The sequence below is a fragment of the Saccopteryx leptura genome, chromosome 2 (genome assembly GCF_036850995.1).
Source record: "Saccopteryx leptura isolate mSacLep1 chromosome 2, mSacLep1_pri_phased_curated, whole genome shotgun sequence".
In the NCBI taxonomy this organism is placed as follows: Eukaryota; Metazoa; Chordata; class Mammalia; order Chiroptera; family Emballonuridae; genus Saccopteryx; species Saccopteryx leptura.
This window is the reverse complement of record NC_089504.1, coordinates 354849813-354921901: the sequence shown is the minus strand read 5'-3', so window position 1 is coordinate 354921901 and position 72089 is coordinate 354849813. Positions and strand designations below refer to the sequence as shown.

General features: G+C 45.5%; 1 protein-coding gene across 1 annotated transcript; it reads right to left on the bottom strand.

Moving 5' to 3' along the window:
• Window positions 1-35672: 35672 nt before the first annotated feature.
• Window positions 35673-61911, bottom strand: PCTP (phosphatidylcholine transfer protein). The gene is made up of 6 exons (XM_066364625.1): window positions 61731-61911; window positions 46835-46952; window positions 43287-43366; window positions 39809-39980; window positions 38307-38374; window positions 35673-36961 (listed from the first exon to the last, which is right to left on the bottom strand). The coding sequence occupies exons 1-6, from the start codon at window positions 61872-61874 to the stop codon at window positions 36896-36898; spliced, it is 648 nt and encodes a 215-aa protein (XP_066220722.1). The 5' UTR covers window positions 61875-61911; the 3' UTR covers window positions 35673-36895.
• Window positions 61912-72089: the final 10178 nt, after the last annotated feature.

Here is a 72089-nt window from a genome sequence, read left to right as displayed (position 1 = left end):
AGAAGGTGCTCACAGCCGACAGGAACGGTTTCCTGTCTTTGTACAGTTTTTAACCTCAGGTTTTTAGCCATTCCTTTCCAAAGATTTTTCTCCTACAGGCAAGTCTCGCTGCTGCGAGTGGGCTCACGTTGTCCCAAAAAACCTTTTATCACTTCCACCGCCATCTAACACCGCCCTCCCTCCAATTATTGATGTTCTTGGTCTTCCTCTGCTCAGCACGTTGCAAATGTGTTTTGCATGGCTTCATTTATTCTGATTTAATTACATCATGTGTTATCCTACAGGGCAGTTTTGGTCCTCCTAGGATAGGTCAGATTATTAAAAAATGAAAGCAATTGCTTGCATGGCGGAAAGGAAAGCCTCCATCAAGTGCGCAATAAGGATGCTATCTTTCCCGTGGGAATTCGGAATTTCATCAACCAAGTTTCAGTTTTAAGATGACTTGTGCATTTTCCTGCTGCAAGCTGAAAAATGATAAATTGATCGAAACTGACTAAAACAAAGCTAAAAAAAAAAAAGAAAGAAAGAAAAAAAATCACCGAGTAGCCAGAAAATCAGACTCACATCGCTATGTTCCTAGTTTCTCAATAAAAGGTGCATTGCTGGTCACTGTCAGAGGTGACAGCAATCAGCAGAGGTAACACGGGAGCAGCCAACCATTCAGCCCAGCAGTGGGGCCTTCCACCCGGACTCTCAACCACTGCACAACCCACGGGAACAATAAGATCCTAAAAGCTTCGAAAACCCTGATACCCAGGTTGAAGCCCAGTTCGATTAAATCGGGGCCTCTGGGATTAGACCTAGACATTAATCTTCTTAAAACTTTCCAGAGATTTCCCAATAGTACTTTCTGATCCCGATACTTTGGGATCACAAATTATTATCAAGAGCAGTTCAAGCAACACCAATTTTACACTTCGTTCAATGTGTTACACCTATTTGGTATTATAAAAGCACAGACAGTAGGAGACATGCCTGAAATACTTGACGAGCATCAAACACTTGACAAAATAAAAAGCAATTTCACATCTCATTGAAGCTTCCCATTAGCCCCACGATTCACGGCCCCGTTTGTAGATGAGAAAGCTGAAGCTCAGAGAAGCTGAGTGCCTTGTGTGAGATGAAAAGGAGTAGGAACACCTCTCATCTTTTCCCGGGGGGGGCAGAATGGAGTCAATTCTCGTTAAGAACACAGCATGCTTCCTCTAAACTTCTAACTCCTGATCCCAGGGATGTGTCTGCTAATGAAGAATCTTCCGATTCTGAAGCAGAGCCGGGCTCTGCCACCGCCTGATAAGTCCTGCTAGAGCACATCTAGTAGGTCTCCTTAAAACATTGGTGTGTCAGTTAGCTAATGCTGCGTAACAAGCCACCTTAAAATTCAGTACCTTAAAATAATAATTGTTGATCAATACATCAATCATCAGCTGGGCATTTTTGCTTCTTTGGGCCAAGCTGAGCTGACTTTACTGGCCAGCCAGTGGGTGGACAAAGGGCTGGCTGAATGCTAAACTAGAATGGCCTCATTCACAAATCTGGTGTTGGCTAGGGTGCCTGGACATCGTATCTCTCGTGAAGCAGTAGACTTGGGCTTGTGGTCACAGTGACTGGGCTATATTCGAAGAGAAGGATGGAAGCAGGCAAAGCCTTTAAAGGCTTAGACTCAGTGGTGGGATTCAAATAATTTAACAACTGGTTCTCTGCCCTAATGACCGTTTTAAGTATTAAAAAATGATATACAGAAAGGCAGTTTATTTCATGCATTTAATACTTAAATAGGAACAATAAAAGAAGTACACAAAATTAGATTATAAGAAAGTTTTAAAATATTAATGAAAAATATTAAATACCTGACAAAAACCAATAAAACTCTTATTTAAGATATGTCCATATTGCTTTTTGATTGGCATCCTCACTTGCAATTTTTTTCGCCTATGGATGGAATGAATATTACTACAGGCACTTAAAATACGCTGTTGCACAGATGAACGTTAAAAAAGAGTAAGGGGTGTAAATATGTGATTTCTACATTGGGCAGCTGCCCAGGTGCCCACCTTAGAGAGAACCCTCATTACGAGTGCCATTTTAACAACCGGTCCACCAAATTCAATCAAGAATTAGGTATTGGTTCGGCCGAACCAGTGCGAACCAGCTGAATCCCACCACTGCTTAGACCCCACAGTGGTACGTGATCATTATTTGCATTCAACTTGCCAGAAGAGGTCCCGGGTTAGCCTCAGTTCAAGGGGTAGGGAAATAGACTTTGTCTCTTTAGCGAGAGAGAGTACAAAGCCATGTTGCCAAAAGCCCAGTACATGGAATAGGGAAGTTCCTTGACTGTTTGTTTGTTTGTTTGCTGTTTGCCATCTCCCTCAGGAGGGATATTTAAGCATCTGTTGTGGTGCATCAGTCAGGCTGATTTACACTGAATACTGTAACAAGCAACCCAAAAATCTCAGTAGCTTTTTTCTTGTTCACAACCCAGTCCAACACAGGCTGGTGTTTGGGAAAGAGAGGAATCTCTGGTCCGAGGAATGTTTCAAGGCCCAGCTTTGAGTCCACCTTCTCCCAGACCCTCAGAGCTGCCCTTTGAATGTTCCCTCTGTAACCTGCAGGAGAGAGAGGAAGCGCGTGTGAGGACCACGCGGGAGATTTCAGATCAGACCCGCTGACATGATTTCCAACGGCCTGAACTTGGCTTGGATTTCATTGACCATCTAACTGTAAAGGGAAGCTTCCTTGGTTCCAAAGAAGAAAAATGGGTAAGTTTGGGCCCTGGGCAGTTAGCTCAGTCAGTTAGAGCATCCTCCTGAAATGATAAGGTTGGGGGTTCAATCCCCAGTCAGGGCTCATACATGGGAAGCAACCAATGAATGCATGACTGAGTGGAACAACAAATGAATGCTTTTCTTCCCCCTCCCCCCCCCTCTCGCTCTAAAAATCAATCAATAAGTTAAATAAATATTAAGCCCTAGCTGGATAGCTCAGTTGGTTTGAGTATTGTCCAAAGTACAGAGGTTTTTGGTTCTATTCTGTGTCAGGGCACACATAGGAACAGCTCAGTGTTCCTGTCTGTCTCTCTCTCTCTCCCTGCTTCCCTCAAAATACTAATACTAATACTAATACTAATACTAATACTAATACTACTAATACTACTACTACTACTACTAATACTACTACTAATACTACTAATACTACTGCTAATGCTAATACTACTACTACTACTACTAATGCTAATGCTAATACTACTACTACTACTACTACTAATACTAATACTAATACTAATAAATAAAATGAAACCAGTTTGTCATCGTCTTTATTTTTGAGGCTTCAGCCCAAAATTCCAAGGCAATGAAATTTCCATTCTCTATCCTGCTCAGCAAATTAAATTCGTGGTTTTTCCTCTATACACCAAGGAAATGTGATGCTTAGGTTTTTTCTTTTTTCTTTTCTGGCCCTTTTAATCCTTTGAAGATGGTTACCTTCATGAGACAGTCTGTTCAGATGGAAGAGTTTAAGGGGATTAAGTAAACGCCCCAGAGTCACTCTCTGTTGCTGGCTAATCTCCTCTCGGCATGAGCTTGCATTTGCATCTAAAACTGCCAACCCCAGCTTGTGTGGTGCGTGTGCCCACGGAGGCACGTGAGGCCGTCCTTGAAGTCAGCTCCTTCTTGAGCAGAGGGAGCATCTCCACCTACTCCATCCTCCGTGATCCTTCCTGACACAGTAGCACTGAGCCTACCAATCCCCAGAAACTCTCAGACTATGAGACCAGAGACACTGGGTTCAAATCCCACCTCTGCCACTTGTCACTAACTGTGTGACCGCTGGCTAACCATCCCAACTTTCCAAACCTCAGTTTCCTCATCTTTCACATTGGGACGATTTCATCTTACCGACTGATAATGAGGGCTACCGTGACTAGAAAGGCACCCTGTACAAGGTAGGCAATCAGTTATTGTATTTTTCTTCTTCCTTCTTCACTCTCAACCCCGGATACCAAATGAGTGCAACAGGGAGGGGAGGAACATGCCTGGAATTGGACAGAACCTTATTAAATGAGGCTTCTGAGAAGACACAGGCTTGTGGACAAACAAACACAGGGAGAGATGCTGCAGAACCGGGCCTCTGGGAATGTGTGAACCTGTGTTCAGGAAGGTGGAGTGGTGTTTTCTTTAAAAGCCCATTCTTCATAGTTTCAAGGAACTGTTCAAAACAAAAGCAGGAATACAGACAGAGGGGTTTAGGATCGAAAGGAGGGCATGCATTGTTCTCACAGTTGGAAAGAGTAGATTTTTTCTCACCATAGACCCTGCCTCTGGTAGGGCAGAGGCTTGTCTAGAGGTCACCTCCATTCCAGAACCTACAGGCCACCCTGGGCTGGAAGGTGATGGTGCCACCACTATCTTTGCAGCAAAAGGATGACTTGCCATCCCGTCCCCTGGCAGCCAGGTGTTAAATCATCACTAGATGGCAGTAACATCTAACACTTAATTCTCCATGAACTCATCGTACCATTGCCTCTGGTTTTTTCCTTTCACTCCTCTGTGTCAGGCAAACACTTGTTCCACGCAACATAGAAGCAGCCTTAGGCTTGTCTCGTCCTGATTTAGATTTTGCACTTGAATTGGAGAACCATGAAATTTTAAAAAGAAGGGAATGGCCGTTCTCAAGGTACAAGCAGCAGGCTTCTCAAGGGGCTCTCAGAGCTCAGGAGACGTCACCCTGCCCTGGACGTTGAAAGAGAAGGTCGGACACAAGGACCCTCCACACTTGACAAAGAGTCATGGACTTGAACCGATTGCTCTTTTTCTTAAGCAAAGGGGGAGGGGGAAGGACATTAAAAGGTAAAAATTTATGTACTTGGTGAGGATCCAGCCTGGCGTAAGGGACATCTGGTTCTCTAAACAAGCTTCTTCCTCATTTCACTTTCTTTCCCAAATCCCTCCCTCCCACCTCCAAATTCATCTGTACACCCAATGTTGAAATTTTGTCTTCCAAGAAACTATTGGAGTAAGGGTGACAGAAGAGTATAAAAATATTGAAAGCGACTGGCGATAATGTGGAATCTATGCCATGCTCTGGCATATGGCACCAAAGAATATGGCGCTGAGGATGCCAGAATGTTTCAAGAGGGAGTTGAATGAGGCTTTGAGTTTGTCCCTGAGAACTTCCAATCCACTCCTGGCTCTAAAGCCTTGATCTTCTTCTGTATATAAATATAAAACCCAAGCCTGCCTGTCTCTGTGATCAGAAATCAAGTGACTTCAAGAATGTCAAAGAGCTAATAAATGTTGACATCAAAGCTTCCCTCTCTACCATGACGTAGCTCCAATGACAGATCGTCACTGCTGGAGACTTGGACCTTAGAAACCTTGCATTGATGTCTATAGTGGTGTCAGGTGAGGTGTGAATGGAGCAGGAGTTAGCTTGAGACATGCAAACTGAGGTGGGACAAGGAATAGTTCCAGAAATACTAGAGGTCAGGTGATGTCCAGTGTCCTTGGGACTATTCCGGTCTCCATCTTCATATTGGAAATGTTCATACAAACATATTGCATCCAGTACACGGAGCTTAAAATCAGCTTAGTCTGGTGGACACTGACTGGAATAACAGGTTAGATAGACACCTCCCCAAGGTCTTATTCTAAGCAAGAAGACCCAGGTCAGCAACAGGTCATTGGAACTAGAATGTCCGGATTCTGGACTAGTGAACTAAACAAGCAAACTGGGTGGACTAAGAAGAAGGCATCAAGCCCATAGCTCTATTCTGCTGTCTAGGTGAAGATCGGAGAAGAAGTAGCAGAAAGGAGCTGCAACCCAAACTTACCCAATTCTTCAGAGTAATCAATACTTCCAATAGATCTCAGATCTAATTAGCAGTAAGCAGTGTGGGAGCCCTTCAGTCATCTGGGGTCACTGAGTCTTGGGTCTGAGCATAACATAACACCGATCTGGAAAGGGAGTCATGTTGCATTACCCATCTCCATCAGGAGCAGAGCCCACAGCTGGAGAGTACCAGCAGAACCAGCTGTGACCAGCCAGGGACTCGGAGCTGAGGACAGCACAGCTTCGGCTAATGCAGCATTGAAGAACTTGTATCTTTTCACATGTCCACAGGAGCTTTCCTGATAACAGCTGGGCTGGAACCCACTAAAAACAACATCTCCTACCACAAAATACTAATATGGGACACTGACATGCAGTAGTTGAAGGAAGAGGAGACAGGGACCAGCCTTTTGCCTTGAAGCAAAAATCCAAGGCTATGATTATTTCCTGCATAAATTTTTATTTACTATCTTTATGTTCAGATTTTGTTTCCTCTGTCAAAGAAAAATATCTTATGATAAGGAGATGAAAAAGAGATATCCTTGGAGGAAGCTTTAGCTCCACACTGATGTAAGCACTTCCCCATCTTTATTTCTCAGTCATTTGGGAAAAAATTTTTTTTTAAATGATGAATTTGCTTCTCCTTATAATTTAGCTTTGGGCTTCAGAGAGCCCGTTAATGGTAAAGACAAGACATTTCATCAGGAGTAACAATGGAGATTAATGTTAAAATTTAAAACAAAATAGTATAAATATTTGTCGCACTAGAGTCAAAATTCCATTGGGATTACAACTACTTACAGGAGAAAAAAATTAAATTATACTTCTCTTTGACCAACTCAGCAACTGATTTCTAAAATTTTTAGTAATTTAACATATCTTCAAAATGACAATGATATTTTACATGAGAATGTGAACCCCAGGACGGCAGGGGATTGTGTCTGCTCCATTCACTGCTGTCTTTCTAGGGCACAGAACATAGTGCACATTCAGTAAATGTTATGAATAAATGAATTAACCTGGGGTTTTTGAGAAAAACCAGTTTGAAAGCATTAGACCTGCTTATCTACAGCTTTATAGCCATTTCAGTATTTCAACAAGGGCTCAGCTGTGGCCTCCACTTCATCATCACCTTCACCTTCCTTCTGCTCTGTCAATCGTGGAGGATTTGGTTTAAAGAAACAAGGGAAGAGCTTTCTGATTCTGAGCATCCATTTTGATTCTGCTTGGATTCCGAAGCCCAATGGGAAAACCAAAGGATGAGAGTGAGGAATATTCCTGGACCATTCCTGGGAATATTTCACAACGCACAGAATAAGGGATTGGGCACAGGCAGGGAAGGGCACAATCCCCCTTCCAGCCTCCACTTTTCATCACAAAGGCCAGAATGGAAGGATAGATTGCTTCCCTTTAGGACTTGAGCTCTGCTACTTGCGCTGACTTTCACAATCTTTCTCTAAAACCTTGTTATAACCGTGTTCATAGTTCATAGCTCCATTGAAACGTTCCTGTTGACAAAGGATGCCAGTGGGCCACTTCCCACAGAAGGGTCATTAGGACTGTGGCTTCTTTCAAACTTGGATCATCGTAGGTTGTTCAGTCACCTTTGTCCAAGACCGAAGGGGCACAGGAAAGGTACTGAATCTGCCAAACTCAGTTAAACATCCTGCCATGTTTTCCAACATTTAAAATTTGACAAGATCCCAAGCACATTTGGCTTAGATTCACTTAACTGCTGAGCCCGAGCAGAAAATGTAATCCATCTGCCTCAGGGGTCGTTTTCCCAAAACGCATCCAAATTTGCCTCGGTGAGAGCTATTTGACATCTTTGTCTTCGTGGGCCCAACACCTTCCTTCTCACGTTTTATTTCTTGGAACTAGGAAGCAAACAGAGCCAAGAGTAACAGGACTAAGTTTCAAACACAAGACATAATCGGTAAAATCAGGTACTAGGGGTGGAGGTCAAGAATCTCCCTCTCAGAAGCACAGCTGTGACACATATGAGGAGGAAGTTAAGGAAGCCTCTAGAACAAAAGTGTCCTTAGAAGGCCAGGGAACACAGCTAAGTGGGGATAGATTCCTCTCCACATCCTATTCAGCAGAAATTGGGAGCCAACACCTCACCTCGGTTCCATGGTGAGAAAGTTGGAAGCCGAGATCCCATGAACTCCAGCTGTTTGGTCGTATTGTGAATGCTGGACTTGGAACACAAGAAGGCTCACCCGGCCCACCTAAGACCTTTTAATAAGACCCTGAAGCTCGAATGAGACAAAAAGGAGTCAAAATTCTAACTTCTTGCTAGTAAGGTACTCACTACTTTCATGACCTTAGTCAAGTTCCCTAATATCTTTGAACTTAGGCTTTTCCATTGTAAATTAAGATAATAAGACCTTCTTGGTAATATTTATTGGGAGACTAAGGTAAGATTATAGAGTTTAGCACAGTGCCTGGCATTTGGAAAGCACTGCATTAATGACAGCTATTTGTATTGTTACTGTTTTATATATATATATATATATATATATATATATATATATATATATATGATATAATCCATATAACATACAGTTTACATATGTATACATTGCTCACAAAAATTAGGGAATATTTCAAAATGCACTTTCAAGATCAGGGAACATGCAGACACTCCAGTACTTTCAGCCTTTTTCTAGTGCATTTTCACCAATGAAATACAAGTTGGTTTTGCATCTCATTTGCATAATCAAACAACTTTCTTTGACTTGTGATTTGCTTTTCTGATGTTCTTGTTTAATAAAAAAAAAAAATCAAATGCTTCTTTTTTTAATCACTTCATATTCATTTTGAAAAATCCCCTAATTTTTGTGAGCAGTGTATTTAAAGTGTACACTCCAGTGGCTTTTGGTATACTGACAGAGTTGTTCAACCATCACCACAGTCAATTTTAGAACATTTTGTCACTCTCCCCACATTGGCTGTCCCTCTCCATTGCCCCCTCAACCTAGTACACTACTAAACTACTCTATGTCTTTATGGATTTGTCTATTCTGGACATTTCATATAAATGGAACGATATAATATATGATCCTTTGTGACTGACTTTTTTCACTTGACATGTTTTTAAGGTTCATCCATGCTTTAGCATGTATCAATACCTCATTTCTCTTTATTGCTAAAATATTTTATTGTATGGATACACTATATTTTATTTATTCATTCATCAGTTAGCAGAAATTTGGGTTTTCCTCACTGTTTCACTATTATGAGTAATGCTGCTATGAACATTCATGTACAAGTTTGGGTGTGGACCCATGATTTTGAATCTCTTAGGTATATACCTCAGAGTGGAATTTCTGAGCCACATGTGAACTCTGTTTTATCTTTTGAGGAAGTGCCAGATGTTTCCCAAAGTGTCTACACTATTTTACACTGAAGCAGTATAAGAGATCTCCACCATTTCTATATCCTCGTCAACACTTGTTATTGTCTCTCTGTCATTATGGTCATTCTAGTGAATATAAAGTGGTATTTAATTGTGGTATTAATTTTTATTTCCCTGATGGCTAATGATGTTGAGCATCTATTATGTGGTAATTGGCCACTTGAATATATTCTTTGAATAAACAGCTATTCATATTTTATTCTATTTTTACTGTAATTGGGTTTTTGTTTTATTATTATTGATTTATAGATGTTCTTATGATTTGGAAATATAGTATTTTCTCCCAATCTGTGGGCCTTCTTTTCACTTTCTTGATGGTTTCCTTTGAAGCATAAAAGTTATTAATTTTGATGAAGTCCAATTTATCTTTTCTTTTAGTCAAGTTGTTGTTGCTTGTGTTCTTGAAGTCATGTCTATGAAATCGTTATCAAATCAAAGTCATGAAGGCTTTCTCCTGTTTTCTTCTAAGCATTTTATAGTTTTAGCTCTTACATTTAAGTCTTTGATCCATTTTGAGTTAGTTTTCATATATGGTGTGAGGTAGGCATCCAACTTCATTCTTTTGCATATGGATATTCAAATTTCCCTTCATTCTTTATTGAGAAAATTATATTTTCTCCACTGCATTTTTTAACACACCATGTGGGAAAACAGTTGGTTTTTCTTAGAAGGTTTATTTCTGACTCTCAATTCTAATTCACTGATTTATATGTTTGTCATTGTGCCAGTAACACACTACATGGATTAATGGAGATTTGTAGTATGTTTTGAAATCAGAGACCATGCATTTTCCAACATTTTTCTTCATTTTCAAGATTATGTCATCTGAAAATAGAGATCGTTTTACTTCTTCCTTTCCAAACTGGATGGCTTTTATTTCTTTTCCTGGCCTCACAGCTCTGGTGAGAACCACCAGTAGTACAGTTTTGCATAGAAGTGGCAAGAACAGACAACCTTGTCTTGTTCTCGATCTCAGGGAGAAAGCACTCAATATTTTATCATTCAGGGAATGTTCATTGTGGGTTGTTCACATATGCTCTTGGTCAGGTTGAGGGAGTTCTATTCCTAATTAGTTGAGGGTTTTTTCATTTTATTTTTTAATCAGGAAAGGGCGTTACTGTTATCACACAAAAAATGCAGCTGTCCTCTTCTGTCTCTTTTTTTGATTCCCTTCCAGAGCTTGGTAGGACACAGGACAACATCAGGGAAGAGGAAGCGGTGGGCTGCTGTGCATTCACTCCCCCAAGGGCGCTCTGAGCGAGCGCCTGCCCCCTCCTCCCTCCGACTGCTTTCCTGACCTCCGGGTGCCCTGGCTGTTCGGACACCAGCTGCATCCCGTCCACTCTAATCGGCTTCGCTGGCCTGCTGTCTCCTGCTTCTGGGTCCCTGGCTTTCTGTACCACTTTCTCCGGGTTCAGGTCCCTATTCTACCTCTTTCCAGGTGTCCTAGACAGCTTTGGCAGCTACTGGTGTTCGGAAAGCTAAGGGCTGTTTTCCAGACGATAGAGCTTCCTTTCCACTCCTGTGCCCAGTTTGATTCCACAAAGACTTCCTGAAAACTTTGTGATGCTGTTTAATCCTGACCATGTTCATAATAACCGCATGATGTTGTTCTTAGTTTGGTCCCTTTTTTTACAGAAGAGAAAACAGAGGCTCTACACAGCTAGCTGCTCTGAAGTTATAGACATGGTAAGTGGCAGAGCCAACATTTGATTCCATCTGTTGGAAGTAGAAGAGCAACTACGCATCCAGTAGTTGCTAAGATAGCATGCAGGGCATCAGCTGCCGTGTTGGAATATTCAGGAAGAGCCAGGAAAGTGGGACACCTTATTTCAAATAAGGAGGCTTCTGGGGCTCTGGCCTTTGTCGACTTGTCCAGCCCCCCACCTTCCATAAAACACAGGCTCACCCACTCAAGACATGCCAAACCAGAGCGTGCTATATCTGTTGCTTTACCTTTTTATATGATGATCTCTCCCAAAATAAACAAAAATCTGTTTCTTCCACTCAAATGCCAACTTCTAGATACCTGGCCAACTACAATTCATACTTCAAGATCCATTATAGAAATCACTTCCCCTGGGCAAATGTTTCTGACCCACCCAGACTATACTCTACCATATTCCATACATATCTGTGTCATAGTACTCAGCACCTTTATGTCCTCCTCCCTCTCCCCCAGAACCATTGCCAATAAATCATGAATGCCTTCAAGATAGGGACTATGAGCAGTTCTCCCCTGCCTCCCAGGACTCAAGGCTCGTTCCTGACCCAAAGTTTCTTGAATAACTAATTGAACCCTTAGGATGAGCTCTTATAGACAGAGGCCCTCTCTGGCAGGAGATTTAAAACACCTCTCTACCCAAATAGATTAACAGCTGGGACAATTCCTTGTTCCCTTGCATGGTAAAGAATCTGAAATTTAAACCAAGGGGGCTAAAGCCAATACAATTTGAACTTAAAATCATAAAACCACCTTTCCACTTGGCAAAACACAGCTCGCCAGGGCACCGGGAGGCAGACCTCAGGAAAGATGAGAGATCACCCAAAGGAGGGAACCAAGGGCGTCACATGACACAGGGGACGAGCACGCTAAGGTCCTCAGGCTCTTCTCAACACCTAGACCCGCTGTCAGTCCCGGAGCCACGCCGAGGTGAACAAGCACAAGCCATCCATTTCCCTAGCTATTCAACACAATGACCGTGTCACTGCTGACTCAATGCCAACTCAGCAGAAATATGCCAGCTGCAAGAAGAGGGGTTTTCTGGACTCTTGGGGGCAACGCGGACAGCAAAGCTTTACTGCAGCTGCCTTTTGCATTCTCCTCCAAGGGGGGCTGTGAGGTCAGACCCAGATGACAATGCCCAACAGCCCCCAAAAGGCTCTTGGGATTAATCCTTGCCAACTTTGCTCCAAGCCCTGGCACAATTTGGGCTGAAGGCACACATGTTATTTTCATTTAAGCCTGAATGCTGAACCACTTTTTTTTTTTCTGGGTTTTCTGTTAACTCTGTCTACAAAATGTGGTTTTAAGAAATATTAGTCCTGGTCATTTCTCTCACAGACTATACTGTTATCTGTAAGAGTCATCCTTCTCGTAGTTTTCACATTCTCTTAAAATGGGGTCTTTTACCAGGACATTTACTCAGACGGGGGAGTTCATTTGAGGTTGAAGCTATAAAGTGGCCAATTATCTCTCAGCCATTGGTTGCATATGATCTTTACCCCAAGCTTTGGAAATAAAGACAACATTTAGCCAACGTTCTGCTCCAAAGCTAATGTTTTGGAAAGAATAACAGCATGTTGGGAATAAATTACATGGTCTTTAGTGCATTTTAATGTTATGGCCTGTTAACATATTTGTAGTGTGGGGAGCCAGCTCATGAGAGAGCTCCAGGCTTCGAAGGAATCGATTTCTGAATTGTCGAGCTGATGGCGTCTGTGTCATACCATCGGACAGACTACAGTCCAGGGGACTGTGCCTGTGGGAGCTGACCTAGAGGAAACTGTGACTCACAGGCTGTCCTTCCACTCTGACAGTATCCAAACCATTCGCTCACTCTGGGTAATGGCATTTGAGGCTTTTCATCTAGGATTAACCAGCTTCTCACTTCATGAGAAGTTGCTCCTAAGGTTGAGCAATCTAATATACCTAACACAAGTATCTATATAATTTAACCTTACTCAAAGGCCTAGGAGGTACAAGGTCTCTTGCCAGGCCTTGTGAAAGAACAGTAGGATGCTTTGAAAAGACCTTTATTCTATTTCTATGAAATGTCCAGAATAGGCAGATTCATTGAGACAAAAAGTAGCTTAGTAGTTTCCCAGAGCTAGGCGGATGGAGGCAGTGGGGAGTGCCCACTTACAGAATGTGGGGCTTCCTGGGGGGTCGTAGAAATATTCTAAAGCTGATGGTGGGGAGGACTGCACAACTGTGTGAGAATACAAAAAGCCCTGGACGTGTCCATGTTAAGTGGGCAAATTGTGTGGTATGGGAATACTACCAGAATAAAGCTGTTGAAAACAAACAATCAAACAACAACAACAAAGAAACCTTGCCCTCATGAAGAGAGAAAAGCTGTTAATAACTTCAGATAGAAACATGAAGAACTCAAGACGGGTACCCCAGCATGCTAAGTGGGATCCCAGACAAATCTACTTCTCCCCAACTCTTTGACTTTTCTTCCTCTGGGAATGCTCACCATGTCTTTGAGTGCGTGGGTAGGTCTGGGAGGGTAGGAAAGAGGGATTATTGGGGGCAGGAAGAGAGATGCTAATAACTGGGGAAAAAATGAAGCCCCTGGGAGGATGACAAAAGGAATCCTGGGAGCTGAAACACCAAGACTTGGGCTTCTTGGTGGGGTCCCTATGCAAGGTGGGACCTCCCTTACAGCTGGCCACAAGCCAAGTGTTTTATTTATTTATCTAAACTTAGCAATTAAATTTAATGGGGTGACACTGATCCACAGGACCTCACAGGTTTCACGTATAGTTCTCCATAGCACATTTAAAGGGAGAAGAAGGGAAGTGTGCCATCGCTTCCCTCTGAGAGGTAGCTCAGTGGCTCCTGTTACCATAACCTCTCCACTCGAAAGACAATTTCACAAGAAGAGTGGCATCCCCACCCACCAGGCAGCCTCCCACACTCCTGGGGTAAAGGGCTCTGGGATCAGGGCTGCTGTCAAAGTAAATCAACAGGAGCTAGACCTGAGCAACTTGTAAGCCTAAATATTTCCCCACACACTAACAGCGCTAACCTATTTCTCAAGCCAAGCAGGCTACCACAGAAATGCCTCCGACAGAAGAAGAAATTCTAGTGCATGCTTAAATGGTTCATCCTTTATTGGGCTGAACTTACTTTAAAAAAATCCATCACCCCCTTCACCTTCACAACAACACCCCCTCTCTGCTACCATTTTCTATGTGTTCCCCTTTTTTCCAATATTTGGTTAAAAGTAAAATGAACGGACATGGTTCATATAAATAGCTCCAAATTATTTTAAGGGTGATATTTTTTAACTTCTTAAGCAAAATGGGATATTTTCAATGATAAATTGCTTTTGTAGAGCATATTAAACTTTCAAGCAGTGCTGCATACATGCATTTTTTTTAAATGCTTAAATGAGATCTGAGATTAATCTACAAGAATGTGGATGGGACATGCTTCCGGTTTGGTTTCCTCTGTAAGGGTGGATTTCTGCTTCCTCATTCTGACAGTGAGGACCTGCGGCCATTCGGGGCTGTTTCTGGTCTCCAGTTCTTAGAGTTAGGAACAAAGGCTGAGCTGAGGGGTGAGTTTAAGACATGGTGGAGCATGGGGCAGTAAGCCCAACCTTCCCTCTCCTCCTGGAAATGCCTGTGATTGGCTGGTAGTGGAGCCAGTCTTGTACTGAACATCGCTGAGGCTTGTAGATCAAACTAAACCGAGCGATGGGTGTCACTCTTGGTCCGCAGATCCCCATCTCCCTGGAAGAACCAGAGAGGAAGAGCTCCCTTTTCCAGCGCATGCCGCCATCCACCTCCCATGACAATGCAGGCACTGGCTTTGGGAAGCAGCCAGATTTCCGCTGTGGGACTTGAACCTTTGGCCTCCCAGGCAAAAGTAACGGTGCTACCAGCTGAGCGACACAGACCTATTTCCTGTGTCAATGACTGAACACATGCAAAGGTATGTGAAACATTTCTTCACCAGAGGTGCCCTTCCCTCTCCCAGGGGGCAGACACGGGGCTGCCCCAGCCTCTGTTTGTCAGCTTGTTAGCGAGTGCATTTCTTCGCCTTTGGTTTAATTAAATTGAAAATAACTAGAATGAAAACTCACTTTAATAAACGGTTCTGACCTTTATTTTTCTTTTCTTCTCCTTTCTCTTATCTAACAGCTGTTTTCTTTTTAATGGGAGCCCCTGACACATGACAAAGTAGACAGACTTCCATTTCCCTCGGTTTTGGTTTCCTTCACCCTCTAGAATGGATACAGATAAGCTCACGCTCCAGAATAAAGACAGAAAGATCAGGATATTGATGAAAAGAAGAATAGGAAAAAGCAATAGATTGGGTCATCCACACATGGAGTTGTCTGCTGATAAATGTTTTCAGGAAATATGGGTCAACATAGAGAAACACTCACTCTGGTCTGTGATCAGTCACATGAAGTGGACCATACATGAATAAGAATCATAAAATCCTAAAGCGGAATGTGAACATTTTCCTGGTTAAACTCCGTCTAATGTTGTTATAGTATTGTTTAAATCAGGGGTCAGGAACCTATGGCTCGCGAGCCAGATGTAGCTCTTTTGATGGCTGCATCTGGCTCACAGACAAATGTTTAATAAAAGAAATAATTGCATTAAAAATATAAAACATTCTCATGTATTACAATCCATTCATTTCCTACCACTCATGTTCATGGTTGCGGGTGGCTGGAGTCAATCACAGCTGTCCTCCGGAACAACACCAAATTTTTATTGGATAATGCGTAAGGTACACAGGTCGTTGTATGGCTCTCACCAAATTAAAATATGTAGCGGTCATTACTCTCTCAGCCAAAAAGTTTCCCGACCCCTGGTTTAAATAATATCTTTTATTTTTCTTTTTTACTTAATGAGAAATAAAGCAGGGTGAGGCAAAAGTAGGCTTATGGTTGTTCCTATGGAAAAGAATACAACGATGAATACGTAATAATGCAAGAATAAACTCTATGTTTTGCATACTCACAACTGTTAGCTTCCTTTTGCCTTCCCCTGATACATACACAGGCAAAAAGTGTGCTGCTTTTTAGCATGGCGTGTTAATAGTCGGATATGAGCCAAATCCTCAAGCTGCCATTCCTTTCTTTCTCCCTCTCCCCCTTGCCTAGCATGACCTGGTCTCCATCACTCGGGGAGTAGCTTCCCCGCCCAGCATTCCTTCTAACTGCCCACTCCCAACAGGGGGAGCAGTCGGACCCGCCATGGCCACAAGAGGGCGCATTGACTCGCTCTTCCTGAATGGGCATCTGAGTACCCTAAGTAGCCATAAGGTCCTTCTCATATCTGAACGACAGAACTGTAAATTCCACAGGTGTGGCAAGACACCCACACTTCCTCCCAATAAGATGGGTTGAGGGGAATTTTCTGACTGAAGTCACTGGCCTGGGCATCCTGACCTCTGGGCCAGGTAAGGCTGCATCTCAGTGACTCCACCATCTGCCCAGCATCTGGCGGTCAGTTTCCCAGGTCGGCCTTAGCGCGCGGAGGTAACAGCTGAGAACTGGGATTCTGGGTGAATGAGTTCCGCTGGCAACGTGGGCAGCCTGGCCTACCTTCCCCTGGCGCTGCCCCCGAGGAGCCAGGGCAGGGCGGACTCCATTCCCCCCCCCCCACACACACACACACCGCATACTGTGTACCGCTATTGTAACAAGCGACAGGGACACAACGCCTGGGCTTAACATCTCTGAGCATCATTTTTCTTCTTTGTAACACGAGAGAAATACATACTGGTGCCTGCTCCATGGGGTTGTTGTGAGGGTGACATGAAATGATGCCAGCAAACTGGGGCGCCTGGCACGACAGGAGAACTCACTCCACGTTAGCAGTGATGTTGGTCAGTATCACCGGTTTATCACGGTGCCCTCGACGCTTCATGCTGTTCTCCTCAGAGCGAGACACGAGCATCCGGATTCAACAGCGAGAGCAGGGGGGCCGGAACCAGGTCTTTTGTTTCATCAGCAGAGTGACCTCCCACAAGTTACTCTGCACACCTGAACTGACTTCTGCCTCTATAAAATGCAGGCAGTGACGCCCCACAGGGCTCCCGGGACCAGCCGATGGAATACGATGCAGGAATGTGCTTGATGCATCCTAAGTGCTCATTACACAATGGGTGAGTTGAGATTGAGGTTCGGGTCACTTACCGGCCTGTCTTTTTTTTTTAGCTTTTAGCTTAGGTTTGCAACGACAGGAGAAGGCACCCTAGTCTCTCCTACGCAGCAAAGAGCAGCAGGACAGGGAGCCAAGGCCTCCGCGAGCTGTTGGCAGGCGCTGGACCAGGAGTGTGATCACCAGACCACCGTGCAGAACGGTGACAACCAGATGCGCAGATTCTGCTGTTCGAGCTGGAACATCACCCCAGCGTGTTTTGGAACCGCAGTGACCACATCCAGCTGGACTGGGGAAGTAAAGCTGTCCAGCCAAAGGTTTTATTATTTTTATTTAAAAGTGTGTGTGAATCACCGGACCAGCCACGCTTTCCAGCCAGGTGCTGCAGTCAGATTCCACAGAACATCTACTTCTCTGGCACCGAGGAAGGAGAAAGCGCCCACGAGGGCGCTGGGGTCAACATCTTAGTGCTTTAAGCAAGGCGCCCTGGGAATGTCACTTACAGCCTCTAGGACTCAGTTTCCTTCTGGGTAAAAGAGGATGACAATAGGAAATTCAGCATAGGTTTTTGTCAGGATGAAACAAGACATGTGACCAATAATGAGACGAGAACATGACAGAGAGTAACAGAATGGATCCAAGGCCTAAATATAAGATCTGAAACAGTACATTACATAGAGAAAACCTAAGTGCTCAATGCATGGACCTTGGCTGTACGGAACATTTTATGAACTTGACCCCAAAGGCAAGGGAAGTAAAGGCAAAAATAAATGAATGGGACTACATCAGACTAAAAAGCTTCTGCACAGCAAAAGAAACCAACAGCAAAGCAAAAAGGCAGCCAATCAAATGGGAGATAAAATTCACAAACAACAGCTTCAAATGGGGGTTAATATCCAAAATATATAAAGAACTCACAAATCTCGACAATAAACAAGCAAACAAACCAATTAAAAAATGGGGAGAGGACCTGAACAGACACTTCTCCCAAGAAGACATACAAATGGCCAACAGATACATGAAAAGATGCTCATCTTCACTAGCAATTAGAGAAATGCAAATCAAAACTGCAATGAGACATGACCTCACACCTGTTAGATGGCTATCATCAATAAGACAGGTAATAGCAAGTGTTGGAGAGGCTGTGGAGAAAAGGGAACCTTCATTCACTGTTGGTGGGAATGTAAACTGGTACAGCCATTATGGAAGACAGTCTGGTGGTTCCTGGTTCCCCTCAAAATTAAGCCTGACCTGTGGTTGTGCAGTGGGTAAAGGGTTGACCTGGAACTCTGAGGTCGCGGGTTTGAAACCCTGGACTTCCCTGGTCAAGGCACATATGGGAGTTGATACTTCCTGCTCCTCCCTCTTTTCTCTCTCTCTCTCTCTCTCTCTCTCTCTCTCTTAGAGAGGATATATATATATCCTCTCTAAAAAAAATTGAATAAAGTCTTTAAAAAAAAATTTTTTTTTTTAAATAAAACTACCATATGACCCAGCAATCCCTTACTGGGTATCTACCCAAAATACTTGAAAACACTGGTACATAAAGACACATGCACCCCCATGTTCATCGCAGCATTATTCACAGTGGCCAGGACGTGGAAACAACCAAAGTGTCCCTCAATAGAAGATTGGATAAAGAAGATGTGGTACATGTGTCCAATGGAATACTACTCAGCCATAAGAAATGATGACATAGTGACATTTATGACAACATGGATGGACCTTGAGAACATTATACTGAGTGAAATAAGTAAATCAGAAAAAGCTAAGAACTCTATGATCTCACACATAGGTGGGACATAAAACTGAGACTCATGGACATAGATAAAAGTGAAGTGGTTACTGGGGAGAGGAGGGCAGGGGGGAGTGGAGTAAGAAGGGACAAATATAGGTAGAATTCCACAAAGGTAGAGTATGAACTGAGACTCATGGGCATAGATTAAAGTGAGGTGGTTACCAGGGGAGGGGAGTGGGGGGCGGGGGAGTAAAGAGGGCAAATACATGGTGATGGAAAATGATTTGACTTTGGGTGATGGGCACACAACACCATCAACACTTCAAATGCTATAGAGATGTCACCTGAAACCTATGTACCCTTATTGGTCAATGTCACCGCTTTAAATTTAATTTTTTACTTGCATTTTCCACTTGTTCACACTTATTTTTGCGCTCATTGTTGAAGACAGTGATTCATTATCAGGCACAGATGAGGACAAGCTAATGGATGGGAGTTTTGACACTGATAAGGAGTTGTATGAATTTTATGAATAAAACTTGAGTTCAATAACTTTATGTGCTACATTTTTTTTTTCAAATTCCGGGAGCCAAAATTAAGGTGCGTCTTTTACGTGGGGGTGTCTTCTACATGGGGAAATACGATAGTTGATTCTTCTCTGGGTCCCCAGAACACTGTTTTTTTACCCTTTAATAGAGCATACAGCACTTTTTATTAATATGCTTCTAATGATTCACACATATGTCTGGTGGATCATTCTAGGTAATAACTAGGTCCTAATTCAATACCTAATGCCTAGCAGGTGTCCAATTAATACATGTTATCTGACTAAACAGAGCAAGCAACCCTCCTTTCTCTTTGAAATGTTTGCTTGTTTCCCTTCCTTGAGTCATTAACTCAGCAAATACATTTCTTATACCTACTATACATTAGTCATTAGGCAACATTTGTGACAGAAATCTGAAATTTCTGTCCAAGCTTCGCACTGTATCTAAAGCAACAGGAACCAGGTGAGAACCACTTTGAGTAGCTTTTACACCAACCCTTCAGTGCCACGCTCCCTTCCACGGGTGAAGGAGCTGGGAATGAAGCATTTGGTTTTCAGAGAGTTATGGCACGATTCTTGGCTCACTTTGATAAATATTGATCTTGTATAAATTACTCAGGAGAGGCAGCCGATGGTGCTCTGGGCAACACACACAGCGCCCTCCTCCCGCTCCCCTTTATGCGAAGACATAAATCATTTATGAATAGAGCCCCACATGCCCTATGAATAAGTCCCTTGGATTCCAAGATGACTGATACTCAAGTATTTTTCTCATTGGAGTGCAGACCTCGCTTTCAGCAAGCACTCGGACCGCATGAAGTTACAATGCCCCTTTGTCCGCGGTATGGTGAGATGCATGACGGACGTCCAAGGGTAAACATCGCATGTCTCAAAATAAACACCACGAAATGCGACGGCCCATGTGTGCCTCTGATAGAGCTGAGGGCGAGGGGATGGCGCGTCCACAGCATCGCGCGCCTCGGGCATTCTGTTTCAGGCTGTAGCCACCGGGTGGAAAAGGCGAGCTGGTGTCTGGGTGTGTGGAATCGCGGAGAATGCGTTTTCTCGGACTCCAGTTGAATCAAGGCTTTGGCTGCATCTGGGAAGCTGTGGCTAGCACAATGAGAGGTCTGTGTGTGGCAAGGAGCTGTTACACTAAAGAACCAAAGGGCAGCAAACATTGGTTTTCAGGGATTCTTGTGGTCAGATTAATAATGAGAGTGTTTAACCTCTGGAGACTTCATCACCACAGGGACAAGCAGGAGGATAAAAGGACATACTGACAAATTGCCTTGTGATCTCTTGGCAGGAGCTGGAATTTGACATCAGAGCTCACACAAAGGTGTGAGCTCAAACTGCTGAAACTTCTTGGGAAAAAAATGAAGGAATGTGACGGATGCTTTTTTCGGGGCAGGGTACCTTTATGAATGTGACATTCCCCACCTTGAATGTTTTTTGCCCTCTGAGTCCAGCTTTTTTACATTCCAGGCAATTTTTTTCTCAGTTTTGTTCACAATGTAAGTTGCATTATTACCCAGTACACAAGACATCTTATTTTTAGGAATTGATGGACAGAAAATATTTAATGAGGGTTCAGAGATATTGAAACAAAAGGACTTATTGCAGAATTATCTATAAAGGAGAAAATGGAAAAATCACTAAAATGCCCACCATCGGAGATGGGCTAAACAAATTATGGAATGTTCCTACAAAGGAATGAAACACAAGCAGTTAAAAATGTGGTAGATAAATATAGACACAACAGATAGAAGGTTTTCCAAGTTGTCCTGAGGTTTTTAACAAAGGGTAGGAAGGCTGTATTTATAGGTAGGTAGGAGCAGTATTTATAGCATGATTCCTTTTAAAAGAAATTTTAAAAAACCACCATATTATGTGTAGATAGATAGATAGAGATAGATAGATGATAGATAGATAGATATGGTTCATAGATATGGTTTATGATGTTTATGTCTTGGTAATATAATTACAGCAAAAGTGGGGGTGAACTTTTACTTTCATTACGTATGTTTATATTAGTTGAGTTTATTATAGTGTATAAGGGTTACTGTTTGATTTGGTTTTAGTAATTGAAAATATTTTAATGAAAAGCTTATTTGTCTTTCAAGCCCAAATAGCATCTTACCTAGGAGTAAATTCTCCCATTTCTGCAATGCAGGAGACTTTTGTACCAGTTTTGTAACATCGGCCACATATAGGTGCAGCATTAGGGAGAGAGCGCTCAGTTTGACATTAGAAGGCTAGAGTTCAAATCCGATTCTGCCAATCCCTAGCTGCACAGTAATCCTGGGAAATGATATAACTTCTAAGCCTAAATTTTCCTTTCTGCAGAATGGGACGTGTCCATACCCACGGCTGAGGACTGTACTAGATAGATAGCTTCTGACTGACAGGCAGACCCCCTGCCCAATATTATATTATGTTAATTCTTCAAATATACAAGAAAGTTGGAAGAGATGTAATAGTCAACAGCCATCTGCCCACCACTTTGATTCTACAATTAACACAGTGGGGTTTTTTTTTTTTTGCTTTATCAAGTTTGGTACTTTAAAAAAAAAGTAAAATTCTTACTATACAACCACTAGCAAGTATAATAATAAGTCTACAAATGATTATAAAAATGTAAATGCTATACCACAATTTCCATGAGGTCAAGAGCCATGGTTGCTTGTTCATCTCCGTACAGCCAACACGCTGCGTGGCTCCTGGCACAGAGCTGGCCCTCGACAAATCTTTATTGCATGAATGGATGACATAATCCCAGTGAGTACAAACAGGCCTCAGCTAAAGCAGCTAGCACAGCATGCTCTCTGAACCGTGAAAAATAGAGGAGAAAATGTTCTGCAGATGGAAGGACACAGGATTCACTGGGGATCGATACATCAGAGGATTGTCAGTTTGGTCAAGACAAGAATAAACCAAAGCTAGTCTCTCTGCCTATCCTGACACATATTGCAAAGGGGCGTGGAAACAGTAAAACTAATGGCGAGACTCATCAGAGATTAGGGGGAAGTCTTTCGTTTTGGTAAGTGATCAGTTACACCAGCAGAGGATGGGGGAGCTGTTGGGCGGTAGAGTCTGTATATTTAAATTTTGAAAGTGGGGTAGAAAGGAAATAGATTGTTACGAACCAGTAGTATAAGCATGTGATTCAAAAAGATAAACCAAACTCACACAGTATGAACAGAAAAAAAACACAGATTGTAAGAAGCAATAGCCCCACCGTAGGCTGAGTATTCCTGTCAACACCGGGCACCATAACAGTGTGATCGAATGGACTCCCATGTGTCTACAGGAAGAGAGGAGGGAGTGTGGGCTGATACGGTGGGTAGAAAATGTCTGTAGCTCAGCATCGTTAGAGGAACTGGGATGTGACGTGCAGCGGGGTGACTCCAGGGATTACTGCTGGAGGCAGCGCAGGAGGCTTGTTGGGAGGGTTGATCCCGGGAGTCCTCTCCACAAGGCAAGATGTTTTTTCTTTTCTTTTTCTCGTGTCTGTCTGAGTTGGTGGATGTTGGCTGAGCCCATTGTGGTGGTGATTTTGCAATAAATCAAACCATCGTGCCATACACCCTAAGCTGGTACAGTGATGTATGCCAGTGATTTCTCAATAAAACTGAAAAAAAAAAGGAACTTGGGATGGTTAGACTAAGGAGGAGAGAAGAAAGAAAAAATATGGTAATGATCTGATCAAATATTTGACGGAAAAGGAAGTAGAAATAATGATTCCAAGATGGTAGCTAAGCTGATTACATACACATATTGCATAGGTATATAAAATATATTGTTATAGTTTATATATTTTTAAAATATATAAACTATACACACATAAATGTATCCATAAGAAAAATAAGAATCGGAACATAAGAATTATTATAATTCATGGTCCAGGAATAAACAGCAAATGGAGGAGACAAAATTTCACAAAAAGCTGGAGGCCAGGAGTCATGTAGAAGGAAGCAGTTGTAACAGATGGAAATGGCCCTGGCTGGTATGCTCAGTGGACAGCGTATTGGCCTGGCGTCCCGATATCCAGGGTTCGATCTCTGGTCAGGGCACACAGGAGAAGCAACCATCTGCCTCCCTTCCCCTCCCTCTCCCCCTTCTCTCTCTCTTCCTGTCTCGAAGCCAGAAGCTCAGATGGTTTGCATGTTGGCCCTGGATGCTGACAACAGCTCTGTTGATTTGAGCATCAGTCCTAGATGAGGGTTGCCAGGTGGGTCCCAGTTGAGGCACATCCTGGTCTGGGCACATGCCAGAGTCTGTCTCTCTATCTCCCCTCCTCTCACTTAAAAAAAAAGAAATATGGAAACCACAAGGCTGATTCACGCTACGAGGCCACCCACCTCCGGTATCTCTAGTGAGACCAGATAGTAGCTAAGCCAGTTAACCACGGTCTACCACACAAACACACACACATACAAATAGAGGAGTCCGCCTTGGGAGGAGAATACTCAATGCAGAATCTGGAGACAGACAGCTGGGGCAGTTCCCAGGGGCTGGTGAAGCAGGAGACCACTCCTGGGGGCATGGCTGATGGCACCATGGGCCCGGCCAGCGCTGCCGGACACTGCATGGAGAGGCACAGCGATCGCTCTCACACCTCTCCTCAAGCAAGCAGAAAGTTCAACTTGTAACCGTAATGACAGAGACGAGCACAAAATGTGAAGAAACACCGAGCACCCAACCAAAGTCTATAGCATGAAAATGAGACAACAAATTCAACAATACAGGACGTAGACCCAAGGAAATCAACAAAGAGAACAGGGCTTGTGAAAAAGGGATAGATGTCTAAGTTTCTTATCACTTCTGAATGTAAAGCGAAGGCCAACAGATGAAAGAGGCAGGAGTTAGACTTCAGCACAGTCTGAAGTAAGAACTTTCCAAATAATGACGTTCTATTTAACAATGGACCTCAACAGAGCCCATACAAGCTTGAGCTGTGACTCCATCCTATTTGACATTTTAATCAAAAACTCAAGTAAAAACATAGAAAGGTGCGTTATCAAAATAGAGCCACTTAGTTTAATAAAAAAAAAAAAAAAAAGCTTAACTAACAGACAAGAATTAATTGGTTTGGACACCAGAAGACAGGAATAAATAACCCTGTAATCTCTTAATCACTGGGCCTGGCATATAGGAGCCCCACATTAAGTATTTTTCAAATAAACTGAAGCATTATCAAGGTAAATATGTGTCCACCTGATTCAGACACAATGTGAGTGCTTGTGTTCATACATGGTGCTCAATTTTCCTTCCGGAAGGGAAACCAGCTAATAAAGAAATATATAAATGCACATAGTGATCATTTCCATGAAGAAAAATACAGGGGAGTATAGGACTAGAGAAATGTGATTAATCATGTGTGCTTTGTTTTGTCTTAGAAGTGAGAGAATGCTTGAGAGGGAGACATTCGAGCAGAGCCCTAAATAAAGTGAGGCCATGTATTAGTTACCTATCACTGTGTAACAACTCACCCCAGGACTCACTGGCTTGAAACAGTAACGTGGATTGTCTCATGGTTTCAGCGTGTCTGGAGCCTGGGCATAGCTCAGAGGTGTCCTCTGGGCACACGGTCCTTGTAAAGCTCAGGAGGTAGGGATCTGCTTCCAATCTCACTCAGGGGGTAGTTGACGGATTTCAGTTCCTCCCAGCCTATTGGACTGAACATCTCGGTCCCCACTTGGCTGTTGGCCAAGAGGCCACCCTTGGTTCTTTGCCATTTTAGTTTTTCCATTGGGCAACCCACAAATGCCATCTGGCTTTCATCAGAGCAAGTGAGAAGAGCCAGAGAGAGAGAGGGAGCGAGGACAAAGCCATGGTCTTGTGTAACCTAATCTCTACAGGACATCCTATCACTTGCAATTCTTTTAGAGCAAGTCCAGCCTATTCTATTCTTTAGAAACAAGCCACTAGGTCCAGCTCACACACCGGGGAGGGGATTATACATGAGTTCCGGGAGGAGGGGTCATTGGGCGCCATATCAGAACCCTGCCGACCACAGACAGTGTACCGCATACGGATCTGGGGGAAGAGTATCCGGATGTTGGGAATAGCCAATGCAAAGACCAAGGTGTGTTTGAGGAATAAGAAAAGAAGGAGATGGAGCCTGAAAGGTAGGCAGGGGCCAGGTTCTAGGTCACATAAAACTTTCTAGTCTCACTCCTTTGGATTTGATTAGGAGTGTGAAACAAGTTCTTGCTGGGGGTTTGAGTAGAGGAAGTAAAAGTAACCTTTCCTTTATGAAATCGCAGTGATAGTAAATGGTATGTTCTATTCTGTGTGTTAGTTTTTTGTTTTTAATAAACTTTCTAAGGGGAAGTTGGCCTTTCCACATTACATAGTTGTCCTCTATATTAAAAAGTTATTTTAATTTACTGGTTTCTAATACCCTGAATATGACAAGGTAGGGGTCTATAAGGAGATGGTTCGAAATGAGATTTTTTTTTTTTTCTTTTATTTAGGATTTGAGCTCTCATGTGTTGTTTTAGGGAAGAAGGAATAGTTGATTTATTTTATTATGCATTATTCTTATTTTATTATTATTCATGGTCATTGATTGAACCTGTCCCACTTCAACCTTAGTCAAAAGTCTGGGAAAACAAAGGCTTGGGATGAGAAGCAATGTGGTGACCGTGACCCTGACTGTGTGCTGGAGGCCACTGGGGAAGGTTGCCTCTAGCCCATGGAGATTCAGGGAGCAGAGGGTCTACTTCCTCCGGGTGAATAAACACACTTAAATTGCTGATTCCTCCTCCCTAGTTATTGGGGTCAGTTAATCCCAGCCCAGAGCTGCCAGCTGAGCTCTTCCCTGGCCAAGCTGCTGGGCTTTGAAATTCTCCCCCAGGCTACCTCGCCCAATGATGTCAGAGGGGCCGAGTGCCCTGCCAGCCACCCCCCTCCCAAGATGATGCGCAAAGGGAAATGCACGCTGTCTTTGCTCAGGAAACATCTGGTGGACCCGCTAGTCCTCCAGCGGGTCCCTGGCTGCTTTAGAAGTTCATGCGACAGAATTGGATGGGAAGACAGGGAGCTTCAGCAATTTACTCAACCTCGCCAGCAAGTTAGAAACTAAAACGAGATGTGAGGAAACGGCCTCCCTGGCCGGTCCCCTCCAGGGACCCGGCTCCATTGCTGCGCAGTCACATTTCCTAGCTTGTAATGGAAAACGAACGCTGTTTACAAGAGCTTAAAGTAGCTGGAATGGGGCCCCGAGCCAAGCAGTGTTGCGGAGGGCGAACTCCTACTTGCAAGCTTTCAGCAGTCCAGTAATGATTCAATAGCGGGCCTGAAATATAGGCTCCCGATGAAGAATATTACTCACTTTCCCTTGGAAATGAAACACCACATTCATCGGTAAGCAGAATCCATGACCACTTAAAACCAGCTCCAGCCCCTCGTAAGCCATTTGACATAAAACAAAAGTTGCTGTATGGCCTTCGCTGAGTTCTAAGGACCATTTTTGTCCGGCGTGGTTTCCACTGGCTTTTTTTCCAGTTTATGAACCACTAGAGAGGAATGGGGGGGGGGGAATAGATAGGAGAAAATGGATGTGGTGTGCTACCCCCACCTCCACCAGCCTCCCTATCGGGCCCCCAGAGAATACAGCTTTTCTTAATTTGCAGGATCCTGGCCTGCGAATGAAAAGGTCTTCTCTTCTCCTCCAGCTTTGGCCCCGCCCCCAGTTCAAGCAGTAACACCCTTCTAGTGTGTGGACTTTAAGATGGTCGGTGTAAGTCCCCCAAAAGGTGTTGAATCGGAATGGAAAAAGCAAATAAATCTTAAGTAATAAAATAAAGCAAAAACCATAAATAAACTAAAGGGCAAAACAATTCTAGTTTTATAAAATTCTAAAACTTCATTTGTTTCCAAAGTTGACTCTTGGGTGAAATTTAGGCGGAACACAATTGAGTGTAAATGGTTCTGAACTCATCTTTCTGGCATAGTGGTCAGATTGAGATCATGAGCCACGTTGTTGCTCTGATGTTGATTCATTCATTCCTTCCTTCCTTTTACAGATAGTTCTGAATATTTTTTGTGTTCTCTATCTTTTTTATTTTATTTTATTTTATTTTTAAGTGTATATATTTGGGGACAAGACAAAGTTCCATGCTCTCTTGGAGTCTTTATATGTGGACAAGGGTGAAGATAAAATAAACTGGTGTGTATGAAGTGCTTAGCTTGTGCCTGGCATTTAATAAGTGATCAATAAATATTAGCTATTATTAGCTATTACCCCCAATTACACGTACTTATCTGTCTCCAACTTTCCTGCCTCCGTGCTTTGCCTTAGGCCATTCTTTATGCCTGTAGATAAAATCTTCCCCAAGTTTTGTCAAAGTTCTATCCAAACAAGACACCATATGGAATGCATTCACATGATTATGAAGGCTGAGATGTCCCCAAAAGATATTAGAAACTGTTTTTAAGTAGACATATGACACACTATAATTATTGTTGAAAAGTTCACTTATACACTTTTTTTAAAATTATTTATTTACTTATTCTAGAGAGGAGAGAGAGAGAAAATGATAAGGGAGGAGCAAGAACCATCAACTCCCATATGTGCCTTGACCAGGTAAGCCCAGGGTTTCAAACTGGCAACCTCAGCATCCCAGGTTGACACTTTATCCACTGTGTCACAAGAGGTCAGACTCATTTGTACACTTTTATCTTACTTATATCTGTTTAATTTACTTGTTCTTAACCATTATGCTTTGGTTACTCATGAAAATTTTATGAAACATGAAACAGCTAACCATCATCTTAAATGATCTTCCTTGCTGACAAGCTCTGTAATAGAGATAAACATGAGCTTGTTTGACTTTTTGGTGAGCTTAGATGGTAGAATAGTAGCCTTGTATTTAATGCTCATCACTATAAAGATATGCATGTTTTAATTAAACCAACAAAATTAAACTAGCTTTTATTTACTGAAGATTATCCTAGATCATGTGAACTTAAAAATATTTGAGTTAGTTTCTGCATTTCTGAAATTATTCTTGTCTTTAAACCAACTAAATAAAACTATTCAAATAAACTTTGGCAATACTGTCTGGAGGTACAGAAAGAAATCTGAATTTCTTGAAAGAAATGTGTATCACACATCTACAACATACGTCCATAGACAAAGATACAAACACATACCTAAACATACAAACACTGACAGCTTTTGTTTTAAAATTTTAGCTGTGACATAGTTAAGATCATGTAAAACTTCCTAGTTTATAAAACCGTTGGATTCAAATTTTATTTCAGGCAGATGGAACAAATTAACTTGGCCTGGTCAGTTAGCTTTCTTACTGTTCGTGAAAGAGATTTTTAAGATTTTTTTTCCATAGGCCTAATTTTTTAAGGTAGCCTTTCCTTTCATTGTGTTGTTGTTCTTCTGATAAGAATAGCCTTGGTTCCTAGAGAAGACTATGTAGAACGCTCACACCTGAAAAGGCACAGAGCAAGAATGAATGGACGCAGGTTCTACGAGAAGAACGCCTGTTCCCTAGGTCCAGATCTCTTACAGTGCCTGCAGGCCTTGTGAGATGAACACGGGACGTTTGGGGAATGGTAAAAAGGATAGGTAGGTTTTGAATTGATTCTAGAGCTGCAATTCTGTTCTTACAAAGACTCAATTTGTAAGAGAAGTATAATTGCTTTTAATTCCTCAAAGAACTGAGTTGCAACCCGAATGATATGGAGACCCCCCCCACCCCCATCAAACCATATTATCCTCAATTTGCTTCTTTATATCAGGGAGAAGATCTTCCACTAAGATAGAAATCAAGATGTTTAGGATTTAGAGCTGTGCGTCTTTAGAATGTTTTATTAAATCTTCCCACAAAAAGCCTTCAGAATGTTTTTCTTTCCCTCTGGGAACAGCCACCGTTTCTGTAATGCCAGTGATCGCGGCCAGGCAGGTTCACGTTGAGTCTGGGCAGGCGGTAGAGGAGCCGCAGAGTCGGAAAGTGTTGGGCCGTTCCCGTTTGTCAGGTTCTCACGACAGCAGACAAGCAAACAGGCAGGGAAAACGCTTCCACAGCAGCAGGTGAATGAGCAGCAAAACAGCCCCTCGCAGTGGCCGGCGAGCGATCCGGCGCCCCGAAAGCAAGCAAGCCCTGGTAGCCTTACATAGCGCTCGCGCACTGATCAAGCAAAGTGCAAGCCAGCAAGCCCAACACAGCTGTTTTCCCCACGGTTTCATTTTGCCTTAGGGAGGAAGGTCTACATACGTTTCTATCAGGCTCTGAATATCAGCTTCCACCTGGACCGACTTCCAACCGGAAAGCTACCCTAAAACAAAATCCTTTGAATACCCTGTCAGGTTTCCGTTGAGACAAACAGTAAGTACTCCTGGCGGTATTGAACAACACCATGGGGACGAGAGGTGTCCCCAAAAAGAGGGCAAAATATACTGATACTACCTTCCCAGGACCCAGAGCCACTTCCGGAGATAAACCAAAATTAAAAAGAGAGAGAGACAAAGGCCATTCTCCCAAGAGCTAACAGTCGGTGGGACCCTGCCTGGGACAGCGCGCTCATATTTCTGTCCAGCCATTTCCAGACGCAAATAGGGTACAACCCACATTTTTGTCCAGCCATATTTTTTTTGGGGGGGGAGCAACCTGACAGTTGTCAAGGCAAGTTCTCAGGACACAGAATGAGGCAACAGGAAGGCAGCAGCTGTGCCCGGAGAGAGGAGGGTCGGCCAGTGGGCACCTGAAAGCACGTTTGCACATCACACCTCACAGATCTCGTTCTTACAGATCTTTTTTGCCTGCCGGTCTAACTGTGGGAAAGAGGGGACAGGGTGAAATTCTACCTTCTCTCGACCGCGCATGGCGGAGACAGAGAGGGGAAAGCTGACCTTAGTAAGAATTCTCACCTTGGCGGGTGCCCGAGTTCCCCAGGGTCCTGTCGGCAGGCTCTGGAGTGAGTGGGGTGTCCCAGCAGGGGTCATCGGGGTCACCAGACACTGCCCCTTCTGGTGAGTGCCTGGCTGAGCCCCCTTCCTCTCCAGGGCACGTCCTAAACGGGTCAGCCTGTTTAAGTTAAACGTTCTCCGCTGGGGCCACTGCAATTCAAGGTGACCTTTGGTCAGGTCAGTGGGCTTGGTCAGCCTTAAAACAAAATTGAAGTCACCTGAGGCCTCACACTGGCCCCAGTCCAAGTTCGACCCCAGACCTGGTCCGGTTTCTAAGTGAGGTCCAGTCTGACTCCTACCAGTTTGGGGGGCCAGTCCAAGAAGAAAAAAAAAAAGGCTCAGATACAGTGTGAAATCTCAAAACAAAACCTGGAAGCTGCAGGGCTGGGGCCCCAGGGGGTCTTCCCTGTGACCTTCGGAGGCAGCGGGGAAGCGGGGAGCCCAGGGGCTCGGTCCGACCTACACAGGTGCTGGTTCCTCCTGGGGCCCCAGGGGGTCTTCCCCATGACCTTCGGAGGCAGCGGGGAAGCGAGGAGCCCAGGGGCTCGGTCCGACCTACACAGGTGCTGGTTCCTCCTGGGGCCCCAGGGGGTCTTCCCTGTGACCTTTGGAGGAAGCGGGGAGCCCAGGGCTTGGTCCGACCTACGCAGGTGCTGGTTCCTCCTGGGGGCCCTTGGGGTCTCCTTTATTTGGTCTTGTGTTCTTTTATTCTGACACCAGAGCTTTTAAAAGACAACCTGGGACATACTCAAAATTTCAAGAGTTTACTTGAGCAAAAATCGATTCGTATCAGGTAGCATCCAATCTCGCAGGCAGAACGGAGCTCCGGGCAGCTGTGCAGAATGAAGGACTTTTATTGGCAGGAGGGCGTGGGAACAAGGAAGTCACACTAGGAAAAAAAAGCAGGTTGGTTACTGCAAGGTCACTTTTCTTTAAGGGATGGCAGGGGGTCTGTCAGGCAGACGACCTAACTAGTGCCGAGCAGGTGGATTCCTGAGTGACGGTTTAAGGTTTCATTTGTCTAAAAGCCAAACTAATAAAGTTAAACCTTTGTTGGGAATGTAGTGCTCGGCACAGGTAACCCCACGGTGGGGCCCCTTGTCTTGTTTTCACAGCAGTGAGCCACAAACTCCTAGAATGTTGCACGTTTTCCTTTCACAGGGTGGTGGTCCCATTGTCGCTGTCATGCACTATGCTTCATGTCCTCTCTGGGCTGGTTATTGCCCAATGGAAGCGTCCCTTCTTCCCGTACGAAGGCCACTGGCAGCCCTGAACCTGGTATACCACGCGGAGAACTGGAACAGCCACTCACGCAACGTGCCACTCAGTCATGCCATGATCGTATCTCATGAAAGAGAGCCCATGTTTTTAAGCAGACAAAAACACATATTAATAGATTAACCATGTAAATAAAGTTTTGCTGGTTCTACACTCTGAGAACCTAAACGATGTATTTTTTATCTTTTCAAGTAAAAAAAAAAAAAAATCTTCCTGTCATTGGGGAGGGTAGAAAAGGAAACTTTGGAGAAAAGGGGTCTGCTTACATTTGTTAGATCTTTCCTTTCTCTTTCCCACTGCTGGCCCCTGAAATGGCTCTGTTCTGACAGACGGGATGATCCACCAGATGGGCCAGGGCAGACGGACGGGTGTGCGTGGGTGTTCTCTGCCGCTCTTTCTTTTTTTCCTGGTTAAACTTCGGAGGAAGTTTTGGAAACTAGGTGTGGGAGTGGGCTACTCCTCATGCCGCTGTCTGCCGCACTGGAAGGAAGAGGCCGAAAGCCCCGTGGACAGCCTCCTCAGGCGATGCTGGCAGGGCTGGCAGCCACGGCGGAATGCCACGGGGGCAGAGCAGCTGTAAAGAATGAATACATCTTCGCAGGTCATTCCTCAGCTTAAAGTCCTTTGAAGCTCACTGGTGTTCTGGGAGTCAAGTCCAACATCCTTACTGTTGCTCGAGGGGTCTCCCACCCCCTGCTATCGGGCCTGTGTATCTGCTGCCTCTCTTTCCTCCCGCTGCTCCGGCCACGCTGGCCTCTGGTAGTTCCTCAGACGTGCCCCCTCTCCTACAGGTGCGGTTTTGTGTGATGGTTCCTTCCCTGGGAAACGGATTTCTTCCCCAGCCTGCACCAGGCTGATTCCACGTTCTTCCTGGACCCCCACACCTGGTCATCAGCCCCAGTTTTATAGCCTCTAGCACCCTTTACTTGCTCTTTGTCAAAACTCGTCACCCTTCCACAGCTTGTCCACTGTGCCTTCTCCCCTGGACCGTAAGCTCCCAGAGGGCAGACACCCAGCCTTTCTCGTTCATCCCCGCCACCCCCTGCTGAGCCCCTGGGCAGACAAACACCAGACTCTGGAGCAGGGGTCCCCAAACTTTTTACACAGGGGCCAGTTCACTGTCCCTCAGACCGTTGGAGGGCCGCCACATACAGTGCTCCTCTCACTGACCACCAATGAAAGAGGTGCCCCTTCCGGAAGTGCGGTGGGGGCCGGATAAATGGCCTCAGGGGGCCGCATGCCTCCCGCGGGCCGTAGTTTGGGGACCCCTGCCTGGAGGAATAGCTACTAAGCGAACATTTGTCTCAAAGCTTTTAAAGAGAACTCTCTAGGCCAGTGGTCCCCAAACCCCGGGTCACGGACCGGTACTGGTCCGCAGAGAAAGAATAAATAACTTACATTATTTCTGTTTCATTTATATTTAAGTCTGAACAATGTTTTATTTATAAAAAATGACCAGATTCCCTCTGTTACATCCATCTAAGACTCACTCTTGACGCTTGTTCTCGTAAGTTCGACAATTATATTTAAAAATACCACAGTTTTTACGCCAGTTGCATAATTTTATTTTGTGCATTTATCCGTCCCACCCTAAAGGCCGGTCCATGAAAATACTTTCTGATATTAAACCGGTCTGTGGCCCAAAAAAGGTTGGGGACCACTGCTCTAGGCCAATTGGATTGTGCTACTGAAAACATGAGAACCAAATGAGCTCTTCCTGCTTTGTCTCCCAATCCAGCCGGAAAATAGGAGGTTTGAAGGACAGGTTAGAAATGGGGATTATGGGCCCTGGCCAGTTGGCTCAGTGGTAGAGCATCGGCCCAGCGTGTGGATGGCCCAGGTTCAATTCCTGATCAGGGCACACGGAAGTGCCCATCTGCTTCTCCACCCCTCCCCCTCTTGCATCTCTCTCTCTGTCTTCCCCTCCTACAGCCATGGCTTGATTAGAGTGCAGTGAGTTGGCCCCAAGCACTGAGGATGGCTCCAAGGCCTCTACCTCAGGCACTAAGAAGAGTTCAGTTGCTGAGCACCCGAGCAATGCCCCAAATGGGCAGAGCATCGTCCCCCAGAGGCCTTGCCGGGTGGACACTGGTCCAGGCCTGTGTGGGAGTCTGTCTCTACCTCATCTCCTCTCACTCAATTAAAAAAGAGAGAGAGAGAGAGAGAGAGATGGGAATTCTGGGTAAGGAAGCCCAATCAGGGAGCCAGGACAAGACTCTCACTGTGAAACAGGAACATTTTCAAGGGAAGTGACCCTCTGCTGGAACTCCTCGGTTCCAAGGTGGTCATTAACTTTGAATTGTTATGTGGTGTGAATAATTCACCTGTGGGAAACACTAGCACCAACCGAAGTGCTACTTTTTTTTTTTTTCATTAAAATCCTGAAGTCCTGACTAATCTCAGCTGGACTCAGCCCAGACTACACCCTTTCCGAAACAGAAAAATATAACCTGTAGACACACCAGCAAAGACAGCCCTTAACAAAAAAGGGACCATAGTACTTCAAAGGAAGAACCCATGAGAAACTAAGACACCCAAAAATGTTTGGGGGAAATCACTTGACTTGAGTTCAATTATTAGTTTATTATTTAATGTAATCAAATTGAACCTCTATACTGGATGGCTTTGGTCAATCTTCTCTACGTGACTTACTCATTCATTTAGTTACCCTCTGAGTGTCTACAGTATCCTACCCAAAGGCAATAATCCAAGTAAAATGTTTCTATTCACAAAGATATCACTGTCTATTTGGAGACATAGACAGGGAAAATAAGTGACACAGTGCTATGGGGGTGACAATGTAACTTTCAAATTCCACACGGTACACTATGGAAACCCTGAAATCAGGTGCTACCTCGACAGCACCAGTTCTAGATTCTTTGTGCCAGTGGCTCAGGGGGTCTGTTTCCTGCACAATCTCATGTTTCAATGCTCTGGACCAGGGGTCCCCAAACTTTTTACACAGGGGGCCAGTTCACTGTCCCTCAGACCACTGGAGGGCCGGACTATAAAAAAACTATGAACAAATCCCTATGCACACTGCACATATTTTATTTTAAAGTAAAAAAACAAAACGGGAACAAATACAATATTTAAAATAAAGAACAAGTAAATTTAAATCAACAAACTGACCAGTATTTCAATGGGAACTATGCTCCTCTCACTGACCACCAATGAAAGAGGTGCCTCTTCCGGAAGTGCGGCGGGGGCCGAATAAATGGCCTCAGGGGGCCGCATGCGGCCCGCGGGCCGTAGTTTGGGGACCCCTGCTCTGGACTATCCTGTCCAAATCAGCAAGCACACATGCCAAAGAGCCAGAACTCTACTAATTACAGCAAACTCCCGGACTTTCTCTCCTAACCGCCTTACCTAGAAACTCAGCTTCTTAATCTTCTCAGAGTTCGTAGCAAATTTGTGAGACACTGTTTAAAAGTATAATTTGCATGATACTATTTAACAGTGAGTCTCTGCTCGAAGGCTGTAACCCGAGCGCCTGTGTTTCAAGGGCTCTATCCCTAAAATTTCAAGTTGACCTTTTAAACGTGCTGCACTGAATTTAGCTGATCAAAAACTAAGTCCAGCTACATTCCTGATAATGATATTTTAATGATAAATTTATGAAGTATTTACTTCATTGTATAATTCTATCTATCTGACAATGACCGGGGCAGGGAAATTCACATGGTTTAGAGGGAATCATGGGATGGTGTGGGTTTAATGGAAGACATGTGCGCTCTCTCTCTCTCTCTCTCTCTCTCTCTCTCTCTGCTCAGAATGAGCCTGGGAAAGTGCAAGCCTGCCTTTGGCTATTAGTAGCAATCCTGCCACCAAATGCAGCCCACCATCACAAAGAACTTGGAGAACTGAATTCAAATGTCAATGTGTGCACCTATATCAACCCATACCTGAGGCCACTCTTCACCTGACTTCGCAGGTAAGGGAGCTTAACATTCCTCTTTGTTCAAGTCTACGAGTTAGGTTGAATAGGATTTGTAAACAAGAAACCAGACCGATTCATTCTCATAAAAAGAACCAGGTAGGAAGGAAGCTGCAGACGAGACAAACAGAAGTCACTCCATGTTTATTCGGTATTCAATAACTTTGCTACCCAAAGAGAAAACACAGTGTGAGGGGCCCCACTTTAATGAACTCCTTGCTTCTGGCTTTCCATCCTGAATTTCTGCGCCCATTAATCAAGGTTTGATACTGTTTCACATAGTACTTAAAATGTTTCCCTGAGATCACCGAGGCTGTGTCACAGAATATCTTGCCCTCCCAACATTCAGGAGAAAACTAGAAGCCTTCAGGTGGTGAAAGAGGCAGACAACTTAGGTAGAACTCCTGAGAAAATGTGCAGAGTCAACCAAGCCACCAATTGATATTTCCCTGGCTGTGGACTACAATCCCCTCAACATCTCCAAATAGTGTAGAAGGAAAGTCCTATTGCATAGAAGGGCCCTTTCTCACAGTGCTGTGTGTGCACAGCATCGTGGCTTTTGCTGACAACCAGAGCCATCCTGCTGCCTCAGTTTCCAGTAAAATGCAGAGCTAGTGAGGTATGGACCACCTCTCCCCAGTGGCACAGGAACGAGAAAAACCCAGACAGAGGTGATGAGGACAAAATGGTTGTGGCATTATGTGCTTAGGCAGGCCGACAATGGTTCTCAAGATGGTGAAATCAAAACAGCTTGGGATCCTCCAAGAGCGGGAATAGGCAGAGACTTACTGGATTCTCACCTCAAATCCCATCCGAATCGAGTCACCAAAGGTTAAGGCAAATGGACCTCAACACAGCCTCCCAGTCCCCGGCGCACTGGGAGTCAGCTCTGGAGGGGATGTAACACTCAGCAGTCCCCCCGGGGCCACAAGAAATCACCCTGTGGACAGCGGGCCGGTCTGGACTGGTCATTCTTACGCTTTGCTGTTGGTCTTCCACCCACCCATCCCCTTCAAAGGTCACAATGGAGTGACTGTGTCCCTGCTGAGGACTTCCCTTTTGAAAAATAAACAAGCAGCAGTTTCCCTGATCTGACCCACATTCAACAGTGGAAGGAGCTGGGGTCCCCGGGAAGAGAGAGTGGGAAAGGAAGCCGGGTGTCAGGTGCGCGCTCACACTCAATGCACACGCGCGTACACACACACACACACACACACACACGCACGCACGCCAGGCCAGCTGGAGAGGGTGCCGGCCCCTGCAGATGGGAAGCGAAAGGAAGGCTGAGCGTCCACGGGTCACGGCACTTGCGGAGACATCAGTCCGTGGGCACGAGGCTCCCGTCCTCTCTCTTAGGTTTTCTTGAGGTAGGTCTGACAGGCTTTGGCCAAGTCTTTCAAGAAGCTAGGAACTCCGTTCTGCAAAGCAAAGGATACTGTCACTGCTGTGTCCACAGAGCAATCACTCCTGATCCTTGAGGGTGTGGATAAGGTAAACAAGTTGGCTTGGGGGAGAATTTTAAAAGACAATAGGGCCTTGGACCTGATTTCACCACAATGTCGTCACAGATAATGACAAAAGGTAAGATCCAGGGCGTAGGTGAGACTAAGATGACAGAGGCCACTGTTGCAAGACATGGCCTTCTATTTTGGCTTTCTCTGGTGAAAAGCGAAGACATTTCTGAGTCACCGTTTCTTGAAGGAGAAAAAGAAAAGCTGGAAGATGGGATTGGGCTGGCTGGTTCGATTCTTCCCAACAAATGGAAGAACTCGCCTTACAGAATTAGATGGGTAAGGATTTGGGGCCATGAGGCTGGCTGCATTACTGGTGAGTTACTGTTGATCATTGTGCAAGGCTTGCCCCAAACCTTGTCTTATTTGCTCCCACTCTATGAGGTTGGTAATACCATCTCCGTCTTTTAAAACGGAAACACTTGATAGCTTCCAGAGATTTCACAGTCAGAGCAGGGCCTGGATTTAAAGTCACATGGGTTTGACCCAAAGCCATGAGCTTTCCACTCTCCCAGGGGGTCTGTGGAGCCCTCCGGCCCCTGAGACTTGTACAAAGCAGGCTCCCAGGCAGTGAGCTCTCCACTCTCCCAGGGGGTCTGTGGAGCCCTCCGGCCCCTGAGACTTGTACAACGCAGGCTCCCAGGCAGTGAGCTCTTCACTCTCCCAGGGGGTCTGTGGAGCCCTCCAGCCCCTGAGACTTGTACAAAGCAGGCTCCCAGGCAGTGAGCTCTTCACTCTCCCAGGGGGTCTGTGGAGCCCTCCGGCCCCTGAGACTTGTACAAAGCAGGCTCCCAGGCAGTGAGCTCTTCACTCTCCCAGGGGGTCTGTGGAGCCCTCCGGCCCCTGAGACTTGTACAACGCAGGCTCCCAGGCCGTCTCTGGGGACCGGGGCCTCCCCTGGAGTTCCCTCTCCTTACACAACAACAACAACAACGCTGGAGGCTCCCCCCGGGCTTGGAGACATCCGGCTGTCTCCCCAGCCAGGGCTGCCTGGCCTACTCCTCCGAAGCAGAGACAGGGCCAAAGGCACCATTGTTCCTACAAGGGCAGGCGAGGAGGCGTCTTTGTCTTTTGTCCCAGCTTCATCCTGGGTGTTGGCAACCCCATCCTAACCGTGGTCACTCAACCAAGCTGTTTCATAAAAAGAGCCTCATTAGGCTTGAGACAGCGCCGTCTCTTCGGCCTGACAGCCCCGTGGGCTAAGTCAACATTTGTCAAACACACCTCCCCCTCCTGCCTCCTGGGAGCTCACCTTGGCGGCCCAGTTAATGAGCCAGGACGGAATTTGGCCACCCGGGTTATCGAAGTAATACATGAAAACTAGAGGGGGGAGAAAGAAAGGACAATTCAGAAAGCAGAAAACATGTTAGAGAAGTAAATGACAAACCCTGAGAAACTGCCACCGTCAGATTCACACCCAGAAAAAAAGGAGGACGGTAACTTGTTATCCGCGGGGACTCCTCTCCTCTGCCTTGTCATTCGGGACATGTATGTACAGTGTGTCCGTAAAGTCATGGGGCATTTTTGGCCGGTCACAGGAAAGCACAAAAGACGATAGAAATGTGAAATCTGCACCAAATAAAAGGAAAACTCTCCCAGTTTCTGTAGGATGATGTGGCAGCATGTGCGCATGCGCAGATGATGACGTAACACCGTGTATACAGCGGAGCAGCCCACAGCCATGCCAGTCGAGATGTGGATGGTACAGAGGAAAGTTCACTGTGTTCTGTGGCTTGCTAAATTCGAATCTGTACCAAAGTGCAACATGAATATCAGCACATTTATAATGAAGTGCCACCACATAGGAATAACATTACTCGGTGGGATAAGCAGTTGAAGGAAACCGGCAGTTTGGTGGAGAAACCCGTTCTGGTAGGCCATCAGTCAGTGACGAGTCTGTAGAGGCTATACGGGATAGCTACCTAAGGAGCCCTAAAAAATCTATGCGTGAGACCACACCGAACTGCACTGAATAGGTATGAAACTGAGAGAGTTTTCCTTTTATTTGGTGCAGATTTCACATTTCTATCGTCTTTTGTTGCTTTCCTGTGACTGGTCAAAAGCGCACCATGACTTTACGGACACACTGTATAAACATTTTAAAAATCAGAGACAAGATATATTTTGCTGCTATTTATTAAACAACTGACACTTGGATATAGTCGTTCATTATTTCTCTCATTCATTAACCCAACGTTGTAAAGAGCTGGTGAAATTAAACCCCAGTGTATGAATGATAAAATGGAGATTCAGGAAAGTTCACTGACCCGTCAAGGTGGCAGATCAAACAGGTATCAGAACAATGGGTCAGATTTTGCCTGGGGTTCATGGCCACCCTCATTCCAGCAGGACAGGTGGCCTGGAGCCCGCCCCCAGCTCTTCTTGTGTTTGGAACGCAAGGTCCGCAGGACCGAGTCTCTGGGTTTTTGCTGAGAGGGAGCTGTGCCCCCAGAAACACTGCTACCAGCTCGTGGCCCTATCCACGACACCAGCCTGAGTCATGTCTAAGCGCCCTGACATACTGTGATGTACAAGAGGCCATCAAGGATGGAGTGAGTCACATTGAAGCGCCCCCCTCGCACTCTGGCCAGCCAAGTCTCTGGGGCAAACGGAGTCCCTCCCTGCCCGGGTGCTCATGGCTGATTTGTTTTGTCCCCCCGCCCAATCTCTGACCTCAGGGAACGAGCATCGCGGATTTCTGTCTCCCAAGCAGCATGGCCTCGTGGGGCGGCCGGGGCGGGGCGCCCGCGTTACCTCTGCTCCCCTGCTTGCCGTCGCTCTCAATCGCCAGGCTCTGCTTGTAGCTCTTCACCCGGATCACGCCCGGCCTCTCGGCCACGGGCGGCTTGGCGCTGCTCTGGGCCAGGACCACGTAGATCTTCCGTCCTTCCACGTCCAGCTCTTGCCGCTGCCGGACGTAGACATACTGCAGTGCCGGTCAAGGTGACGTCAGACAGGCTGGAGGGAGGCCCTGCCGGCCGGAAGCAGAGGGAGGGGATTCCTCCCGCCTGGCGTTTGGTCCCCTGCACTGTTGTCACTTCACCCACCCGCCCTGTCCCCTCACCTGCGCTGCCAGATCGTGCCTCATACCACCTGCTGTATCATCTGAGAGCATGCACTGCCCATGGTGAATCGTGCTTGATGTCTTTAAATATGCATCCAGGGGAAACCCCTCCTCCTTTCTCTAAGAAGTCACAGGGAGACAGCAGAGGATCGATCACCCATCAGCTGTGTGATCCTGGCTTGTTTACTCAACCTCTCTGAGCCTCAGTTTCCCCAGGTAAGAAAAAGGAGTAACACTGCCCGGCAGGCAGGCTTGGTGGAGGCATTATGGAAAGGCCGGGGCAGAATAAGTACTTGATAAACACCCCAAGTCCTTCCTCTTTGTCCTGACCTCGCACCCCCTGCAGCTCTAATTACTAATCTCTATTCACCAGGAACCAGCAAGCAATGTTACCTACAACAGGTGATTGTGGAGACACTGAGTAGCTAAATATTTAGGAGGCTGATGTACACGCTGTGGTAACACTGGCTTACCAGGAATAACAGTTATTTCACCTGAATAACCACAGAACAATGACTATGTCAATAACGCTGTCCTAGGGAAGACAATTAAGTCATTAGAAGTGACAGGTCACCACTATTGAGCCCTTCCCATGTAATGAACATGTGCTCTCCCTAACGCATCTATTTTGACCCTGACGGATCCCTGTGAGTTCAGGGTGAGGACCCCCATCTTACAGGTGAGAAGACTACATCAGAGAGGTAAAGAAACCTGCCCCAGATCCCACAGCCCCGCTGAAGTGATTACACCTGAATCTGAGCCCAGATACAGCTTCAGAACCTAATTAGACTTTCACAGGTGGACAGGGCTCGCCTGTTTGTCCTTGATACGTTCAAGCGACAGGCTTTTAGATTTAACACTAGAAGCAATTAAAAGCCTACGGCAATAAGAAATCACCCTGCATATGACACAACTGCATTGACTGTCACAGCAACAACCACAGCCCATGCCACCTCAGAGTCTCTGAAGCACCCGCACTTGTCCCACCCCTCTCTCAGGCCGCCCACAGGTAGTCTATTGTCCCCAATCTCTAAGTCAGAGCAGTAAGTTCTTAAATGTTTTAGGGAAGAAATGGCGTTGCTTTAGACTCTGGCTCTCCTCTCTCCCACAAAACAGAAAATGTTGTCCTACTTTCTCCCACAACTTACTCAGCTCCCGTGCTAGACATCACCTGACACACCACTAAGGAAATATTAACTTGATACATATATTGATTAAAATGTGGGCCCTGGCTAATTGGCTCGGTGGTAGGGCATCAGCCTGGCATGTGGATGGCCCAGATTCGATTCCTGGTCAGCGCACACAGGGGAAGCAACTACTGTATCTGCTTCTCCACCCTTCCCCCTCCCCTTTCTCTCCTCTCTCTCTTTCCCTCCACAGCCATGGCTCAATTGGCACTGAGGATGGTTCCATGGAACCTCTGCCTCAGGTGCTAAAAATAGCTCGGTCACGACCATGGCCCCAGATGGGCAGAGCTGGGCAGAGGGGTTGCCAGGTGGATACTGGTTGGAGCGCATGTGGGAATCTGTCTATCTCCCCTCCTCTCACTTGGAAAAGAAGAAAATAAACAAATAAATAAATAAATATAAAAACATGGCAGAGGTCTTTGAAGGGTGGCAAGGTCCAATGTGCCATATAGCCAACAACTGGAGAACCGCCAGTTCACTGAGGCCCAGAGACATGGAATGCCTCTTCCAAGGTCACACAGCAAAGCAGAGAACGGATGTGTACTCAGCCTGGGATCTGTCTCTCCAAAATGAATGTTCTTTACTGCACTATTCTCTGTCCTCAACTATTTAACAAGCCTCGTTGGAGAGACATATACGCATATAGAAAGACTAAAGCAACAGCTTCATGGGGTTGGTGTGGTATTAGAAAGCCAATGAAATAAAAGCCTAAGGAGCCCGGGTGTCATTCCTGAGACCCAGCAGTGTCCCTGTGAGGTCAGAGACGTGGGACCATGGGCTGGTCCAGATTACCTCCTCTGGAGACAGCTGCACCTGCTCCCACACCTGCCTTTACCACCCCCTCGGTGTGTGAACCTGAGTCAGCTGCCAAGCAGCTCTTTGCCTCAGTCTCCTTGACTGTGAAATGGGAATGAGGGTGCCCACCTGGCACAGTTATTGGGAGAATTAGAGAAAGCCACGTAGAACCTATGGGATTCAGTACGCCACAGTTTGTTGAAACACATCCCATGTGTACACAAACGACCACTAGTGCGTGGGAACTGTGCCCAGAAATAAACCCTTGTGGAGTTTCAAATCTAGTTGGGGGCCAGGGAGACACATATATCAGACACAAACACAAACACACACGGTCCTCTCTGTTTAGAGAATAATGACTTCAGAACAAACAGATTTACAGACTGTTAGAGCTGGAGAAGATCCCAGTGGTCACTTAATCCACTGGTTTACAAGGTCTATTTTTTAACCCACGAGACCCTTGGCTGAAAGGATCTTCTATGGGAATTCAGCGTGCAAAGTGTTCAGCCCCCGTGACGGAGGAGAAAGTGCCTGTCCGTCATCCCAACCCCCTGCCCACCCAGGACATCTCCATCCCGCCCTCCTAGGCTGGTCCTGGGTGGGCCTCCAAGAACCTTGGAGAGGCGGCTACCACTCCCACAGCCCATTCAACTGCATCAGAAGATAAAGAAGGAAATCGAGGGGAAGAAACATGCATGCAGTGTCCAGAGCCAATAGTGACAGAGGGACCACTGTGCAGTCAAGGAAACGTGAGGGGGTCCGAGGAGAGCTAGAGCTGTGGGGGCCTGAGTTCCAGTCCCCATTCTGCCAGGAGTCACCTGTCCGCAAGCCTCCGTCATTTCCCCCCCTAGAGACTGAGGGAGCATCTTAAACACTCTTTATAATAAAGTTCTTTCCAAGTTCCCCTTCTGTGGCCCAGCAATTTCAAGCCCTAGAAGATGTCTCAGGAAAACAGGAGCTGCCCTCCAAGTGACCACAATTCCAGGCACTCCACATGGTCAGGCCCAGAAGTCACACTCAGAGGTCTCTGACAGCCACACAAGAAGCAACAGCTTTAGCATATGCTTCCGCAAGAATCAAAGGCAATGTTGTCCACACCTGCTGGATATACCACCACTGGCCGAGGGCCCGGGGCGGCACAGCAACACTGAGAAAGCCGAGGCGCGGCGCCCCTGGGAAAGGATACATCCCTGTTGGACATGGGGAAAGGGTACTTCACCTCCCAGTAGACCACGGTCTCGCCGCCGCATTCTTTTTCATAGAGTTCTAAGGAGAACAATAGATGTTAGTGCATCTGGAAGCCTCTTTGGCTGCAATGAACACGGAGCCGAGGTAGGATGACCTCGTAGGGAATAATAAACCACTAACACACATAGCACAGAATTCTTCTAAAGTCAGGCATGCTCATTACCCCTAGAAGCTTGTTGTCTAGGGGCACCGTGCGATAAAAACCACGTAATCAAAATAAAAGCACCCAACAAGATCTGTCTACCTCAGAGCAAAAACAAGACTCTCAGGATGCAATGAAACACAGGCATCCAAAATTAAATGTTCAGGTTTTAAAATCAGAGTGACCACCAGATGTCACTCGAGTACCAACAGTTTTGCTTTTAAGACCTTTCTTCCCTCCAGATGTTATGCCGGGACAGCTGGCTCAGTGCTGAGTCCCAGTCTGCAGTGTTTAGCTGGGGAATCAAGGTTCCAGAGATAGCAGCATCCTTTCCTGAACAGCGAGAAAGTGGCGTGATGGTAGGTAGCTAACCTGAAGTGTCTTGCTTCTGTCCCATGTTCCCCCGCACTACCATCATGAGATTGTGTGCAAACAGCAGCTCACTCCTGGAGGAGGATCGCAAAGGAATCCGATGGCATGCACACCCTCTGACCCCAAGCTGCGCGGGGAGCTTCTCCCTAACCATTCAGAGAGGAAGCCAGGCCAAGGCTACTGAAGTAACCAAGAGAGTCCCTTGAGATGCTAATGGAGAAAACGTATTATATAATCCAGTTTTTGAAAGAAAAATCTATTAATGCGCTTGGCAGCCCGCTGGTGCCACTGAGGCGGAAGACAGCCCTCGAAAGGAAGGGAAGCAGCGGGCACCTGCTGCTTCTTCCTGCTGGGCACTGACTGCTCCCCCTACTTGGCCTAGCATCTCAATTCTCCTTCAGGGCCTCCTCCTGCCCCTCCTGCCCACTAGGTGTTTTAAGCAGAACTGGCTCAGCATTCATTTCAGGGCTGGGCAATTGAGCAAGACGTGGCCACGCAGATTAGGTCAGAGATGGTGCCTCTGGCCGGGGTCTCAGGTTGCCATGTGAGCAGGTTCAGGCTGAAAAGTGGTTCAGTAAAGCTCTCAGGGAGCTCACAGACTATCCGGGAGGATGGGAGTTAGGTCTAGGGCCTCAGGATTGTTCTGGAGATGCCAGTCTGCTGCTGATGATGGATCGGACACCACGGCGAGAACTGCTGACGCTGAGTAACAAACGTTAGAAGCTCCACAACTGTGTCCCCCAAAGTCAGGATGTCTTTGCTGTGAGCGCCATCGGGAAGTGGATTCTGCAGGCTGCCTGCTTCTTCATGTTGCTCCTTCCTAAAATGAAGCGCCATGTGCACCTTACTGGCAACTTCCATATCACGTGACCGACCCAGGGCGGCTAGGGAGACTGGGACGGAGAAAACACGGGTTCTCCCTGGGATACATGAGCATCGCAATTCCCCGGGGTAGGAAGTATTGTTGGAAACAGTAAGTGACCCAGAACCGTGACAAACGTCCACAGGAAATAAGAAGCACGTCATCCATGCTGAGCCAAGGAGAGCCGATCCTGGGACCGAGCTGCCCTTGGCAGGAACGTGGAATCCTTGTTCCTGTTCCTCTGGGGTTACTTCTGTGGTTATTTATCAGCCTGGGACCTCTGGGGGCCACCTCTGCCTGGCTGAGGAACCTGCCTGAGGAGCCGGTCAGCACAGAACAGAGCAAGAGATGAGAAATTATTTAAGTGTTGGAGGCAGCTCCGCTGGAAGCCAGAAGTTCTCAGTGGAGGGGTCCTTTTCTGACACTGGCGTTAGTGAGCGTTTTGGGACTTGAAGCCAAGAGTCCTGAGTATAGCACGGGTCTTTCCGAGTTTATGTGCCCCTCGGCCACCCCACAATTCTATTCCACGGTGACTGACACAGCAGAGGCCACTCCCAGCTCCAGTGGCAGGAGAGTCCTGTTTAACATCCTTTAAAAGGCAGGAGAGTCCTTTTTTTTTTTATTCTGAGAGAGTGAGAGAGAGGCAGGAAGGGAGAGAGGGTGAGAAGCATCTACTTGTAGTTGCTTCACTTTAGTTGTACATTGAGCTTCTTGCGTGTGCCTTGACCGGGGCGTGCCAGTATCCCCTTGCTCAAGCCAGAGACCTTGGGTTTTTTATGTCAGCAATCTCTGGGCTCAAGTTGGGGGGCTTTGGGGATCATATGGACAATCCCCAGCTCAAGCCAGCGATCACACACTGATAAGCCTGCGCTCAGAGCCAGAGACCTCGAGGTTTCGAACCGGTGATCTCAGTGTTCTGGGTCATTGCTTTACCCACTGCACCATCATAACTCTCCGTCACTTACAGGGTGGAATCTGAGAACTACACACTGACAGTGAGAAGAGACCTCGAGGTTTCGAACCGGTGATCTGTGTTCTGGGTCAGTGCTTTACCCACTAGACCACACTGCCCAGGCTAATGTCTTCATAACTCTCCGTCACTTACAGGGTGGAATCTGAGAGCTGCACACTGACAGTGAGAAGAGACCTCGGGGTTTTGAACCGGTGATCTCAGTGTTCTGGGTCAGTGCTTTACCCACTGCACCATCATAACTCTCCGTCACTTACAGGGTGGAATCTGAGAGCTGCACACTGACAGTGAGAAGAGACGCGTGGGGTCTGAACCCTTTTCCCACCCTAGCTCTGGATTCTACCGCCAAACTGTTCACAATGTGTACACATCATATAGTTTCACACTTCCCTGACTTTACTCCCACTGTTCTCTGGGCCTGGAATGCCCTTCCACCACTCCTCCCCTTACCCTCACCTCCTCACATAGTATTCTTGTTCTTTCTAAAACGTGGATTCAATTTCCAAAACAAAACTCGGACACCACCTCCTCCAAGAAGCCTTCCATGACACGTAGATATACAGGTGACAATCAACTTACAGAGAGAACCAACCAGCCCTCAGAGCACACTGGAGCCTGACTGGTGGTGGTGCAGTGGATAAAGCATTGATCCGGGACGCTGAAGTCCCAGGTTTGAAACCCCTAGGTCACCGGCTTGAGCACAGGCTCACCAGCTTGAGTGCAGGGTTGTCAGCTTGAGCATGGGATCATGGATATGAACCCATGGTCGCTGGCTTGAGCCCAAAGGTCACTGGCTTGAAGCCCAAGGTCACTGGTTTAAGCAAGGGGCCAATGGCTTGGCTGGAGCCCCCTGGTCAAGGCACATATGAGAAGCAATCAATGAACAACTAAAGTGCCACAACTAAGAGTTGATGCTTCTCATCTCTTCCTTTCTGTCTCTGTCTCTGTCGCTCTCTAAAAAAAGAAATCAAAGCAAGCTGGAAAGAAGATCTAGGAATATGCAAGAAATAGCAAAGGCACATTTCAGCCCAGCACTTAAGATTTTTATGTCAAAATTAAAAATGAAACTTAATAGAATAGAAATTAAACCTGCTGCTTTCTACTTTCTAATTGATTTTTTTAACACTAGATGTTACTCACCTTTAACATACTGGTCCCACTGTTTTCTGTAGTCTAAGTCCATATAGACATCTGCTAAGAGTGCCGGCGGGCAGTTCTCCAGAACGCCGAAGACTTTGTACTCATAAAGCCCCGTCTTCTGTGAAAACAGAACAGGCAGAAACAACCTGTTGAGTCCCAGCCTGAGAGACAGCTGGAGTGCACGGCATATGAACAACAGACGGCTGAGGACAGGGTGCACGCAACACCATTTACTGAGCACCTCCCGGGAGTCTCGGTGACGTGGTGGTGAAGAAGCAGAAAGGGCTCTTGCCCTCACGGGCCTTAAAGGCAGCCGGAGCCTTGGTGGGGGTACCGGCTATAGACACCATCCGGCTAATGTCAGCAGGATACAAGAAGGGTTACGTGGTAAGTGGGGCTAGGTTTGGAGGAGAGGAGTTCTAAATCAGGAAAGGTCTTCCATGGGGGATGTTTATCAGAACCTCTCGTCCTACACCTTAGGAGCAGTCGTTCATGGGAAGATGAGGAAAGACCATTCCTGGTAGGGGAAGGCCCTCGGGTGGACGGATTGGCCTGCTCAAGGGACAAAGGCCAGGGGGTCTGGAGAACGGTGGGAGGCGGAGAGTAGCAGGAGCTGAGGGGGGGGGAGCACTGGGCTCAAAGGAATTTGTCAGCCAGTGTCAAGGTGAAGTATTTTGTTCTAACTGCTATGAAAACCCAATGGATGACTTTAAAAGGGTGATCACTGCTCATGGTAGAGCGCAGATCCGAAGGTAGCAAGGAGATGGTTGGAAGACAGTGCAGAGGACCAGATAAGAGAAGATGGTGACGTGAACGGAGCTGTGACAACAGGGATGGAGAGAAGTCAGAGCTTTAGGGGCATATTTTGGAAGTAATGTCAACAGCAATCACTGTGCAGACAGGTTACTATGAGGATAAAGCAAGCAAAGGATTGAGGATAACTCTTAGAACCTTTGCTCAAACAACCAGCCAAATGGAGAGTTCCTTTTCCAAAAAAAAGAGAGAGAAAACTTGGGGAAGAGTTATCCTGTGGGCTGTGAGGTAATCGAGAGCTCCACTGTCGAGTTTGAGAAGCTTATTAAACATCCAGTGGGGGTGTCATCCAGGCAGCTCGCACTCAGAGGACAGGACACTATTTTAGATATCCATGGGGTACGATGCAACCCAACACACTGTTTGATCAATTCCAGGATAGAATTTCTCAACAACTGCTTCATTTTTTTTTTATATAAAGGACTTTTGCATTAAGGGCTAAAAAGGGGGAGAAACATCAGTTTCTGATCATATTAATCCCTTTTATTCAGGAAATAAACCATCTGTAGATTCCAAAGTACAAGAACCCTTGTCCGCAAGGGGACTGGGCTGGAGCTGGCCACACCACACATTTTTCACTCTGCACAATGGCAACTTCAAGTTCCTGACCCTCACGTTGCCGAGAGGGTCTAATGTTAAGATTAAACCAATGGCTCTTCCATTTCAGTGCAAAGCAAACAGAAAGAAAGCCTTTAGACACAACTTCCATGTGCTAACGCAACATTATTGGGTCATCTTGCATAAATGACGCCATCTTCTTCAACACCATACCAGAAACTGTAGAGTCAGGGGGAAAACATGGTGACTCTTTCTAGACATCTGAGGCTTCAGGGGTGTCCTGGCTCAGGTGGCATAACCCAGAGATAAATACTTCCCAGTTTAGAAACTGCAGGTGTACGTGAAAGTACCTGGCAAGCGGTGGGAGGTAAAACTGACACTGAAAGCACAATGATTTCTCCAGCTCTAAAAGCACCCGGCTTCTACCAAGGGCTACCTGTCATCAGTGACACACGAGGAGAACCGAACCCCTTCTGTGCTGTGCCACAGACCTCGGGAGAAACCGCCCCTTCTGTGCTGTGCCATGGATGCCCAAACAGAAGGCAGGACAGACCTCGGGAGAAACCGTCCCTTCTGTCCCCTCCCCTGCACTCACACATGGAAGAACAGTGAGGGTTTATATACCTGCCACGCATGTATACCCACACATCTTACAATCAGCTTTGGAAGAGAGACAATTAGCTCCCTGTTCAGAAACCTCCGGAGCCCCGTTTTTTCCACATACCCAGCAAAAGGGACAATTACGTCTTGAGATAATTATGTCCCCAGCCTTACAGGAGGAGTTCGCTCTGGCTATCTGGATAAATTAAGACAAACTGTTTCCTTAAGCCAAACTGGTTCCTTTCCCCTCCTGAATGCCATTCCAGGCTCAGTGACCTCAGTCCTGTACATATCGCAGAAAACAGAAGCCCACTGGGGAGAGGAAAATAGAATGATGCGATTTACGTGAATGCAGAAGAATGCGCTATTGTGACGGCTTCCTTTAACACTCCCGCGGTGGCCGAAGTGAGAAAGGCCAGAACTCCACAGGAACAAAGCACTGGTAACACCTTTCCTCGTCTGTCAATAAAATGTCCTTTTCAAGGGCTGGGTGGCCCCACCCTATTTCTTGGGTCAAAGTACTTTTTCACCCATTATTTCATCCAAAAAAAAAAGATCTCAGTAAACATACTCATGTTTTTATTCCATCTTTTAAAAAATACAGTAAAATTTTTTTATACTTACAGAAATCATTTAGAGTCACTATAGGAAAATTGGAAAATACAAAAAAAAAAAAAGAATAAAAAAATTGAAATGGCATGTAAACTCATAATCTGCAAATACCTATTGGTAATATTTGAGGCACTTCTTTTAGGTAAATAAATACTTCTGTGTGTTAGAAAAATGGGAGTAACATGGTGTGAACAGCTTGTATTCTTATGCTGAACAATATTATATTAAAGTTATGGAAAGATTACACTAAGTATTCTTTTAAATTATTGCTGTTTCCAAATATTTTTACAAATATAAATACTGCTGGTATTATCTATTATTTCATAGGGACCAATTTGGTCCATAATTCTAACTTTTTCAGTAGCGAAGTTAGAGATAAATTTTAAAGGGTAGTAACATTTTAAGGTTCTTTATACTTTTTATACATTTTTAAGAAACTTTGTACCAATTTATACTCTAACGAGTAGCGAAGAATCGGTTGGCCCACCCTCAGCCTGAGCCAGCACCCAGACCCTAAGAACCGACTGGCCTCACCACACATGGCTTCTGACCTTGTTCATTACTGTCTATAAAAGAAAAGTTCTTCTGAGCCCTGGCCACATAGCTCAGCTGACTAGAGCATCAGCAGGGTGGCAGGTGTGATCCCAGGTTGGGGCACATACCAGAAGCAACCAATTAACACATAAATAAATTAATAACAAATTGATGTTTCTCTCTCTCTCCCCCCCCCCCAATCACTAAATTAAAACAAAAAATTTTTAAAGAAAAACTCTCATGACTAATTCTTGAGACACTCACAGATCTATGTCTTCCTATTATAATAATCCCTCCCCCAACTTTGCAATAACCCTTTAGAATAACAGTCTCTCCTTGCTAAGTCCAGATCTGTTCTTATTTGACACGAGAGTGGAAAAGTAGACTAACAGCACAGTGCGAACAGGACTTAGGAACACTTGCAGGGAAACGGGACTGTGTGCGAATTCATTAAAACAGTGCAGAAGTACACAAGCCTCGCTCCAATGCATTGCCAAGAAAGAGAGGCAAGAGCAAGTGGCTCCTGTAATGCACACTAAATAGAAATATATTTCCCTTGGCAGAGAGGTGTCAGAGACTCCACACTGTGTTATAGAGAGAGCCGCCTCCTTCCACTGGGTAACTCAGAAAGAAAACTGATAACCTGGCTGGGACCCACGGCATGGCATCCTGAGCCTTGAGCAGAAATCAGACACAACCTGGCTTGGCAGCTCGGAGTGTGCTTCCTCCGCTGACCTGTCTGCAGTCGCTGCAATGGCGTGTACCTGAAGTCTTCCGATCACTGTGACCTGCTATAAATTATATCAACACTAGTAACCATTGCTCCTAGCACAGCGCAGTTTCCAGGTTACATTCATCATCTCATGTCATTTTTTTTTTTTTTAGATTTATTCATTTTACAGAGAGGAGACAGAGAGAGAGTGAGACAGAGAAGGGGGGAGGAGCAGAAAGCATCAACTCCCATATGTGCCTTGACCAGGCAAGCCCAGGGATTCGAACTGGCGACCTCAGAGTTCCAGGTCGATGCTTTTACCCACTGCGCCACTGCAGGTCTCATGTCATCTTGACCATAGCCCTGTGGTGTAGATAGAAACACTGGCATTGCCTCCATCTTTATAGAAAGAAATGAAGCATATTTGTCTGAGAATGATATTTGTCTGAGTCCCACGGCTAGTACTCAGGACAGCTCGGAGGGGAGGCACCAGCCCCTTCTACTCCCCACAGTGGCTCCTTATTTAGCTCTACGCTGCCTAAACCATCATTCCAGACCACGAGCTAATGATCAAGACAAAGAGGACCCACCGCATAGAGTGTTAGAGACAGAAGGGGCCGTAAACCCTTTCTGTAAGAGATGTCAGCGACTTGCCAAGCATCGGTCAACTACACTGTTGGTGGCAAAGCCTGGATGAGAACCTGTTCCTTAAGGTCCCCAGGTCAGGGCTTCTGCCCAGACCACCCAGGATGGACCTCCCACGGAGATGCCACCCGGTATCCCTAAGCCTAGTGTTTGTCCACCAGGCCTCCGACTACCAGAAGAGGTACTTTTTAGATGCTGCCTCGGGGGGGGGGGGGGGGGGGGGGGGGGGGGGGGGGGCTCAGATAAGAACCAAGGGAAAGGAAGGAACGGAGAAAGAATGAATATTACCACCTTCAAAAGTCAGGGGCGGGCCCTGGCCGGTTGGCTCAGCGGTAGAGCGTCGGCCTAGCGTGCGGAGGACCCGGGTTCGATTCCCGGCCAGGGCACACAGGAGAAGCGCCCATTTGCTTCTCCACCCCCTCCGCCGCGCTTTCCTCTCTGTCTCTCTCTTCCCCTCCCGCAGCCAAGGCTCCATTGGAGCAAAGATGGCCCGGGCACTGGGGATGGCTCTGTGGCCTCTGCCTCAGGCGCTAGAGTGGCTCTGGTCGCAATATGGCGACGCCCAGGATGGGCAGAGCATCGCCCCCTGGTGGGCAGAGCGCCGCCCCATGGTGGGCGTGCCGGGTGGATCCCGGTCGGGCGCATGCGGGAGTCTGTCTGACTGTCTCTCCCTGTTTCCAGCTTCAGAAAAATGAAAAAAAAAAAAAAAAAAAAAAAAATTCAGGGGCGGTGCTGGCTTTCCTTAAATTATGCCAAAGAGTCATCAGTAACCTTGTTGCCAGAAAACCCAGCCTGGGGCTCCAGCCAGGGCTCCGAGCCACAGCCGGGAGAGGGTCTGAGCCCTTCGAGGGCTGACTTCTCTTTCCTCCGCGGCGGAGTGGGTCTAATGAGTTGCTACCTGAGGAAGTGACTGTGAGGATTGAATTAGATAATCCACCCGAAGTTCTTAGCATAATAAGCATTCAGGATTAGATGTCACTTTCATTAATAAGGCTGGTATGATGATCTCCCTTTTCCCAGATTGAAGAACTCAGGATACAGATCTGTAACATCATGCGTATTTTTAGGCAAGCTCACATCCACGGAGTGCCTGCTCTAAGCCAGGCACGGTGCTTAATAATTAATACTCACAATAATCCTGGAAGTAAGCATATCATTGTCTCCACTTTATAAATGAAGAACTGGAGGGGGTGTGGAGGTATATAGTTCAGCAACTTGCTAATTTTTGAGATCTGGTATTCTCGCTAACTTGTCAACACATCAAGCCGTTACATTTCTTAGCAATGGTAACTCAAATGCATGAAAAAAGAAACCGTTCAATTTCTTTTCACTTGTATTCACAGGGTTAAAATACTTTGAGAAGCATTACTGACAATGATGGTACATTTATTTATCCTATGCATAATAAAGTCTGTAAGAGAGAAAGTATTTATACATGAGAAATATCAAAATGTCATAATGTTTGCCTTTGACATGACAATTCCCACAGAGAGGCGATCCCTGGAGGGGACCCCTGCTCCCCCGCTCCACTCCCCAACTGACCTCGCTCATTCTTTTCAATTTATGGTGCTTATTATCTGCGTTCATATCACTCACTACAGGACAGCTTTGATTAATCACATTTCCCTAATTTTGCAAATGCGCCCTGGAGTGTGCACTAAATTTTCTTTGCTTCTCACAGAAAAGCTCATTTCTATTTCTCAGGGGGACAGGTAGCCTAGCGCCCCAGCCTGCGACAGTGCCAGCCGTCCAGCTTCAGCCACTCTGGCCAGTGACAGACTCGACCGGTAGGAAAAGCAAGCATTTTTCACCAAAGAAACTCAGTTCTAATGGCAGGAACCACACCTCCAGCCGCCGCTGGGCAGTGTGTACCAAGACGGTGTGAAAAAAGACAGCTAGCTCAATCTGATTTAATATCTTAGATCTCTCTAAGAAAAGATGGTAGGTTCAATCTCGGTAAAATAATGAGAGGTAATACTGAGTGCTTACTGAATAGCAGACACTGGGCTGAATGAATGCTTCACACGGATGATCCCACTAAATTCACACAAGGATCATGTGAAGTAAACCCATTTTTCAGACAAAGAAATCGAGGCTTAAAAGAACTTCTGAGGAATATCTGGAAAAGGCTAATCTGTAGAGACAGGAGGAGGTAGAGCGGTGGTGGTCAGGGGTTGGGAGTAGGGACAGGGAGAGACTGCAAGTGGACAGGGCGTTTCCTGTGGGAGTAACACAAATGTCCTGAAATCGGATTCTGGTGAAGATGGCATACGTAGTTCCAGAAATTTACTAAAAATCGTCAAATTGTACTTAAAGTGAGTGAATTTTATGGTATGTAAGTGCTCTCTCAGTAGAGCTCAAATAAATGATACCTCAATCAATAAAGAGAGAGATTAGAAAACTCAGCCAAAGTCACACACTACTAAACGGCAGAATGTGGACACAAAGCCAGTGGTCTGAGGGCAGAGGTCATCGTCTGTGATACCGACTCCAAACTCTGAACTCTCTGAACAAATCGCTAGACAAACAACAAGCTGTCTGAGTGCATTGCTGTATTTAGGGTGACCGTATAATTCCCACTGGCACACTTTTAAGAGTGGCAGTCGTAAAAATTTTTGCTAGGACAATGTAAAGCAGGCCTGCAGTGGGGATACAGGGACACATGGTCATCCCAGCTACTGCTCAAAATAAAACACCATTTAATTTACCAGGAGCTTTGACCCTGGGTCCCCACACAACTTCGGCAGAGCAGGAATTATCCCCAGTTTACAGGTGAGGAAACTGAGACTCAGAAAGAATCTTGGGCTCATAAATCCTAAAATGATAGAGAAATTACGCATCAAAACTATCCTCCAGGCTGGGGGTTGCCAATCTGTTGGGCTGGCTAAATGTGAACAGTCCACAGCAAAGAATGGCTCTTACATTTTTAAAGGGTAATATACACTGCTCACAAAAATTACGGGATATTTCAAAACAAATATGAAGCTATAAAACACCCCCTAATTTCTGTGAGCAGTACGTATATATGTATGTGCCTACACACTACCCTCCATTTTGCTTCTTGGCCCACAGAGCCAAAAATATTTTCTATTTGGCCCTTCACAGAAAACGTCTGGCAATCCCTTGTTGGGTTGTCAACCTGGCCAGGAGCTTTCCGGGTGTAATGTGAAACTGGCCCCCGGACGTGGAGGCAGGGAGAGACTGAGGAAGGGACGTTTGTTGGTGGGAGGTGTAACAAGCAGGGAACTTACACATGAAGCTCCTCTTTGGCAGCTGAAAGATGAGTAGCTTCCTGCACTTGCCCGCCAGAATCTTACAAGTTTATCGAGAAACCTTAACCACGGGCAGTCACCTACACAGACAACCTCACCACCGCATTTCTGTCTCCAGGCTGTGTCCGTGGGAAGCCCCTAGTATTGGAAGGCAAGTGGTGTGCATTTTCCAAGCACACGAGAGGGAGCGAGGGGCCTCCCATGGACTGGATCCAGCTCACAGGTGAAAGCAGCCACATCTTCTTGATGACGTTCCCCGACATCCTTTTTGAGGTCACTGCCACCGCCACCCAGGAAACTATGAATTACTGCCAAGTCATATTGCAACCGCTCATATCAGAGAGGGACTTTTTTGTTTCTTAAACCTCCAATATATTTATATTTTATTTTGAATGATATTGGGGTGTGCCACTTAAGCTCAGACCACCCTTCAAATGGGAGTGGGGTCTCAACTCTAAACTTCACAGGCCCTCCAGGTGGTCCGATGTAGGATCCAGTTTGAGAACCACTCTGCCACACATCATTTAATTCCATGATTATCACAAGGGCAGCAATCCTAAAAGCTAAGTATGATCCTTGGTTTGCAAGGGAGAAAGCTGGGATTTCAAAGTAACGGAACAATAACAGCACTTGCTGGTGAGTGGGGCCCAGCCCCTCAGTGCTCTCCAGCCCAGCTTCAGCCCAGGCTGTGGCCTTCTGACTTCCTGGAAAAGCGAGGTAGGCACAGCCTGGCTCGCGGCCTCAGCACTAAGCGTTCCCTCTGCTGCAGTGGTTTAAAACCCATCCTGCTCACTGGAGTCTCTTGGGAAGCTTGAACAGTAAAAAAACAAAGACAAAACAACCATAACAAGGAAATCTTTTATTTTTAAAGCATTTCAAACATACATAAAAATAGAGAGAACAGAATAATCAACCCCTTTATGAAAGGGTAGTTTTTAAAGAACCACCTAAGTCCTACTTCAGATCAGTTAAATCTGGGACTCTCAGGTAGGGCTTGGTGATGTCGTTACAGCTCCCTGGGGGATTCTAATGTGCTTGGGTTTTGAGAAGCACCCTGGTTATTTCTCCTGCAGATATCTGAATGATGTAATCTTCCACTTCACTTCTTCCCCCACGCAGGGCTTCCCAAACTCCCCCATCTAAAATACAGTTCATCTCCCCTAGCGACCCCGCCCATCCCCCTACTCCTTTAGCCCACTTAGTTTCTTAGTAGCATTTTCCTCGCAACACTTCATTATATACTACGGGTTTACTCTCATCAGTGAAGGTTGTTCATTGCTCAGAAATATATTTCACTGAAACAGTAGCTCCAACCCCTGTTCCCTGCTTATCCCGTGTCAGGAGGGCAGCAGCACATGGGTGGCATTTGATGAGTATTTCCTGACTACATAAATGAATGATAGTGGTACAGAGTGAGGATTTAACTCGGGACTATCTGCCTCCAAACCCTATGCTCTTCTCACCACACCAGTGGCAGCCCTGGGCTAGTACTGCGTAACCTCCTGAAAGAGAGTCTGGTTCTTGCCTCGAAACAAGCTGTATACTTGGTACTGAGTTTATCAGAGTAGACTGGTTTGTGTCTAGTTACTAGTTATGAGGTCTTGGGTGGTTCACTTTAGCAACTCTGGGTCTTCCTTACATCCTTAAACTAGGAATATAAGCCTGTCTTCCAGATTAGTTGAGCGGGATCATGAAATGTACATGTGTTCCAGACAAGATGGCGGAGTAGGTGGACACTGCACTCACCTACTTCATGACCATATCAAAATGACAGCTAATTTACAGAACAATTCACCTGGAAAACCGTAAAAGAATAGCTGAACAGAAGTCCCATAACTAAGGATATGAAGAAGAAGCCATGTCTAGACTAGTAGGGAGGGCAAAGACGCAGAACAGGCTGGCCCTGCACCCAATTGTGACAGTTGAGAATCCGCAGGGACAGCTCAACTGCAGATGTACCCCTGAGGAGCGAGGGGCTTCAGCTCGGCGTGGAACACCAGAGCTAGGAAGAGGAGCCAATGTAACATCTGGTTGTGAAACTCAGTGAGGACTGCACAACCCTGGATGAGATCCGGGAGGCTGCTGGAAACCCAGGCTGCTGAGAGCCTAATCTGAGTCTGTACTAGCCTAGCAAATAGCACTCCCCCCGCCCCTGTGACTCCCGGAGACCCTGCCTCGCACAATCTACTTACCACCAGAGGCCCTTTCAGCACCAGCTCTTCTGGCAGCCGGCAAGCAGCAGCAGTCCCAGGGTGCCGTGGGCCTTCTGCTGATCTGCCTCAGGCCCACCACTGGTGGCAGCAGGCCTCAGTTCACAGCGTGGCACCTCCCAGGTGCATCCAGGACCATCACAAGCAGCCACCAAGCACTATCGCTTTACTGATCCTAACAGGTAGCCCCAGGTCAGCCACAGGCAGTAGCTGACCTTAACCGGCACCAGAGTCCCGCCCAAGAGGCCCCAGAACCAACATACCTGGTGGCCAGCTTTAGATCATAACAGACCATCACCTGATTAGCTTCACAAAGAGCACACCCAAAGGGACGTCTCAGCAGTCACTGGAACGAATCCTGCTCCATGTGATAGGCTTCCACACAGCAGCTCGTACACTGTCGTCGTGGTCAATCCTAAAGCCAGCCAGCCAGCTGGAGGGTTAATCCCACCCACTGACATGCCAACAGCTATCAAGGATCAACTACAGCAGGAGAGCACACACAATTTACACCAGGGACACTCCTGGAGAACCTGCTCAGATGAGCAAGAAGACTGTACCACTGGGCTCCTCAGGCCACTACATAAGGCCACCTTGCCAAGACTAGGAGATGCAGCAGCTCTACCTAATACACAGAAACAAACACAGAGAGATAGCCAAAATGGAAAGACAAAGAAACATGCCCCAAATGAAAAAAAAAAAACAAAACAGGGGAAATCTCTGGAAGAAGAACTAAATAAAATGGAATAAAGCAATCTACTGGGTCCAGAATTCAATACACTGGTTATACAGATGCTCAAGGAACTTGGAGGAAGAGTAGATGAACTCAGTGAGAACTTCAACAAAGAGATAGTAGGAACAAAAAAGGACACAGAAACCATAAAAAAGAACCAGTCAGAAGTGAAGAAGACAATTACTAAAATAAAGAATACAACAGAAGGAATCAATAGCTGATTCAATGAAGCTAAGGATCAGACGAGCAATATAGAAGAAAAGGTAGCAGAAAACACCCAACAACAGCAAAAATAAAAAAGAATTTTTTAAAAATAAGGATAGTTTAAGGAAGCTTTGGGACAAGGTCAAGAGTAACAATGTTCACATCACAGCAGTACCAGAAGAAGAGAGAGAACAAGGAGAAGATTGGGATCCTATTTGAAGAAATAATGACTGAAAACTTCCTTAACCTGATGAAGGGAAAAGACATACAAGTCCAGGAAGCACTTGAACATGATGAACCCACAGAGGTCCACACCAAGGCACATCATAATTAAAATGGCAAAGGTTAAACACAAAGAGAGAATCTTAAAAGCAGTAAGAAAAAAGTTACCTACAAGGGAGCTCCCATAAGACTGTCAACTGATTTCTCACAAGAAACTTTCAGGCCCGAGGAATTAGCAAGAAATATTCAAAGTGATGAAAACCAAGGACCTACAACCAAGAATACTCTACCCAGCAGGGCTGTCATTTAAAATTGAAGGAGAGATAAAGAGCTTCCAGACAGGAAAAAGCTGAAGGACTTCGTTACCACCAAACCATTATTAGAAGAAATGTTAAAGGATCTTCTTTCAGAAAAAGAAGGGGGAAAAAAAGAACATAAATATGAATAAAAAAATGACAGTGACTAGATATCTAATAATAATCACTTCAAATGTAAATAGATTAAGTGCTCCAACCAAAAGACAGGGTAGCTGAATGCAAAAGAATTATGTGCCCAAAATAGGAGAACCTAAATGTATAAAGCAAATATTGATAGACATAAAGAAAGAGATCATCAGTAATCCAGTCATAATGGGGGAGTATATCAGTCCACTGACATCAGTGGGTAGATCTTTCAGATAGAAAATCAACAAGGAAACAGAAGCATTAAATAACATATTAGACCAGATGAATTTAATTGATATCTTTAGAGCATTTCACTCCAAAGCAGCAGAATATACATTCTTTTCAATTGCATGTGCAACACTCCAGAATAAGACCACATGTAGATCACAAAACAAGACCCAGCAAATTCAAGCATCTTAACCAACCACAATCGTTTGAAACTAGAAATCAATTACAAGAATAAAAAAACAAAACTGAAAAACAACAAACACATGGAAGGCAAATAACATGAATACTCAACATGGAGTGGGTTAACAATGAGATCAAGGAGAAACTCAAAAGCTACCTTGAGACAAATGAAAATGAAAACACAATGACCCCAAATCTATGGTGTTCATAAGATGTACTAACTACAGATTAGACAGAATTCTCTTCCAGGAGGAAGGTAAAAGGTGGGAGTCAACCTGGAAAACAAATGAGGCTTCAGCCAACAGGGTCAGGCAGCAAACAACGCTGGGTAATGCTAGAGGTCAAAGTCCCAGGGGACACGATGTACCCTGACCCGGGGGGGGGCCGCCACACTGGCCCTCCATCCTGTCGACGATGTGACCTGACCCGGGGGGCCGCCACACTGGCCCTCCGTCCTGTCCACGATGTGCCCTGACCCAGGGGGGGCCGCCACACTGGCCCTCCGTCCTGTCCACTATGTGCCCTGACCCGGGGGGCCGCCACACTGGCCCTCCGTCCTGTCCACGATGTGCCCTGACCCGGGGGGCCGCCACACTGGCCCTCCGTCCTGTCCACGATGTGCCCTGACCCGGGGGGCCGCCACACTGGCCCTCCGTCCTGTCGACGATGTGCCCTGACCCGGGGGGCTGCCACACTGGCCCTCCGTCCTGTCCACGATGTGCCCTGACCCGGGGGGCCGCCACACTGGCCCTCCGTCCTGTCGACGATGTGCCCTGACCCGGGGGGCTGCCACACTGGCCCTCCGTCCTGTCGACGATGTGCCCTGACCCGGGGGGCCGCCACACTGGCCCTCCGTCCTGTCGACGATGTACCCTGACCCGGGGGGCTGCCACACTGGCCCTCCGTCCTGTCAGCTGAGGTTCGGTGGCACACCTATGGGAATCTTATGGCCCTCCAAATATACAACAGCTCTCTAATTTACATCTGTGTGCCATGACTGTCCTCAATCCCAGAACGGGTAGAACGTGCAGTATGGTCAGTAGGGATAGGAACTGTTCTGAATGCCACACAGGTCCTCCCCACAGGAGGGAAGTGGTCCCTGCTACATAACAACACACAATGGAAACAATACACAAAACAAAGTCAGTCCCTCTGTCTCAGCTCACAGGCAATGGATCCTGTGGGCTAAAAGGCACAAAAGAAAAAAAACCCCACAGGCACATGGGGTGAGGGGAGTATAGGGTGGTGGGAGGACAGGAGCTGTATGCACAAGTCATGGGAGACAGAGCTGGAAATGTGAGTTAAGACCAAACTAGTTCAGGTTAGACTGCCAGCAGCACTTGCCTTCTTTCTGAGAGGCAACAGAGGAGCATATTTCTTACACAGGTCTGGAGCAAGACAGCTGAGTTCTGGTTCCAGATTCATTTCCATATAGGTAAAAAAAAAAAGTGCTAACCATAGTACCTTATCTTAGGGCTAATGTGAGGATTAAGTCACTACCTGCCAAGTCTTAAGCAGTGCTTGGAATATAAGAAAGCACAAAGTGTACTGGCTATTAGAATAGTTACTATTAATTTTGCAATCAACAATGCCACTGAGATGGGAGTGATAAGGCCCCTCCAGTGCTCGATTAGGCTGAAAGGTATAGGATGGAAGGCGGGGAGACTAGTTAAGAGGTCACTGCAATTCCAGGCGAGAGGTGCCATCCGAAGGGCAAACAGAGCAGGGGTCTCCAAACTTTTTACACAGGGGGGCAGTTCACTGTCCCTCAGACCATTGGAGGGCTGCCAAATACAGTGGTCCTCTCACTGACCACCAATGAAAGAGGTGCCCCCTTCCAGAAGTGCAGTGGGGGCTGGATAAATGGCCTCAGGGGGCCGCATTGCGGCCCGCAGGCCGTAGTTTGGGGCCACCTGAAAAGTAAACGGAAGGGAAATGGGTCAAATGTCAGGCGCATCTGGGAAATCCAACTGACAAAATCTGGCAAATGCCTGGATGTGGCTGGTGAAAGCGACATGGAATAATAAGAGAGAAGATAAGTGGATTCTGTCTGAACACATGCCCATTTTTGCACCAAGATAACTGATGGAATTATACTAGGAAATTAATTCTGTCTGCTCCAGAATGTGAACTTCTGTTCACCTAGTTAGAACCAACGGCATAACAAGACAAGCAGAGCTCCAACCTGCTCTGACACCATAATACTCCGGTCCTTAACCAGGAAACCAAAATTTCACCTACCTTGCGTAAGGGTGACTTTTAACCTACTTGTCATGAACTGCTATCCCACAGAGCAACTGATGACAGGGTTCAGGTGCAATCTGACCCTTTCACCTGATGGCTACCTGCTTCCAAAGGCCTGAAGGAACGACTGGAGACTTGCTTAATAACTACCTCCATTCCTCCTAGGCTTTGACGCTTAGACTCAAGTTATTAAGTGCAATTTACCAGGAAGAGGCAGCAGCCCAAAGAAGCAAGTCACTAAAATGGCTAGAGATGATTGTAGGTCTTTCCTCGGGGCCACTCCTGTCCACACACATTAGCCACCCTGCACATCTGGCCTCTGAAAAGTCCAGTCTCTTTTTCCCCTTATATTCAAACTCAGGGACACTACCCACACGCACACGCCGCTGGCACCCAGCCCGGAGGTGCATGGGGCTAAGAATCGGCAGACCCCTGTTTTAACTTCACCGTTAACTCTAACGAACTACACCCCCGTGGGGCCTCGGACTTAAGGCTGAATTCTGATTCCTAAACTCAGCTCGGTGCACAGGACGGTCAGCTGGAGGCACCGCCCCCGCGATCGCTCCTCCCAGCTGCAGAAGACCCGCCCGGGTCCAGCCTTCCGCGGCTGCAGCCCCTCAGTCCCCGCGCGGAGGGCGGCCCCGGAACGCTGCAGCCCCGCGGTCCTCCAGCAGGCCGGCCGCTACCTGGTCCAGCAGCCGGTAGATGCTGAAGCCCAAGGTCTCCACCAGCAGCTTCCAGTCGGCCCCGGCCAGCGCGGGCTGCTGGAGCTCGGCACAGGCCTCCCGGAACTGCTCCTGGGAGAAGCCACCGGCCATAGGAGAGTCCATCCTTCCGCAGCCACCGCTCCTCCGCCTGCAGGGGAGGCGGTTGGAAGCCTTGATGTAGGGTCGGGGGCGGGGCGAAAGGATGGCCCAGAGTGATTGGCAGGGAACAGAGAAGTGAAAGAGGGGAAGGTGGGACTCAGTGGGGAGGAGGAGTCTAGGGGAGGCGGAGCCAGGACGGGGGCGGGGCTAGAGAACTGGGCGGAGCTGAGCAAGAGAAGAGGGAGACTGGAAAAAAGTCAAACGAGAAAAATTGGATTGAGCTAGGAAGTGGGGAGGCTTATTTATAGATGGAAGGAAGAAGGAAGACATTAATGTCATCGCACAAACATCCCCACAGTAGCCCTTCCCATACTCCTTTCTCACCCCAAACCCTCCCAAACTGCTCAGGTGCCTCTTTTACCTTCTCTGAAAGCTATAGGGACGTCTCTGAGAGGTTTGGTAGGCTTGGGAGGTGAGCTGGACAGCACAGACACGCTTGAAAATCTCCGGCGTCAGGTGCTAGAACTATGTATTTCAATATAATTTCTATTCTTTCTGTTATGCAACTTAAAACATTATTCTGAGAAGAGGCCGATGGTATTCACAAAAAGGCTAGAGGGGTTCATTGCACAAAAGGGATTAAGAAACCTAATCTATATTGGAGCCACGAGATAATTCGCCAGCCTGGAAGGTGAAAGCTGATCTAGAAGTTACTATTGTGTCCACCCAGGACTTCTGCAGTTTGCATCATTTAGACCTTGTGCAATTCAAAAACCTTTCTGTTCCCTCGGGTCCCTCGGGTGTTACTATATTTCTTACCCCCAGACTGTACTTGGCTTTGAAGAAAGTAGGTAGTTTAAACATCAGAACAATATAACACCACATGAGTGCCAATAAACTCTGGAAACCCGTAGTTTCCTAATCCGTAAAATAGCATAAGAGTTGTGCAACCAGAAAGAATTGAAGAGGTAACGACATGAAATCAACATAAAATGTGCATGCACAGTGCCTATCAAAGTAAATTTTCAATAAAAACCCCTGCTTGTTTTACATCACTATATTGAAATGTTTCTCCTTCTGTACTTGAAAGAAAGCTTGATGTTGATGGCGAACTCTGTGTGTAAGCCAATTTCCAGGAAGAGCAATAAGGTCAGCTTTGGCAGCGCAGATAATTTACTGCTTCATTCAATACAATGCAGGCTCTGTTTGGTTTTATTAAGATGGGAGGAGGGAGGTGGTATTTTCTTAGACTAAATGCATGAGAGGTTAGACACATACTTTCCTGCTGTTTTTATAATGCCTTTTACGTTCTTTCTTCTTTATAAAGCTATATTATATGTAAACTAAAATTCAATCACTTAAAAAAGCAATTTCATCAAAATCATTGTCTGTGAAGTGTTTTCAGAAATTTCAAGGAATTCCATTATAAAGGTGTGCTTTGCTGAAACTGCCTTTATCACTGTGTAGGGATAGATTAATGAAGACAAGCGTGAGAGTATAAATGGCAGTAAGCAAGATGCAAGAAATAAGAAAGAAAATGTAAATGGCATTTATTGCATGTGTTTAAAAGTGTGTTTACCTACTAAACTCAGAGGACAAATACCTATTTATTTGGGTATGTTGAGATTTATACCCATGTTTATTTTATTAGTTAATAATCACATTAGAAATTGTTTTTATTTTGTGCAAAGGTCTAGAAAAGACTTGGAAAGCGGTCTAAAAAACCTGTTCTCCTTCAGGAATTTCTTATTAACTGGGCCAGCCTGTTTCTTTTGTAAAAAAAAAACACTCTCTAGGAGGAATTTACAGCATTATGACAGCTGAAACTGAAACTCCTGACCTCAAATGTAGAAATGCTGGATAAAATATACCAAAAATAGTCTTAAATACATAGTTTAGTTGAACATAAAGAAAGTCTAATCTGGTAATCACTGCAGATTCTGAAATTTATATTCCAATTGTTCAGTTAAAAAAATTGATGTAATTGATAGAAAAAATATCAAAAGTAACAAAATATAAACAAGTAATGAATTTAGGTAAAGGACAGGTATATTTTTACTGTTTTCTTCCTTAAACTTTTTGCCCTGGCCAGTGGCTCAGTGGACAGAATGTTGGCCCAGTGTATGAATGCCCTGGGTTTGATTCCTGGTCAGGTCACACAGGAGAAGCGATTGTCTGCTTTTTGCTCCTCTCATTTTTCCTCTTCTCTCCTTCTTACCCTCCTAAAGCCAGTGGCTTAATTGGTTTGAGCATGGCCCTGGGCTCTGAGGATAACTCGGTTGGTCCAAGCACATCAGTCTCAGGCACTAAAAATGGCTCGGTGCTTGAGCATTGGCCTCAGATGGGGTTGCTGGTTGATCCCAGTCAGGGTGCATGCAGGAGTCTGTCTCTCTATCTCCCTTCCTCTCACCTGAAAAAAAACAAAACAAAACCCAGCTATATTTGCTTGTAGGAGATATAACAAAAATGTATTACTTAGGAAATGTAGAGGTAAATACATGGAAAATATACGCAAGTAAACCCTAAACAAAGGAAAAGTGATGTGGCTCTAATAAAATAGACTTTAGGGCAAGAAAAATTAGAAAGAAGTTCATAAGTTAATAATAAAGGACATAACTTTTCAAGGATACTGAACCCTTAAGTTTACATTCATTTCACAATATAACCTGAAATATGTAAGGCAAAAATTGTCATCAGTACAAGGAGAAATCAGCAAATCCAAAATTATAGTAGAACATTTTAAGGTTCTTTTATAGGAAATGAGTTATTCAAACAGACAGAAAATTGTTAAAGGTATAAAAGACAAACATGCAATTCATATTCTTGATCTCAAAGGCATATATAGAATTGCATAACCAATAAATAGAACATACATATTATTTGCAAACCATCATAAACATTCATTAGAATTGATTATCCTGTAAGTCACAAAAAATGTGAAATCATTTCTATTATCCTCTCCAGATTTTATATGAAATTTGGAGAAGTAAAGTAACTTCTCCAAGGTCACATGGATAGGTCACAACAAACACAAAAGAATCAATATTATTCTCTGATACCAAGACAAAAAGAGAGAGAGAGAAAGAAACAAACAAACAAAAATAGCCAACCTTGTACCCCATATATTTAAAAACTAAAACAAAAAACAAATATACACTTTCTCCAGGAACTTACCAGCAATTAATTCACTGCATTAAATTTCTTCTGCTTAAAATAGTAGAGAGTTCTTGTTTTCTGTACTTACTCCTGACTGTTGACATAGCTGTGGATTGTGATACTTAATATTTTAAAGATGAACCTTCCTATCCAAACTATAAATCCAGTGGAATTTAAATAAAAGTCCTTAAAGGTGTTCAAGAAACTTGACACCCAATTCTAAAACTTACAGAAAAGGTGTCGGGATCAAGCAAATTGAGAAAGTAAGCAAACAGTTTTTAAAAGTAGAGGGAATAAAAGAAGAAGAAATCTGTCCTATCAGATATTAGGGTTTATAATATAAATAAATAAATAAATAAATAGCAGCCCTGGCCATTTGGCTCAGTGGTACAGCGTTAACCTGGCATGTGGATATCCCAGTTCGATCCGGTGAAGGCACACAGGAGAAGCAACTGTCTGCAGCTCTACCTTTCCTCTCTCTTCCCCTCCCACAGCCATGGCTTGAGATTGGTTTGAGTGCATAGCCCTGGCACTGAGGATGGCTCCTTGGAGTCTCTGCTGCAGGCACTAAAAATAGTTTGGTTCCGACCTTGGCCCCAGATAGGCAGAGCATCAGCTCCAGGTGGGGGATGCTGGGTGGATCCTGGTCAGGGTGCTTGTGGGAGTCTGTGTCTCTGTCTCCCCTCCTCTCACTTGGTTAAAAATAATAATAATTAAAAAAAACCACTCAGGGTTTTATCTTGCTAGGACAACGAAGATGCAAGAGTGTTTCGCTGTTACTGGGCTCCAAAGCTTATTAAGTAATAACCTGTAAATTGGTTAATGATAGTTTCAGCCAAGTACCCATTATGAACCAGAAACAATGCTGTGTTTTCATGTAATCTTGACAATACCACAGTGAAACCATTTCTATTATCATCTCCAGATTTTACATGAAATTTGGAGAAGTAAAGTAACTTGTGCAAGGTCACATGGATAGGTCAAAGACAATGCTGAGGTTTGGAGCCAGTTCTCTCGGGATGCAGAGCCTGCTTACTCAGGTCGTTGCTGCCTATTACTCAGGTCGTTGCTGCCTATTACTCAGGTCGTTGCTGCCTATTACTGATGTAGAGTCTATAGACATCTAACAGTGGACATAGCTGCTAACCCAATCATATCTGTAAAGGTTTTCACTCCTAAAAGACTTTTGATGAGCCATTCTAGCCATAAACCTGTAAAACTTAATACTGAAAAGGATGTAGATATCAGCTTTAGTGTATTCTCTCATTTATTCATGTACTCATTTGATATTTATTAATCATTCATCAATATTTATCGAACAAGTGATTACATTAAGAGATTAAAAAAGTTAAAGACAATATTTGAATCCTTCGTAGTATGAGATTTTATGCTTTATGTTCATGACATGACAGCTATTGTAGGTACAAAGATATATCAGATGCAAATTCTTATCCTTAGCTTGCTGTCTACACAAACACAATTAACTAGAGAAATGATTTTCTGTGTGTGTTATATATTATGCAATCCACCACTTTTACAGGTAAGACAACTGAGGCACAAAGAGACACTTCAGGTAATTACTTGGTTAATTACTCAAGCCATGTTGTCACACATCCATCAAGACTGAGGGTCCCTAGTGCATTTCACCTGCCAATTTGAATAAAAGAAGACGTGCCAATCGGGTGTTGAGAAAGATGAGTTTATAGTTTCACCTTGTGGGGAAATATTCTTTATGTGAACTGTAGTAGACAAAATTGACATTTAAGAAAAACTATGTTTGTCGGAATCCTGGAAGGGGTCAAAGAATAAAGTCATCATCCACCTTCCTTCCAGCAAAGAGATTCCAGAGAGAGCTGGAAGTATTGTATTACAAGTCCCTTCCGCTGCCCTGACTAATCATCACAGGGAATCTGAGTTCAGCACTAGGGTGCTTCAGACCGAAAGGGTCGAGTTTCACTCGGGCTGTGACCCACAGACTGCAGACCTGCTCTCAGATTAATCAGCATAGACACCGGCTCTTCTTTTTTTCTGGACACCTGGAATCCTCTCCTATAGTGGAGGTCTCTAGTTTGGCTCCAAAGCCTGGCTGTCTTTCTCTGGGAATGCAGACTTCGCTCCTCATGACTTTAGCTGGCTTCATTTAGACCAGTTCCACCTGAGCGAAGGACTCTCTCAGGTCCCCTTTCCTCACTATCTCACCAGCATCGTGTATCCGTGAGGACAAATCAAATTGTTTGAAAGTTTAAAAACCTGGTAATAATACTCCTCTCTTTCCTTCAAACACTATCTATACTTTCTCAACAGTTTTTGTTATTTCTACAGCTCACCTAGCTTGAATTTGTTCACTTCTTTCTATCTGCTCTGACCACCCTAGCCAAAGCCACCAATCACTGTCCCCCTGACTACCCAGTGACCTTCTAACAGGTTGGTCTCCCTGCTGGAGTCCGTCCCTCACACAGACAGAGACAGAGACATGCAATATTAGAATGTCAAATGCTGAGGACCCTGTCACTCCCCTCCTTGCAGCAACAGTTCACAGGCCTCACATTGCCGTAAATCGAGTGGCAGTAGCCGAAGGGAAGGGGTGGTAAATATAGGGGGTGGAGGGCAAGGGGGGGTGGGTGGAAAGAGACACTGCTTGGGGTGGGTGGGGGCATGATGCGGGGTATAGATGGTGCTCTATTAAGTAATCCACTTGAAAAATATATAGTTTGGCAAACCATGTAAACCCAATAAATTTTTAAAAATTAAAAATTAGTAAGTTTCAGGCCCTGGCCGGTTGGCTCAGCGGTAGAGCGTCGGCCTGGCGTGCAGGGGACCCGGGTTTGATTCCCGGCCAGGGCACATAGGAGAAGCGCCCATTTGCTTCTCCATCCCCCCCCCCCCCTTCCTCTCTGTCTCTCTCTTCCCCTCCCGCAGCCAAGGCTCCATTGGAGCAAAGATGGCCCGGGCTCTGGGGATGGCTCCTTGGCCTCTGCCCCAGGCGCTAGAGTGGCTCTGGTCGCGGCAGAGCGACGCCCCGGAGGGGCAGAGCATCGCCCCCTGGTGGGCAGAGCTTCGCCCCTGGTGGGCGTGCCGGGTGGATCCCGGTCAGGCGCATGCGGGAGTCTGTCTGTCTCTCCCCGTTTCCAGCTTCAGAAAAATACAAAAAAAATTATAAAAAAAAAAATTAGTAAGTTTCAAACTTGTCACTCTAGCCTGGATAGTCACGCGATCCGGCTGGCCCTTCATGAATCTCCACCTGCTGCATCCACCAGGTGCAGCCCGCTGCCCTGGAGTTTCTGGGTCCGGCTGAGTGTGTCCTCGCAGAAGCCGGGCCCTCGCGTTTTCTCTGCCTCGGCTGCTCTGCGCACACGCTCCTCACTCATCGTCCTCCTTCCGAGGGCTCTCCTCCCCCGGCCTCTCCGCTCTGCTCTCTCAGCCTTTTGTTTCTTCTTCCTGTATAAAATTGATTGCCGCTTGTGATTGGACCTGTGCCCCAGTGGGGGCAGGGGGAAAACAATAAAAAGTAAACTAATAAATGCGAATTGCTTTCCAGCACTGATCTGGATCCGTAATTAGTTGAGCATCTGTCTCCTCCGTCAGAGCGCAAGTTCAATAGCGGAGACCTGTCCATCCCTCGCGCCTCGCCTGCCCAGGAACTAGCCCACACCTGGCACGTACACATCTACTGAGTGAATCAGAATCAGAAGTCTGTTGATCGTGTGTGAGTGTGTGTGTGTGTGTGTGTGTGTGAAGTGCATATATGTATATGTGTGCATATATGTGTATACATATATGCTGGCTACCTCTATACTAAAGGGTATTGCTTAGTGCCATTAGTTTTTAAGTTGTTCATCTCAGTTTTCTACAGAGACAATCCTATTGTCAGGGGAAATGACAAAGATAAATTCACCAGAGCTTTTCCAAAAGCTATAGTAATTACTTTCCTTTCCAGCGTTATTATATGGGCTGGAACAGGGGTTTATAACGCGTCTGAGGAGACACCCCTGGCTTCACAAACAAGAGGTAAGTTTTCACAAACAAGAGGTAAGTTTTCATGAGTTTTCTACACGGGGGTTCTGCAAGGAGACCACGAGGGGAAAGGGTTCCACCATTAACGACAAACTGGAAAGCTACTGAGCTAGACCTTCTGAGACAGTGGTATCATAACCATCTTTGCCTTTTTTTTTTTTTTTTTTTTCATTTTTCTGAAGCTGGAAACAGGGAGAGACAGTCAGACAGACTCCCGCATGCGCCCGACCGGGATCCACCTGGCACGCCCACCAGGGGCTACGCTCTGCCCACCAGGGGGCGATGCTCTGCCCATCCTGGGCATCGCCATGTTGCGATCAGAGCCACTCTAGCGCCTGAGGCAGAAGCCACAGAGCCATCCCCAGCGCCCTGGCCATCTTTGCTCCAATGGAGCCTTGGCTGCGGGAGGGGAAGAGAAAGACAGAGAGGAAAGCGCGGGGGAGGGGTGGAGAAGCAAATGGGCGCCTCTCCTATGTGCCCTGGCCGGGAATCGAACCCGGGTCCCCCGCACGCTAGGCCGACGCTCTACCGCTGAGCCAACTGGCCAGGGCCATCTTTGCCTTTTTTAAAACTACCATTTATTGACTGCTTATACGAGTAGGGACTACGCTCTGTATTTAACAGTACGTTTCTCACTACAAATGCTATGAGTTGCATGCCAGTATTTCCATTTCATAGATGGTTTAAAAAACTAAATGTCACATCCATGGTGACACAGGAAGTAAGCACCACAAACAGGATTCAAATCCAGACCATTCTCATCCTAGTCATTTTTTATAACTACTAAAGTAAATAAAGCCAGATATAAGGAGGTCTTTAAAACCTTTTTCTCCTTTAGTAATTCAAAGATAGAACAAAGTATATTTTCTTTAAAATAAATGGCCACAACAATATCTCTTATCCCATGTAATCTGTTATGATGTGACATCCTCATCCCACCAACGGGTAGAGTCTGCACCCCTTCCTCTTGAATCAGGGTGACCTTCTGAGCCCATCAGAAGTGATGTTCTGTAACTTCCAAAACAAAGTCATAGAAGACAACACAGCTTCCTGTTTCTCTGGCAAGTCTCACTCAGAATCCAGACACCATGACGTGAGGAAGCCCAAGCAGCCTGTGACGGTCCCTTGGAAAGGACGTAAGGTCCCTGGCCCCCAGCCCTGGCTGAGCTCCTCGCCAGCAGTTAGTACCAGCTAGCCAGCTATGTGAATCATCTTGAAAGCAGATCCTCTACCCCACCCAGCTAACACTGCACACGGGCAGAGAGGAGCTGGCCCCACCGAGCCCTGCCCAAATTCCAGATTCACAAGCAAAATAGATAATGGTTGTTGTTTGAAGCCACTGAGATTCAGGGTGGCTTGTTATGCAACAATAGATATCGAAAACTGAAGACACACATCAGACATGCCTGTCTTATGAAAGAAAGAAAAACAAAAAGAAAGAAAATTGTACTAATGGTTAGGTTTTTGAATATACATATCATATATGTTAGTATCAAGAACAAAACAATTATTACTGACTTTCCCTATGCAAAGTATATATAATATATATTCAGAGAGTATATACTGACTCTCACTAACATCTGCTGTTTCCTGGGATGCTTACATTATATCGGAATTAAAACCTGAAGTATTATGTGGTTTACAACATATATCTTTTCTTTTGAGAATTGTATTTTACATTTGCAAGGTATTTTAAAAGCATGATTTCATTGCTTATTTTTAAAACTTATAAACTATATCTTCACTACCCTTGAACTCTTCATTTTGATTCCTCTGTAAAGTTCTGTAACCATTGGGGATTGGTATTTACCCTTAGGCGGAATAGCTTGCCTCATGTTCTTCTCTAGAATACATATTTGTTTTCTTTTTAATAGCTTCCATTTTTACAGAAAGCTTAATTTCTCTTTTATACTCAAGAATTTTGCCTGGACCTTATTTTCAGTAAATCTTTTTAAAGCTTCAAACTCAGATATTTATTTAGCTCAAAAATTTCTTCTTCGGTTTCTTTAATTAGTGCTTGCGTTCTCTTGGTCCCAATCCCTGCTCTACAATTTCTACTTTGCATAAACTACACTTTTTGGACTCCTTCTTTCTTAACTCCTTCTCTCCTTGTTTTCAGTTGTGACTTATTTTTCTACAAGTCTTGAGAGAACTCTCCAGTTTATCTCTGGCTTCACTAATTGGGGATTTATTCAGTATAAGATAGGATAGTCATTTCTTTCTAGATCTCAGATGTTTCCTTCTTTATGTCTATTAACTTGCATTTTGGAGATAAAATGTCTTCTTAAATCTTACTGAGGGAAAGATTTTACATCTTATAGTATTAGTAAAAAATGATAAACAGTGCAAGAAATGGAAAAGGGCAGGAGAAATACTCGACCATATGGTATATTGAGTGCTGGTATATTGTTTTTAGTGCCCAATACTAATTATAGAGTATTATCAATGTTGGCTCTAACTTCTGATGCATTTTTATGGAGAATGAGACATAAAAAGAAAAATTAAAGAAAAACAGCAATGGAAAAAGCTAACAGCAGACTAAATGAGCACTTTATAAATATATAAAGATATTATGGGGCTGATCAGGTGGTGGCACAGTGGATAGAGCATCCAACTGGGACGCGGAGGACCCAGGTTTGAAACCCTAAACTCGCCAGCTTGAGCGCAGGCTCATCTGGCTGGCTTGAGTGTGGGATCATAGACGTGACCCCGTGGTTGCTGGCTTGAGCCCAAAGGTCGCTGGCTTGAAGCCCAAGGTCGCTGGCTTGAGCAAGAGGTCACTTGCTCTGCTATAGCCCCCCAGGGTCAAGGCACATATGAGAAAGCAATCAATGAACAACTAAGGTGCTACAATGAAAAATTAATGCTTCTCATCTCTCTCCCTTCCTGTCTGTCTGTCTCTCTCTCTCTCTCTGTCTCTTATCTCACACACACACACACAAATGGAACACCCTTGTAATGGAATACCATGTAGGTTCATTTACCAACACAGAAAGATGTTTGCTATATACAGATAGTGCAAAAAGTTTATAAAATTTATATAAAACAGCATGCTCTTATTTTGTATGA

Coding starts and splice junctions, on each gene's coding strand:
- PCTP (XM_066364625.1), bottom strand. CDS start 61,874: ATGGACTCTCCTATGGCCGGTGGCTTCTCCCAGGAGCAGTTCCGGGAG. Junction 46,953..61,730: donor TCTACCGGCTGCTGGACCAG/GTAGCGGCCGGC, acceptor CTGTTTTCACAG/AAGACGGGGCTTTATGAGTA. Junction 39,981..43,286: donor TCCCCATGTCCAACAGGGAT/GTATCCTTTCCC, acceptor CCGGCACTGCAG/TATGTCTACGTCCGGCAGCG.